The sequence below is a fragment of the Podarcis bocagei genome, assembly GCF_964188305.1.
Source record: "Podarcis bocagei genome assembly, chromosome: 16".
In the NCBI taxonomy this organism is placed as follows: domain Eukaryota; kingdom Metazoa; phylum Chordata; class Lepidosauria; order Squamata; family Lacertidae; genus Podarcis; species Podarcis bocagei.
In genome coordinates this window covers 25814106-25885027 of record NC_138142.1, presented here as the reverse complement: position 1 = coordinate 25885027, position 70922 = coordinate 25814106, and the positions used below count along the sequence as shown (strand labels likewise).

General features: G+C 44.7%; 3 protein-coding genes across 9 annotated transcripts in view; all 3 read right to left on the bottom strand.

Moving 5' to 3' along the window:
• Positions 1-2280, bottom strand: part of LOC308576330 (arylacetamide deacetylase-like 4) — a 9604-nt gene extending 7324 nt beyond the window's left edge. For 2 of the 3 annotated variants that reach the window (XM_081175583.1, XM_081175584.1), the window contains exon 1: positions 2063-2280. In XM_081175583.1, the coding sequence (XP_081031709.1) occupies positions 2063-2239 (177 nt within the window). In that variant the 5' untranslated portion in view covers positions 2240-2280. Of the gene's footprint in view, positions 11-2062 lie in introns of those variants that run through there. The other variant, XM_081175585.1, reaches the window with a different exon arrangement.
• A 21272-nt stretch (positions 2281-23552) lies between these two features.
• On the bottom strand, positions 23553-42552 carry LOC308576320 (arylacetamide deacetylase-like 4). Of its 4 annotated transcripts, none has more exons than XM_081175559.1 (4): positions 42328-42552; positions 38134-38277; positions 36537-36600; positions 23553-24976 (listed from the first exon to the last, which is right to left on the bottom strand). In XM_081175559.1, the coding sequence occupies exons 1-4, from the start codon at positions 42431-42433 to the stop codon at positions 24202-24204; spliced, it is 1089 nt and encodes a 362-aa protein (XP_081031685.1). In that variant the 5' UTR covers positions 42434-42552; the 3' UTR covers positions 23553-24201. The 4 variants fall into 4 exon arrangements, with proteins under 4 accessions (XP_081031685.1, XP_081031684.1, XP_081031687.1 ...); XM_081175558.1 differs by having other exon boundaries at positions 38134-38350; positions 42328-42503; XM_081175561.1 differs by lacking the exon at positions 42328-42552 and adding an exon at positions 39630-39667.
• Positions 42553-49045: 6493 nt separating this feature from the next.
• LOC308576334 (arylacetamide deacetylase-like 4) lies at positions 49046-68784 on the bottom strand. 2 transcript variants are annotated; one of them, XM_081175590.1, is made up of 4 exons: positions 68430-68784; positions 58747-58963; positions 52505-52541; positions 49046-50479 (listed from the first exon to the last, which is right to left on the bottom strand). In XM_081175590.1, exons 1-4 carry the CDS (start codon positions 68604-68606, stop codon positions 49705-49707), a joined length of 1206 nt encoding a protein of 401 aa, XP_081031716.1. In that variant the 5' UTR covers positions 68607-68784; the 3' UTR covers positions 49046-49704. The 2 variants fall into 2 exon arrangements, with proteins under 2 accessions (XP_081031716.1, XP_081031715.1); XM_081175589.1 differs by lacking the exon at positions 52505-52541 and adding an exon at positions 52194-52257 and having other exon boundaries at positions 68430-68780.
• Between the last annotated feature and the right edge of the window lie 2138 nt (positions 68785-70922).

Below are 70922 nucleotides of genomic sequence, written 5' to 3'. Positions count from 1 at the left end.
CAATAAGGAGTCTAAGAACGACTGGGGGGTGGAGTTTGCATGCCTTGTGCTGATTAAATTGGCCGCGTTGCCTGGGGACTCGCCTTTGCTCAGCGCTTCCCAGCGGAGAGGTGACGGTGTGTAATATTGAGGCTTGGAAGTGAGCAATAGCCCTGATGGAGCTGGTCTGGGGAAAGGAGAAAGATCTGCTTATGGAAAGTAACTGCAGCACTTACCAAGCAACGGTCAGCAGGACACAATGAGAAGAAAGGAAAGGTTATGTTGGGATCCACCTCTGAATTACCTGATGCGATTTGCCAGGAAGGCCACTGGGTGGCAGCACATTACCAAGAGACTGAAGCAAAATGACTGAAACATGAAAAGAGGGTGCCGCGGTTGTTTGCAAGAGCAAAAGCCCACCTACAGATTAGCTGAGCTCTTTACTTTGGGACCTGTGATCCCTTATTCCGACTGCTGATCCCTTATTTTCAAATCTGAAAGTTGACACCTATGCCAGGCATGCATCCTGGGCTGTGAAAGATACTGGGCAGGTTCTTTTGATGTAGCTTTTCTGATATGTTAATCTTAGGATGTTAATCTTAGGGCCGGGGAAACAGATCTCACATGAAGGTGATAATGATCCCTGTCCTCCTGGCCTCCTTCTTATCATGTACAGTGGTGCCTCGCAAGACGAAATTAATTCGTTCCGCAAGTTTTGCCGTCTAGCGAATTTTTCGTCTTGCGAAGCACGGTTTTAACAGTTTAACAAAGTCGCGAGACGTTTTCGTCTTGCGAAGCAAACCCATAGGGAAATTCGTCTTGCGAGGCAAATCGAAAACGGAAAAACCTTTCGTCTAGCGAGTTTTTTGTCTTGCGAGGCATTCGTCTTGCGGGGCACCACTGTATATTGCTTGTTTGTGACTTCCGGGGTTGCTGGATGCATTCCTTTGTAGTTCTGTTTTGTTTATCCCAGAAATATGCATGCTTACGGTAATTAGTTTTTGTAGGTTAACTTTGTCCCCACGTGGGGTTTGTTGAAATGCTCAGAGGAAATCTGATTGGTTCTTAGGAACACTCTGTAAAAAGCTTTTTTGTGAATAAAACTACCTGGGCCAGGGGGGGCTGTGAAAAAAACACGGACAAGCACAGAGAGACACGATTATACGCACCCTTCCCAGAGTCTTGCTGGTTCAAGCCTCTGTGTGTATTCTTATTAATCAGAGTTCAACCCTTCATTTAGTTTGTGAATGCCTCAACCCTCCAAAAGTTTCCCCACTGGGACATCTCTGTATTATGGCCAAGATCTTGAGCCCATCTAATCATAGATTAGGCCAATTCATGGAGGAGGCTATAGGTATGTTTGCACTATTGTGGGTTGTATGCCGCTGAATACTACTTGCTAGGACTCACAACCGCAACCAGTCTTGCTGGTTCAAGCCTCTGTGTGTATTTATACGCAACCAGTCTTGCTGGTTCAAGCCTCTGTGTGTATTTTCATAACCAGAGTTGAATCCTTCCTTTACTTTGGGAACGCCTCAAAGCAGAGCCTGCTGGATTAGGCCAATGGCCCATCTAGGCCAGCATCTCGCAGTTGTCAACCAGCTGCCCCAATGGGAAACCCACAAACCCGGACCCAAGCACAGGAGCCCTCTCCCCTCCGGTGTTTTCCAGCAACTGGTGTTCAGAAGCATTGCTGCCTCCATCTCTAGAGCCAGAGCTGGTTAATAAGCATCCATAGCTATTGCCTCCAGGAATTTCTCTATTTCTCGTTGGAAGCTAGTCAACTTGGCAGCCATCACTGCCTCTTGTGAGAGTGACTTCAATGGATTGAACATATTATGTGTGAAGAAGTCCTTTCTTCTATCTGTCCTGAATCTTCCAACATTCAGCTTCATTGGGTTGTCTACAAGTTCTAGTGTCGTGAGAGACGGAGGAAAACCTTTCTCTCTCTATTTCCTCCATAATCTTAAGCATTTCTATCACGTCGCCTCTTACTTGCCTTTTCTCTAAACTATTTCAAATGGTGCAGCCCTTTTTATAGAGGTGTCGCTTCATCCCTGTAATATATGTAAAATAAACTTACCAGTACAAATCCATATCCCGCTAAGAGATTTAAAAGTATCAATGGTGCAGGACGGCTCATTCCTCGAGGCACGTGGGTCCTGGCAAGAGTATAAGAAACTCCCCACACTAACAGCAAGAAATGAATGAAAATAGTCGTATATAATATCAGCATCCACAGAGTTCCACCAAATGCCATTTCCTTTCAACTCAGAGGCACAGAGCCAAGGACTTCGCCTTAGCCAATGCTGTTGGCTTTTATACAAGAACACTCCGTGTCACCTGCAAGAGAACATCTTCGGCCAACCCACTCAATCTCTCAGCTGAGAAGAAAACAAATGGTTCAGGATGTGGTAATAAGGTGCAGGCTAACCATAGACTGGCTTAACAGCTTATCTTTAGAATGACTCGTGATTAGAATGCCCGAAAACAGGTTGGCTGACAGTTGAAATGGACGCAGGCTTCAGCAAATATAGAGCTTGCTTATGCCTAAGGGTTGTCAGTATGTGGTTTATTGCTTGAGTCAATGTGTAAAAGCATAGGAACACTGACCAAAGGAGGAGGAAAGAAATTAGGAGGAATGGTCATCAAATTCAGAGTAATGGGAGATGTCAACAAAGGGGGGGGTTTAGTATTTTAATTGGGCGGACGTGATAGGCTGTAAACCCTGCACATACCCAGCCAATGGGGAAACAGGAGGAAACCTGCCTCGGGTATAAGGGATATAAGCTTCGGTCTTACTATTTTTGGATGTGTCTGCTTTTGGACACCTGGTCTTGCAAGGACGTTATTTTGTAATCGATAAACTCTCTACTGCTTCAGCTATTTTGTTCAGATTTTGAGGATCTCACACCCACTTCTAACATTCCTCACACAGGGTGTGGGTGCATGTTCGTTGGTGTGAATTTGCCTAAACTCCCCTGTCAAGTGCCAATCAATGTCCCTGCAGTCGTTATTAGCACTAACTCAGGTTTCCAGCCCATTTCCAAATTCAACTCCTTGAATAACACGTTGCAGTAATCCAAATGAAAGATAGTCAGTATTGATTTGTCCTCAAGATAATGCTGCAGGCCAGCACCTAATGCCATGACACCATAGGGTGGAGGTGATGAGGGCAAGGTAGGAAAGCCAACATTGCTGTGGGGGAAAGGGCACAGAAGAAGAGCTCCCTTGTGACAGGCCTTGTTTGAATCAGAAAGGATTGTCTTACTAGCACTCTTCAATTTCAGTGTTTGGGGGGAGGAGAACTTTGGGCCCCTCGGTGTTCTTTGGGTCTCAACCATGGGTCGCTAGATGTTTTTTAACTACAACTCCCATCATCCTTGAGCACTCGCCATGCTGGGTAGCCATGATCTCCTTCTCGTACGTCTCCTGGATGGTGCCAACTCTTTCTCTTATGGGCTTTCTGTGAAGAGGAAATCCCCCTTCTGTCTTTACTATGAGGGAAGGAGTCCCTTGCCTCTTTGTAAATGCTTGATTTACCCATGAGAAGAAGGAAAAACTCAGTTGACACAGAAAGGAGCATTACTCATCCACGTGTAGCATGTGAGTGAATGAGAAGTCCCTGTCTCAAAACACCGGGCCCTGTCAGAGAAGAAGCCATTGGGGTCTGACCTGTCCCCTCCTGGGCGGCCATCTTGTTCTGGGGTGGCAGAAGCAACCGGCAAAGCTATCACAGCTATGACACACCTCAGAAGGCAGGGATACCTAAGCATGGTTGAGGAGCCCCACTCGTGACACTTGGGGAAGGCAATATGGATTGTCCGCTGGGTCTGGGGACTTCTAAAAGAGAAACCTCACAATCCTGCCCCTCACCCATAAGTAGTGGTGGTGGGGAAGATCACTTAAAGACTACTTGGCGGCCATGACACCCAAGTGCCTTCCCTTGCCTTAAAACCACTCATTAAAAAGAATAAATGGAAAAGAAAAATATATCTCCATACACAGAGCAAAGGCAAGGAGCACGTCTTTTTCCCACATGGGTTTGTTATTTGGTGAGTAGAAAACACAGTACAGTTGGTGAGGAGTGATAATGCAGAGTATCACCTATGGGGGCCAAGGCCGACCAGTTAATCCACTGCTCGCCCACCCCCCTCATGCAGGCACGGCAGCTCCCCCCAAAAGCGGGGGGTGGGGGAAACCACCCAAAAAAGACAGCCTTGAAGATTGCCTGCTAATGTCCATGCTTTGTGGTAGGAGTGCAAATATCCAGAGATGTAGTGATCAGGTGGGATTGCTATGAGGAATTATAACAAATATAGAGTAAGCCATCTGTGTCAGCAATGAAAGCATTGCGTTGACTGGGTTTAAACTATTTTGATATGATTTTTGATCAATCCACACCTCTGCATCCCTGTGAAATAAATATTTAATTGCCTCCCCAAGGGGCCCCCGCCTCAGAAGGAGGAGCAGGACCTTGGAAGGAGTGCAAATGAAGGCTCTGTACCGGTCGGGAAAAGACAGAGACCACACCAGGATTTGGAAAAAGCAAAGCCTGATCATTATTGAAAGAACAGAAAAACAACAACACAAAAAACTGTTGCAACAGGGTCCCCGCTCACGCAATGATACGGAGTCAGAGACCCCAACAAAAGGACTGCCTTGATTCTTATACCTTTTGATTTTCATTCAGATCAATAGCAAGGAGGTGGGGGGAAGCGACATGAGTGGTGCGAAGAGTGGATTAACATAAGGTGAGCAGGATGCTGAAAGACTTTCTGGAGGTGTCAATTTGCTGAAGGGCTCAGGTGATATGTGTCGATCTTCGTGTTATTTAATTTTGGATCTGCTTAAAATGGCTTTTCCTTTATTTACAGGAAAACCTTCGCAACTGCTGATAAATCAGCATGCAGATGTGGGGCTAGATGTTTGAGAAGATGTTCAGGAAATGACTTAAATGTTAATGTGAAATCCTATTCTGCGTTGCTATCAATTCGGGTGTTTGCATACTTTTTGGAAAATAAGACTGCTTTATTTTGAGCTCATATCTGTGTGTATTCATGGTATGGTTTGCAGACCCAGTAGGTGGCAGTGTGGGAGAGAGAGTTTTGGCAGCCTTTTGGATACAATATCGAGTCAAGTACATACATTTGAAATACATAGATTGTTACATTCTTTAAAAACTATATTTTGGATACATTCAGAAAAGTACAGCATACTACGGCATTTCATTAAAGATACATTCACGAATACATTTTAAAAGGATAGCTTCATGGAGAAAGAGGTACACTTCAAAGAGGTACACTTTGTAGAGAAAAGATTCATTTCAGTAAGGGCATCTCAGGAAGAATACATTTAGACTCATTTCAGTGAGACAGGAATGGCAACAGGCACGTTACATTAAGATGATGCATTAAAATGGAAAAGGCACACATTATATTACATTCAATGATACGTGAAAAGACACAGTAAGATGACATATTCCCAACAATGCGTTCTTTAAGGCACAGTTTATTGTTGTTGTGGGACTTTTGGGTAGGATGATATCATTAGGATCACTTTTCCTTTATTCCCCTCTCTGACCCTGATTCTCTTATGACAATTTCCCCTCTCTGAGGCTTAATTTTTTGGGGAAAAAATTATTGCCTCACATCCATTGCTACATACTCTCCTTCTCCAAGGTGATACTGGGGAAGGGTGTGATCGGGTTGCAAGGGTGCAAGAATGGGAGTGTGGGGTAAGGTTGAACGGAAGGTGGACATAAGGATAGGAATACATTGTCCACAGCAGCACAGGATGCCAAGGAAGACAATCAGGGAAATGAATATAATCAGTATGCCTCTCGCTAATTCGCGGAGCCAAGAGGTTTGAGGTAGCCATGACCAAGGATCCCAGTCGGAAAGACCTTCATGGGGGATCTTCTTCAGAGTATCAATTAGGGAATCTATGGTATCAAGGTGTCCAGTGATATTGAGGATCTGGTCTGACACAAAGGAACAGCATTCTGTCCCAATTAATTTACAAGCACCTCCTTGGGATGACAATAAATAGTCCAGACATAAACGGTTTTCTTTTTTTTTTTTAAATAATCTTTATTGATTTTCTTTTATACACACAAAAAATAAAAAAAATGAAAAACGGATAAGAAAAAAAACAACAACACAATATTCAACAAGAAATCACAGCCCTTAAGTGCTATGAAAAAAGCAAGAAAAAAGAAAGATAAAGAATCAGGCAAGAGGGAATAAAAGAAAGACAAAAAACTACAACATAAAAACATAAGGTTGTCGACTTCCTTCCCTACTGATTTCGGGTTTTTACATTCAGTAGTTATCTTTTTACCGCTGGTTTTTGTTTATGATTTTCACATCGGGAGTTTTACACCAAACCTGCTGTATTTGGTAAGTTTTTAAAATTACCTTCAAAGTAAACCATAAATTTACTCCATTCTTCTTTTAACTTTGTATCTTTATGATTTCTAATTTTTTGTGTCAATCTTGCTAATTCAATAAAGTCATACAGTTTTAATTGCCAGTCCCTCACCGTTGGAAGATTTGTACTTTTCCAATTTTGAGCGATAAGCATTCTGGCCGCTGCTGTTGCGTATTGGAATAGAATTTTATCTTTTTCTTGAATTTCTTTCCCTACCATCCCTAATAGGAAGGCCTCTGGGCTTTTGGGAAATGTATATCTGAATATCTTTTTTAACTCATTATATATCTGATCCCAGAATTTTTTAATCTCCTCACATGTCCACCACATATGTATAAAATTACCTTCTTTTGTCCTACATTTCCAACAAGCCTTATCTGCGGTCTTGTACATTCTATTCAATTTTTCTGGTGTAAGGTACCATCTGTAAATCATTTTTTCTAAATTTTCCCTGATTGCGGCACTTGCCGTAAATTTTAGTCCCTCACTCCATAATTTTGACCATTTTTCGTATTCTATATCATGACCCAGGTCTTTTGCCCATTTAACCATAACTTGTTTGATTTTTTCATCTTTAGTTTCCCATTCCAGTAGTATGTTATACATCTTGGATAATACCTTCGATTTACTTTCAACTACTTCAATCTGGAATTTGGACTTCTTTTCATTCATTCCTAATTTTTTATCTTCTGTCCATATTGCGTTAATTTGATGATACTGTATCCAACCCGTCAGCCTCTCCCTTAGTTCTTCATAAGGTCTTAGTTTCCAGTTGTCTTGGGATCTCACTAGTAGGTCTTCATATGTCAGTTTTTGTTCTTCCATGTTTATTTTTTTGATTGACAGCAAATCTGTAGGGGACAGCCACCAGGGTACTCTTTGCTCCAACAGTTTCTTATTTTTATCCCAGACTTCATACAGGGGTCCTCTTATAATATGGCTCGAAAACCTTTTGTGTACTTTTTCTTTGTTTAGCCAGAGGTAGGCGTGCCAACTGAATCTATTATCGGCTCCTTCCAGATCTAATAGGTCTGTATCTTCTAAGGTTATCCAGTCTTTGACCCAGCAGAGACAGGCTGCTTCGTAATATAATTTTAGGTCAGGTATTGCCAGTCCCCCTCTTTCCTTACTATCTGTTAACAGTTTGAATCTAATCCTTGGCCTTCTTCCCTGCCATATGAATCTTGAAAGTGTCTTCTGCCAATCCTTAAATATTTTAGACCCTCTGATGACAGGTATATTTTGAAATAAGAATAACATCTTGGGGAGTATGTTCATTTTTATTGCTTCCATCCTACCCAGCCACGAGAGATTCACCCTGTTCCATACGTCTAAATCCTTTTTCACTTTGTTCCATATTGATGTATAATTATCTTCAATTAGATTTATATTTCTAGGTGTAAGCCAAATTCCTAAATATTTTATTTTCCTCACCACTTTAATTCCAGATTGTCTTTCTAGTCTTTCCACTGCGTCATTTCTCAGGTTCTTTGTTAACATTTTTGTTTTGGTTTTGTTCAACTTGAAGCCCGATAGTTTACCGTACTCCTCCATGATCTCCAATACTTTACCCACACTTTCCTGCGGCTCTTCTAGGGATAACATCAGATCGTCAGCATAAGCTTTTAATTTAAACTCTTTAAATCCTATTTTGATCCCTTTTATCTCTGTTTTGGACCTGATTTTATTCGCCAGTATTTCCAAGGCCAGAATGAAAAGAAGCGGGGAAAGGGGGCATCCTTGCCTTGTTCCTTTCTCTATTCTGAATTTATTCGTAAAGTTGTTGTTTATTATCAATTTGGCATGTTGGTTTGAATATATTGCCTGTATTCCTTTTAGGAATTCCCCTTCAATCCCTGCCTTCTCCATTGATTTTAATAAGAACCGCCAGGAAACGTTGTCGAACGCTTTTTCTGCGTCTATGAAGATCAAGGACGCCGGGATGTTATTGTTAATCTCCAAATATTCAATTAGGTTAATGACGTGCCTCACATTATCTTTCATGTATCTATTTGGGAGGAAGCCCACTTGATCTTTGTGGATTATCCTTATTAAACATTTTTTCAGTCTATTCGCCATAATATCCGCATATATCTTATAATCGTTATTCAGTAACGATATTGGCCTGTAGTTTTTTATATTCGTTTTGTCCGTGTCTGGTTTTGGAATTAATGTTATAAAGGCTTCTCTCCACGTCTCAGGGATTTTCCCTCCTCTTAGAATATTGTTCATGGTGTCACAGAGTACTTGTGTTAATTGGCTTCCCAACACTTTGTAATATTTGGCCGATAACCCGTCCGGTCCTGGTGCTTTCCCCAATTTCAGTTTTTTTATCGCATTTTCAATCTCCTCCATATTTATAGGTCTATTTAATTGGGTTCTTTCTTCTTCTGTGATAGTTTTTCCTATGCAGTTCTCTAAATATTTTTCTATTTGGTCTGGATCTTCTTCTCCTTTTTTATATAATTCCTCATAAAATTTAAGGAAATTTTTTTGTATTTTTTTTGGGTCGGTTATTAATTCTTCTTCTACCATTATTTTATTTATCACATTCTGCTTCTGTCTTTTTCTCAGTTGCCAGGCTAGGAATTTTCCTGTTTTATTCGCTGATTCGAAGTATCTCTGCTTCATTAACTTGATTTTCCATTCTACTTCTTGGTTCGTTAGTATTGAATATTGTCTTTGTAATATTTTTATTGATTGTAAACTTTGCTCATCTTTCGGATGATCTATTAATTTCTTTTCATACTCCCTCAGCTGTTTAAGTATTTCATCTGTTTTTTGCTGCCTTGTTTTTTTCTTGTGGTTGTTTTGCTGGATAAAGAGGCCTCTTAAGACCGCCTTGCTGGCGTCCCAAACTGTTTCTATGTTTATCCCTTTGTTAAGATTCAGGTCCCAATACTCTTTTAATGTAGTCTTGGCTTTTTCGATCACCTCGTCATTATCTAACAGATAATCGTTCAGTCTCCATCTAAAACCTCCGTTTGATTTCCCTTTTAGTTCCAAAGTTATTGAATTATGATCGGAAAGGGTTTTCGGTTGGATTTCACATTTTGTCATTCTTAAAGTAATATCTCTTGAGGTCCAAATTTGGTCTATTCTTCCCCAGCTTTTATGTACTTCTGAGAAGAAGGTAAATTGTTTTTCTGTTGGGTGCTTATGCCTCCACGCATCCGTTAGTTCCATGTTCTCCTTCAGATCTTGAAATGATTCCGGTAGCTTTCCTTGTTTTCGTTTTCTTTTTTCTGTTTGCCTATCCAATTCTAATGTCGGCACTGCATTGAAGTCTCCTAGTAATATCACCTTATTGTTCCCTAGTTCCACTAGTACTTGTTCCAGTTTTTTATAGAATTCAGACCTGTTTGAATTTGGGGCGTAGATGTTTATCACGTCGATCTTTTCTCCTTGAAAGCTTATTTGTACTCCCAAGATTCTCCCTTCTTCATCTTTGTAGGACAATTTAGGATCCCATTTTTCATCGACATATGTTACCACTCCCCTTTTTTTCTCTCTCCCAGAGTTTATAAATTCTATTCCCAGGTTCTTATTTACTAATACATGCTTGTGCTTTTTGGCTACATGCGTTTCTTGTATACAGATTACATCCAATTTTTTCTTTTTCAACACATTTGCAATTTTATTCCTTTTTGTTTTTTCATTCAATCCATTTACATTCCATGTTAAAATTTTAAGATTCATTATTACTTTTATCTAGTTGAGAAGTCAGTAATTTGTCTGTTTCGATTTGGGGTTTTAGCTAAATTAAATTCGGGTGTTTAAATTCTCTGTTTCCTTCTGTTCCTCCCCTTCCTCCTCTTCCTTCGCCTCCTCCTCCTCCTCCTCCTCCCCCTCCTCCTCCTCTTCACCCCCTCCTCCCGCTCCCCCCCCTGCTCCCCCCCTCCCCTCCCTCTCCCCACCTCTCTCCCCATATCTCACCATCAACCCCCCAAGTTCTTTTTCATATCTGCGAAGGAATTTACTAACTTCCTGAGTCTCCGTTATCTTGAATCTTTTCCCTTTGTAAAAAAAGGAGATCCCTTCAGGGAACTCCCATCTGTGTTGTATGCCATTCTTGTTCAAGGTATTGACTATCTGTTTGTAGCCCTCTCTCTTGCGAAGGAGCCTGATTGGTATTTCCTTGAAGATAATGATTGGTTTCCCATCAATCATTAATTTCCTCTGATAACTTTCTCTCAGAATTATGTTTCTCATCTCTATCGATCTAAAAATCACTAAACAATCTCCTGGGGTCCTTTTCTGTTTGTTTTGTTTCGGTCTTATTTTTATTCTAAAGGCGTTTTCTATGGTTTGAGCAACTTCTTCTTCTTTCAATGTTAGCCACCTCGCCAGTTCCTTTATCATTTTTCCTTTTATATCTTCCTCCCTTGCTTCCCCTATTCCTCTAAATTTCAGGTTTAGCTGCTTTTGCTTCATTTCCATCATGGCTAAATTGTCTAAGACTTGGTCCTGACTTTTATTTAGTTCTTCAAAATTCTCCTTAATTTTTTCTACATCTCTTCGCTGGTCTTTCGTTTCTTTCTGTATTTTCCTATTTGAGTCCTCTAGGGACTTTGTTCGGACCACTAGATCTTTAATTTTGCTTGATAGTTCCCCTACCACTACCTCTATTTTTTTATCAAACGAGTCCTGCATCTCTCCTAATTTTTTTTCTATATGGGTTTCATTCTGTCTAAATTCCTCTTTTATTTTTAGCCATAAGGCATCTAGGTCCCTTATTTCCTCTTGCCTTGAAATTTTCCTCTCTATAGGTGTTCCCACCGACTTCTTCCCATCTCTTCCCGCCATCCTCCCGGTCTGATCCCTCTCTCCTTCCCACTCCTAAAAGATAATCAATCCTATATTTCTTTCTGCTGACCCCTAAGGGGCGTACAATCTAGAAGGAGATTCCGTTGGTTTGCTCCTTTGGCAGGTTAAAGCACTAAAGTTCCTTAGATATAAAACCAGAGGAGAGAGGGGGGGAACTATGCGAATGGGGGGAAAAGGGTAGGGGGGGCCGGAGAGGGGAGAAAGATAAGGGGTAGTGAGGGGATGCAAAAAGTCCAAAAGCAGTGAGGGAGATTTGAGATTCTTTCTTCTAAGCTGGTTTCAGCCACTTGTTTGGCCTAGTCCAAAGTTCTGGTTATTAGCAGCCGCCCGCAGTTCAAATTTAGTTCAGGTGGTGATTTTAATCAAGTCCAACTTGGTATCTCCATAAAGGCCACTGAAACTACAAATCAATAATGGGACACAGGTAAGGCGGGAAGGGGTGGGCACTCGTTAAAGGAAAGAAGGAGGTAGAGAGGTAGAGAGGGAGAGAAGACAAGCAAGGGGTTGCGCATCGCTCGAGGTCCTTCAAGTTCCCAAGTCTTTTTATGGGGATTTAAATATTCAGCAGGCAGAGAAAATGAGGGGGTGGATAGATTTCAGTCCTTGCTTCCAGTTGGGATGAGGAACAGTGCCGAGCTTCCCACCCCCTTCCAGAAGTAGGTATTCTTCAAATTAGGCAACGCCAAAGAGAGTCAAAGTTCTTGTGTTTCTTTTTAGTATTAAATCCTAGGCTTTAATTAAGTCCGTCGGAATCTGGCCAAAAATCGGGGTCGCGCTGGGATTCCAAACTGGGTTTTACGGTTTTACTTAGTTGCAGTCCAATGGCAATAGGTACTGGTGTACGTGCTCCGTCTCACACAGTGTTTCCCTCCCGTGGCCTCCCAGCTGCAAAGGCGGCGGGAACCAGGGGAGCCGAAAAAAAAAAAATAAAAGAAAATGCGGAGAGAGCACAAAGGACGAAAAAAAAAGAAAGAAAAATGGAGGGGGACGGAGGCTCAAAAATTACTTCGTATATCAACGCTATCAAAAGCCTGTGGGGGGGGGGTAAGATTCGTCTCCTCCGTTTCTCTAATTTAACTCTTCCTCCCCCTTCTTCCCCCTCCGTCTTCTCCTCCCGTCTTCGCCTCCTTTCACTCCTCTCCGTATTCGCCTTAGTCTCTCTCCCCCACTTATCTGTAGCGATCTATACAAAGTCTCGAAAGTCTCTTTTTCCGTGTTGATACTATCTATCTTGGATACTTTTGCCCCGTGAAGCTCCCAACGGGGACTTTCTCTTCTTCGTTTCTACAGCGGGTATGTGAGAGTTTCTTTGTTTCACTCTCCCGATTAGTGTCCCAGCGCCATCTTGGCTCCGAAAAGCAGATCGGGCTCCTTAGTTTAATTAAGTTATCTCCAACTCGCCATGGGCTCTATGCTCCAAATTTTCGGTTCCGACATTTGTTAGATAGCCCCAGGACGGTCGTTCTTAAAGTTACGGAGATTTGTCGCCAGTTCTAGCTGGGGCTCGAGGCATTACTGCACGGGGTTCGCAGGGCTTACCATTTTGCGCCTCTCGGTCCGTCGCTCCTGAGCTTTCCCAGAGTAGAAAAAACTCACAGGGGCTTCGGGTCCCTCTGACGCTGCCGGTTGCGCTTCCCTCAAGGGGGCCCCCCTTGAGGTTTCGGGGGTCGCAGTGCCCTTGCGTAGCCCCCTCTGAACCCTATGCAGTTCGGAAAAGGCTGTTCAGCAACTTCTCCGCGCACCCATGCTGCAGGCGATCCAAACCGGAAGTCCCAGACATAAACGGTTTTCAATGGACATTTTGCGTACTTCCGTGAGCTCGGTAAGGACAGAACGTGTAGTAGCTTCTGACTCTTTCATGAATTGTAACAGTACATCGGCAAGCCTAAGAATGTCTAGGTGATTTGAGAAGGTTCCATAAGCGGGGAGGAGGGCTCGGAGCCACGTTTCCCCATTTGGTTTTGGCTGTGGGCGTGTCGTGGGAATGGGGGATCGCCTGTTTCTCAAGTGGCCGTCAGGTAGAGCTAGGGTAACTCTGAACCCTGGGTGAATGTGGCCGAGGTAACAGGACCCCTGCATATGAATAGAGACCCACATATAAGCTCTTTGCGCACAGATCCAAAATAGTCCTCCCAGCGGCTTTTCTATACGCCCGGTGTGGAAGGCAGTAATGAGGTCTGGCATAGGTTTTTCTCGAGTGAAGGGTGTCAGTACTGCAGTCAAAGCATCACTGAGAGATTTGAATGAGCGGGTGTGGGAGTGGTTGCGAACCAGTGTGGTGAGTCCCTTGGGGTTGGTTTTGATGGTAACATTACAGGCGCTGGAGCCTACCTGGTCTCCAGTTCCCGAGAACTCCTTGCACACTGGTCCAAAGGTTTGGCCACTCAGATAAATATATTGGGAGCTGGGTTTCAGGAAAGTTAGGTTGCGTTGAAGCAGGTAACTAGATCTGTATTGATCTAGTGTGAGGGGTGTGCTTATGAAGGGTATCCCTTCATCAATGTGTGATGGGGCGTGTGCACAGATCCAGCACTGTGAAAGATTTGTGGTTTGTACTACATTCTGTAGAAGTTGTACATAAGAGTTTGCTTGCCATGACGATAGTCTGCGGGCTGGGGGGGGAGGTGTTATTTCTGAGAGTTTAACATGTCTCGGGGCAGTTCCTATGGGGTGGACAGGGTCCTGGGACTTGAGGAGCATTGGGTCAGTTGCTATTCCCCCACATCGCTGCGGTCCCTCAGGATCCCATTCCAAGGTTTTCCCACCACCCACAGGATGCAACCACCCTTCAAGATACGCTTTTCCTACCCAGTCAGAAGTTGTGTGCAGGTCCCATATACAGCAGAATCTTCGGACGCAAATACCTTGGTAGGTGGAAGTAGCCATTTGATTGGTGCAATAAAATCCGTAAGTCCAATGTTCGTAGTACATGGAATCTGTGTAGCTTTCCCAAAGTCCATTGCCGATTTCAGAGGGTTGATAGTGCCTGATGACTTTTCCCCATTCAGTTTGGATGTAAGTTCCATTGTGACAGACCAAGCAGATCCATGGATCTTCAAGGGTGTATATGGCTCGTCCAGGATGGCATAGGAGGCAGTTCTTTGAAACAGCCTTTGCATGTTGGTGAGCGCCTGGGGCGTACCAGTGTCTAAGGAGACTATCGGCCAGCCTATTTGCTCCCCAATGCGTGCATTGATGTAGGATACGCAAATGTTTGGGGACCCATGCTTTGGGCATTATGAGGCGCCCATCGGGAAGTGTCCAGGTGTAGCCTTATTGGAGTTCATCGATTGGGTCTGCGTTGCTCCGGGACAGGAGGAAGGAAGTCAAAATGACACTGAGTTGGTTCAAAGAAAGAGTTTATTCTGCTCTCCGGATAGCAGAAGGCACTTGTGTGGTGAGTCCACAGCAAGTCCAAAGAAATGACAAGTTTCATGCAGTATATATATCCTCCAGGCATCCTCTCCCCCTTCCCCAGCCACGTCAACTTGTATACGCAGGTTGACATCACATATGTTCCTGCTCTGGTACTCTCAACCATAAAAGGATCTTCCTTCCTATACTTCTGACCATAAAAGGATCTTCCTCTTTCTACTCTTATCTGGGAAGACGTCATAATCTCCGGGAACACGCTTTTGGCGTTTTCCCCGGACATTGGTCTTGCGTGTATTTTGTGGTCAGCACATAAGATAAAGTTCTGACGTGTTTTCTTTGTTCCCCTGGAGAGCCAAGGCCATCGCTTGCCTGTCCTGATAAAGGACAGAGCTGTTTATGAAGTTGTGTCCTTATTATGGTTTTGCTCAACAGTTCAAGTTTTACGCATTTAAAAGTGCTCTCTTTTGAAAGAACAAAAGGGGGGGGGGTTGAGTCAGTTTTTAAACTTACTACACAGAAACCCATTCCTTCATTCCCTCCTCTTCTTTTGGACAGCCTTACGGCTCGTCCCAAGGCACTGGCTGGTATTCTCGTGTCAGTGCTATAATCTGGGGCCGAATCATTCGTGACATCATTTTACGCATCATATTTTGCAAGCATTTCATTAAGCAGGGTATACAGAAGCAGAAAAGAAGCAAGATTAGTCCATTAACATCATTACAAGTCCTCTAAGCCACCCAAGGTTCAGAAGCCACTGAGTCAACCAAGACATGTCCCATCTGTTCCAGGTTGGGACAGGAACATGGGCTACTTTCTCTCTTTCTGTTGCCAGGTGTCGAATAGCTACACCATGGTCGGAGATGTTAAAGCAACAGGCTCCTTCTGTCAAATTTAACGCAGCACAAAATCCGGCGGAACCTAAAATCGGGGCCGTAACTGAGGACTTATTCCAAGGCACAGGGAGGAGGGGTACTCCTCCCAAAGCATTTGTAGGTCACAGAGTGCGAGAGGTTCCGTGTGCAGACCGTGCAATTGGTTCGGTTTTGCAGAATAGGCTTCCATTTCTACGTGTTGCGGGCCCCCCATTCTCTCATTAGCCACTGGGTTACCTTAAGTGGTGTGGGCACGGTGATGGCCAGAAATCAGAAGACTACCATCCCGGCTAAAACCATGCCCCCCCCACAGCCCTACCTGCATCATTTGGGCACAGGGATATATCTATTTCCTAATACCTTCTTCTTCTAACACCTGGGGTACCTCCCGCAAAGCTATATACAAAGCTATATATTCAAAGGGAAAGAAAAGAAAATGTCCTCTTTTAGTCCACGCTGGATTTTTCTGTTGCCGTGCGCAGAGATGCCAGCTTCCAGGGGTGACACCAGCAGGGCGGTTGTCTGGTGGGCGCCGAGCCGATGCGGTGAGGAGAAGCGTGAGGCGGCGTCTGTATTTTTTTATATATATATAGATTTTTATTGGTTTTACAAAATTTTTAAAACAGTACAAACATATAAAAAGACATACAAACATGTATAGTTTCATGACCTTTTGTTCATGAACCTTGTTTCTCAGACTCCCCCATACCTCCCCTTTCTGCATCCCAATGTCCAAAGTTTTTCAGCAACTTCTAAATAGTTCTGTCAAACATATGTCCTCTTAATCATTCCTTCATTCTAATCTTATATCGCTGTAACCCTTTCTTTCTCAAAACCTCGACATTCTAACATTCATCAAGTCCTTAAGGTAGTCCTTAAGGTAGATTTTAAATTTCTTCCATTCTTCTTCCGCCGTCTCCTTCCCCTGGTCACGGATTCTGCCAGTCATCTCAGCCAGTGTCATATAGTCCATCACTTTCATCTGCCATTCTTCCAGAGTGGGTAAATCTTGTGTCTTCCAATACTTTGCGATAAGTATTCTTGCTGCTGTCGTAGCATACATAAAGAAAATTCTGTCTTTCTTTGACACCAATTGGCCGACCATGCCCAAGAGAAAGGCCTCTGGTTTCTTAGGGAAAGTACATTTAAGTACCTTTTTCATTTCATTATATATCATTTCCCAGAAAGCCTTAATCTTCGGGCACGTCCACCAAAGGTGATAGAAAGTACCTTCAGTTTCTTTACACTTCCAACACTTATTATCAGGCAAATGATAACTTTTTGCTAGCTTGACTGGGGTCATGTACCACCTGTAGATCATTTTCATGATATTTTCCTTTAAGGCATTACATGCCGTAAATTTTATACCAGTGTTCCACAACCATTCCCAGTCAGCAAACATGATGTTATGACCAATGTCCTGTGCCCACTTAATCATAGCCGATTTAACTGTTTCATCTTGTGTATTCCATTTCAGCAGCAAATTATACATTCTTGACAAATTCTTGGTATTGGGTTCTAACAATTCAGTTTCTAATTTTGATTTCTCCACCTGGAAGCCAATTTTCCTATCTTGTTTGTAAACCTCCATTATTTGATAATAATGGAGCCAATCTTGTACTTTAGGTTTCAATTTCTCATGACTCTGTAATTTCAATTTATCTCCATCTTGTTCCAAAATTTCCCAATACTTTGGCCATCCGGCCTCCATATTGAGTTTCTTCAATGCCTTAGCCTCCAAGGGTGACAGCCATCTAGGGGTTTTATTTTCCAACAAGTCTTTATATCTTATCCAAACATTAAACAACACTTTTCTAACAATGTGATTTTTAAAGGCCCTATGCACTTTGATTTTATCATACCATAAATATGCAAGCCAACCAAATGTATTATTGAAACCTTCTAAATCCAAGATATCTGTTTTCTCGAGGAGCATCCACTCTTTCAGCCAGCAAAACGCTGCTGCTTCATAGTACAGTTTTAAATCCGGCAGGGCAAATCCCCCTCTTTCTTTTGCATCTGTAAGTACTTTAAATTTTATTCTGGGCTTTTTGCCCTGCCAGACAAATTTTGCAATGTCTTTCTGCCACCTCTTGAAACAGTCCATCTTGTCGAGAATCTGCAAAGTTTGAAACAAAAATAACATTCTAGGCAATACATTCATCTTAATAACTGCAATTCGGCCTAACATTGACAGTTTCAAATTTGACCATATTTCTAGATCTTTTTTAATTTCTGACCAACATTTTTCATAGTTGTCCTTATACAAGTTCAAATTTTTAGATGTCAGATGAACCCCTAGGTATTTCACCTTCTTAACCACTGTCAAACCTGTCTCTTCTTGAAATTTCTCCTTCTCCATGACTGTTAAATTTTTTTCTAAGACTTTAGTTTTTTGTTTGTTCAGTTTGAATCCGGCTACCTGGCCAAATTGTTGAATTATCTCCAACACCCTTTTCGTGCTAGTGTCTGGCTCTTGTAAGGTCAATACTAAGTCATCTGCAAAAGCCTTTAACTTGTAATGTTTAACTCCGACCTGTACACCTTTAACCTGCTGGTCATTTCTAATCATATTCAGCAACACCTCCAGAACAGAAATGAAAAGCAATGGGGAAATTGGGCACCCCTGTCGTGTTCCTTTTTCTATCTTAAGTTCCTCAGTTATCACATTATTTACAATCAGCTTAGCTTTTTGTTCAGAATATATCGCACCCATACCATTCTCAAATCCTTGGCCTACCCCCATCCCATGAAGATTCTTTTTCATAAAACTCCAAGAAATATTGCCAAAGGCTTTCTCCGCATCCACAAATATCAGCACTGCTTTGGTGTTTATGTTCACCTCTAGCCGTTCCAAAATGTCTATTATATTCCTTACATTGTCTGATAAATGCCTCTTTGGGAGAAAGCCTGCTTGGTCCTTATGAATCTTCTCCATCAACACTCTTTTAAATCTTTTTGCCAAAATGTCTGCAAAAATTCTGTAATCCACATTAAGTAACGATATTGGGCGGTAATTCTTAAGTTGAGTCTTTTCAGTCTCTCTCTTTGGTATGAGTGTAATATAAGCTTCTTTCCACGACTCTGGTGCCTTTTTTCCCTCTAAAATCTCGTTACAGACTTCCTTTAACGGTTGAACCAACCACTCCTTCAAAGCTTTGTAATATCTGGAAGTCAGTCCGTCTGGTCCTGGAGATTTGCCCAGTTGCATGTCCTGAATGGCACCCTCTATCTCTTGTTCTGTTATTCTCTGGTTTAAATCCACCTTGCTTTGATGAGAGATTTTTTGTAATCCATATTTATTAAGGAATTCATCTATGTCCTCTTCATTTTGTGGCCCTTGAGAATATAGTTTTTTTAAAATAGCTCAAAAAACAGTTTCTAATCTCGTTGGGTTTAGATATATTCTTTCCACCCACTTCTAGGCTTGTAACTGTATTTAGTTTCTGCCTCTTCTTCAATTGCCAAGCCAGAAGTTTACCACATTTATCTGCCGATTCAAATGTCTTTTGTTTCATTTGCTTTATCTTCCACTCAATCTCTTGATTCATCAATTCCATATATTGTGTCTGATATAGCTTAATCTCTCTCAAAATCTCCTGGGACTTTGGTTTTGATCTTAATTTTTTCTCTCCTTCTTTTATCTTTTCCAAAATCTTTTCCTTCTTCTCATTCTGCTTTCTCTTTTTTATTGAATTTTGTTGAATCAAAAATCCTCGCATCACAGCTTTACTTGCGTCCCAGATCACTCTTTTTTCCACATCGGCCTTTAGATTTATTTCAAAATAGTCCTTTAAAGTTTTTTGGGCTTCATGTGGATCTCCTTGTCTCTAAACAGGGTGTCATTCATCCTCCATCTAAATTGACCAGTTGTTGTAAGTTTCATTTCCATCTTCACGGCGTTATGGTCGGAGCAAGTTTTGGGGCAGATTTCTACCTTCTTAATCTTTGGAGCCATCCCACTAGTGATCCAGATTTGATCAATTCTGGTCCAGGTCATCATTGCTTGAGAAAAGAATGTTCCTTCTCTCTCAAGAGGGTTCCTCGTTCTCCATATATCTATTAGGTCCATATTTTCAGTCATTTCAAAGAAGGTCTTCGGAAGTCTCCCTTCCTTTGAGATTGTCAGTCTTTGTGCCTTATCCGTGTTTGTAGAAACCACACCATTCATATCCCCCATAATTATTACATTGTAGTCCAAATAATCCATCAAAGTTTCATGAAGCTTCTTAAAGAATTCCGCCTTGCCTTCATTTGGTGCATAAACTCCAACTATTAAAAATTTTTCTCCTTGTACTTGTATTTCAACTGCCAGGTATCTTCCTTGTTCATCTTTAAACATCATTTTTGGAACCTATTTCTCTTTTACATAAATCACAACTCCTCTTTTCTTGACTTTGTCCGATGAAATAAATTCTTGTCCTAGTCTTTTATTTATAAGTAGTTTCCTGTGTACCCTGGTTACATGGGTTTCTTGTAGGCATATCAAATCCAATTGTTCTCTTTTCAAAATATGAAACACTTGAGATCTCTTCAAAGGCATGTTCAGCCCATTACAATTCCAACTAAGGAATTGCAGGGCCATCTTGTTACTTTTCCGTTATTCCTCCAACCGCTCCAAGTTGTTGCTCTTCCTCTGATGGTGGTGGGTTGAGTCCAAACGGTAGGTTCAGAATATCTAGTGCTCTCCTTTGTTCTGCAATTGGGTCCACCGTTCCCTTCTGTAGGTCCTCTTGGTTTCTTTCCAAAAACTTCTCTTTATCTTGTATTGTCTTTATTTTCACCTTCTTTCGTCTGTAGGGCACCGAGGGATGGTGAGTCGAAGGGGTTGGTGTAGATCAATCGTAGCAAGTCCAATCTGATACTGCCTGGGGTTTGCTTCATCCTTCAAATTAGGCCTGCTGGAATATATGCAGTCAGGTGTTGGAGGCCCATCCTCTCCCATAGGTGATGGCGTAACTGGGTTAAGAACCTCAGTAACTCGAAGCTGCAACTGCGGGTGCATGAGCAGTGCTTGGCAAAGGGAGATAGAAAAACAAGTTCCTTTCATGTCCAACAATGCTGGCCCAGCATGAGGAGTGACGCACGTGGTTTCCTGTCCAAAGGTAAACTTGTCAGCTTTTGTAATCAGAGTGGCAGCAGTCACTGCTGTTCGCATGCAGGGAGGCAAACCTTGTTTCGTAGTGGTTAATTTTTCAGACAAATAGGCTATGGGTTGGTCATCACCAGGGTCTAACAATTACCTTGATAAAATTACCTTGATAAAAAACATATTTTGCCATGTGCAAATGGCTTTGGATACCTACTAGGTCCACAAATCACCATATAGCATATATTCAATACACACAAGAAAACGACAATTTGAGCCCAACAAAGAACTGCTGGACATCCAAAGGGCCCCATTACCCCATTAATGCCTTCTGTTTCTTCAGCCAATTCCCATCTCTGTACTCTGCTGCCCTCAGGACCAAAGGCGCTACGCCCACTTTATCGCTATATGATCTTATATACTGAAACACCCTTTTGTACTGTCCTTTTGTCTACTTCACCTCCTTTTCTTAAGTCCTCTCTAAATTATTCAATCCCAACATCATTTCCCCCTCTCATCCTCTCTCTCTCGCGCTCTCTCTCTCTCTCTCTCTCTCTCTTTTGTGTGTGTGACACTGACACAAAGATGAAGTACGTTAACAAGGTAACACAGGTGATGATCTGGCATCTGAAATCATTCACACAAACAGAAAGCTTGAAAACACACAAAAAACATGTACCAGATGCTGGCTCTCTTCTCTAGGGTTAAATGTGATTGTAGCACATACACACAAATTGCAAGCAGAAATTAAATCACAAAAGAATGAGATCCTCTCGGAGGGTAGCATATTACCATGATTATCCTACCTTTGCCTCTTAAGATATGCTTCTGTTTTAAATTCTTTCTGCAGAATATTCACTGAGAAAGGGTGTTCTGTTGGGCTGCATTTGAAAGTTGATTGACCTTTTGAATAAACTGTAGGACAGTCCTTCCCAGTTTTCCCCTATTATTATCTGTTATTTATCTGCAAATGATTTAATCTTTATATACATATTCACATACTTACCGTATTTTTCGGACTATTGGACGCACCGGTCCATAGGACGCACCTAGATTGGGGGGGGGGGGGGAATAAAGGCAAAAAAAATTTATCCCCCCCCCCAGGCGCGGGGCTGGGGCGGGGAAGCCCGAGCTTCCCCCTCCCCCAGAACGGGACCCAGAGCCATGCTTTGGCATCGCTCTGGGAACTTGCGGGGCTGGGGGAGGAGGAAGCCTTCCGCCAACCTCCAAACCATGTCGGGAGACAGCGGGATGGCGCGCTGCGCCTCTCCCGCTGTCCCCCGAGCTTGTGGGGCTGGTGGTGGGGCTCTCCTGAAGCCGGGAGGTCGTGGGGATGGTGGGGGGGGAGAAGCAGGCTTGCTTCTCCCTCCCCCAGCCTCCCGATCAGGTCGGGGAAAAGCGGGATAGCGGAGCGCCGCCATCCCGCTTTCCCCCGACCTGATCTGGAGGTTGTGGGGATGGTGGGGGGGGAGAAGCAGGCTTGCTTCTCCCTCCCCCAGCCTCCCGATCAGGTCGGGGAAAAGCGGGATAGCGGAGCGCCGCCATCCCGCTTTCCCCCGACCTGATCTGGAGGTTGTGGGGATGTGGGGGGGGAGAAGCAGGCTTGCTTCTCCCTCCCCCAGCCTCCCGATCAGGTCGGGGAAAAGCGGGATAGCGGAGCGCCGCCATCCCGCTTTTCCACGACCTGATCTGGAGGTTGTGGGGCTGGTGGGGGGGAGAAGCAGGCTTGCTTCTCCCTCCCCCAGCCTCCCGATCAGGTCGGGGAAAAGCGGGATAGCGGAGCGCCGCCATCCCGCTTTCCCCCGACCTGATCTGGAGGTTGTGGGGCTGGTGGGGGGGAGAAGCAGGCTTGCTTCTCCCTCCCCCAGCCTCCCGATCAGGTCGGGGAAAAGCGGGATAGCGGAGCGCCGCCATCCCGCTTTCCCCCGACCTGATCTGGAGGTTGTGGGGCTGGTGGGGGGGAGAAGCAGGCTTGCTTCTCCCTCCCCCAGCCTCCCGATCAGGTCGGGGAAAAGCGGGATAGCGGAGCGCCGCCATCCCGCTTTTCCACGACCTGATCTGGAGGTTGTGGGGCTGGTGGGGGGGAGAAGCAGGCTTGCTTCTCCCCCCGCCAGCCTCCCGATCAGGTCGGGGAAAAGCGGGATAGCGGAGCGCCGCCATCCCGCTTTTCCACGACCTGATCTGGAGGTTGTGGGGATGGTGGGGGGGAGAAGCAGGCTTGCTTCTCCCCCCGCCAGCCTCCAGATCAGGTCGGGGAATAGCGGGGTGGCGGCTCTGCGCCTCCCCGCTGTCCCCAGCTTTTGGGTGCAGGCTGCTGCCCGCAAGCCTTGCGAGCCCGCGGGACATCCCGCCGGGCTTGCAAGACTTGGGATAGCTTCCTGAAGCCTGGAGAGCGAGAGGGGTCGGTGCGCACGGACCCCTCTCGCTCTCCAGGCTTCAGCAAAAGCCTGCATTCGCACCATAGGACGCACACACATTTCCCCTTCATTTTTGGAGGGGAAAAAGTGCGTCCTATAGTGCGAAAAATACGGTAATTGACTTGGGACAGTGGTTCAGTTATAATTATAGTACAACAATAAGTTAAGTGCTACCTGCTGTATGGCTAAATTTTCTTATAAGAAAACATCTGATGACAGTCAGAAAGGGTATTCCTATTAAACAGGAGGAATAAGAAACTCATGCTGACTAAATATAAACTCATTTCTGCATCTGTATATTACACACAGAAGGAGACCGAGGGATAGCAGGTTGCTAGCTCTGAGGAGAGTCCAATCCTGGGGGTTTCCTTTCGCTGAGGTTTCCTTTTGCTGTGCCTCAAATGCTGAGGTTTTCTTTTTAGCTTTGCCTCACACACTGAGGTCCCCCCCCCCCCAGCCTCACACGGTTCCCCTTTAGGTTTGCCTCACCTGGAGCACCACTTGAGGCGTTCTCAAAGAAAAGGAGGGATTGAATTCTGATTAATAAGAATACACAGAGGCTTGAACCAGCAAGACTCTGGGAAGGGTGCATATAATAATCTCTGCATGCCTCTACCCCTCGGCCCAGGTCGTTTTATTCACAAAAGAACTTTTACAGAGTGTTCGTAAGATTTCCTCTGAGCATTTCAACAAACCCCATATGGGGACAAAGTTAAACTACCAAAACTAATTAAGCACACATATTTCTGGGGTAAACAAAACAGAACTACAAAGGAGTACATTTGGCAACCCCTGCGCTCATAAACAAGCAATATACATGATAAGGAGGATGGCCAGGAATACAGCGATCATTATAACCTTCAGGTGAGATCTGTTTCCTGGCCATAAGATTAACATCCTAAGATTAACATCAGAAAAGCTACATCAAGGAAACTGCCCACTGTCTTTGATGACCCAGGATGCCTGCCTGGCGAAGCAACTGGGCTGTGTAAGTGACTTGTCAAGCAAGAGAGATGGGCAGTAGAGGAAATGGCCGGAGATACCGAGGGTTGTGGGATTTGGTCAGAAATTATTGTCAATGAATTAAACCCAGTCAACACAATGCATTCATCATGGACACAATGGCTTGATGTGTATTTTATAATTCCTCATAGTAGTCCCACCTGACCCCACACTCTGGATATTTGCACTCCTACAAGGTCATTCATTTCTATAAACCTTTTAAGAACTGTATTACACTCTGCAAACATTTCTGTGTGTTCAGGAATGCAAGTGGCCCCCAACCAGCCAAGGCCATTATTCCGTGGTATCCATCTTGAACATGATACCATGTCACTGGCACACCATTGTCCTCTAACCGCTTCTTGTACAACAGCCCATCGTCCCGGAATCCATCATATTCACAGGTTAGAATGAAAGTCTCCAGGAGCTGGCGGATTATGTCATCCTCTGCTAGAAGGGGGGCAAACATTGTCTCAGTACCTCTTTTAACTTGTTCATAAAGTTCTTCTGAAAATGGAGCAGGTGCTACAGGAACATAGCCCCTAGCTTTAAATTCTTCTGGAATGTTATCAGCACTTATCCATTTTTGGTATTTCTCTCTCAAATCAGGAGGGACATGGGCGCCTTTCAGAACTCCATCTACATTCATTATCTTCCCAGTGAGATATGTCAAACCAACTTTAACAGTTCTTTTCCGGAACATAGGAGGAACTGAATGGTTTTGCTGATAGGATGGCAAATTGAAGTCCATTCCTTGGAGGAATGGGTAAATGAGGACCTGAGCTCGCACTCTTGGGAGGTCCTCTCTGGTCACCAGTTCTTGGCAAATGGCCGCAGTAAAAGTGCCTCCAATACTCTCCCCAGCAATGGCAATGCGGCTGGGGTCCACTCCGTATTCCTTTGCATTCTTCAGAAAGTATATTACAGCAGTTAAACAGTCCAGTACAGGGACTGGATACGGATGCTCAGGAGCTAAGCGATACCTAAAGAGAAGGCAAGATGTCATCAGCATTCATCATACACTTTGCAGCATTTTCCTGCAATGGCATATTGCAAGGGTGGCACTCCTAGGACCACATTCCTTTCTATGCAACCTTCCTGGGGGCCACATGTCAGCTGTGGGTGGGACCAGAGAGCAAAATGGAAAGCAAATGCAAACTTTCCCACTGGACAAGTAGGCTGGTTCCTACACACAGCCACACACCTTTCTCTACTCTCCAACCAAGCAAGCAAGACACATTCACACCAGTCAGATGCCACTCAAGGATGGTGCAAAAGAGGCGCAATGGTGCAGGGGTAGGGTCTGGGGTCAGAGGGGAAATGAAGTGGCCCAGAGCGCAGCATTCAGCCCCTGTGCCTGATGCTCTGCACCCAAATATAATGCTAGTTCGGCATCCCATTCTCAGTGGCCGCTGGTCAAATCTGATTCCGACCATAGAGGCAGACTATAGCCAGCATAGCTAGGAGCCACTGGTAGCCTTATACTCTGCCCAATTATTTAATCCCTTTTCAAAGCCATCCATCTTGGAAGCTATCTCTGCTTTCTGTGGGAATTAGTTCCATAGTTTAACTTTGCGCTGTATGGATAAATACTTTCTTTTATCTGAATCTTCTAGCATTCAGCTTCATTGAATGTCCACATGTTCTAGAGTTCAGAGAGAGCGACAAACACATTTCCCTAGGCCACTTTCCACACGACATGCCTAATATAACCAACTTCTATATTTTGAATATTTTGAACTTCTATATTTTGAATGTTTCCTTGATTTCCTTTTCCATCTCAGGAAAACAACCCCAGTTCTGAATCACCTCCAGTATGTCCCACCATGCCTTCCTGAGATCAATGCTTCCCACTCTTTCTGCCCACTTTAAACCATATGGCCTTAAAGCCAAGAACTCCAGTTCACCCACCTTGGCCAGGAGGCTTCAGATCATGCACCAAAGGTGCATTAAGGCAGTGAGGGCAGCCATTGGGAGAGATGATGTCCATTACTGTCAGGAAGGCTTGCCTTGTAAAGGGCTCTGAAGCCCTGGCAAATGACACATCTCCCATTGCCCAATGTACCACTGCTCTCATTGGATGGTAAGTGTGGCTGACGGGACAGTTGGGAACAGGTTGAGCTTATTTGCCAGAGAGAAGTTCACTTTAACTCCAGCTGCACTTTCCCTCTCAACCACAGGGCCATTTTGCCTTAGGAGAAGAATCCTAATGGCTTTTTATGGGTTGATGTGGTGGTTTTCTGTAAAAGTAGTTTAATGGCCTGATCCAGCAGAGCTCTTCTTATCATTAAAGCCAGAGGGATTGGGTCCAAAGGCATAAAAATCAAAATACAAAGGTGAACACCCATTCTAAAGGTTGGCAAATTCACCATGTTGGCAAAATCAGTTTTTTTCTGGGCTCATGTGGAAGGGTTAGAAACTAAGGGGAAATACTCTTTTTTCCGCTACAACAAGCATGAAGATACTTACTCAGCACACATAACCACTGAGTCAGTTTGGTGGGCAATGGAACGGCAGATCATTTCAGAGGTTCCGGGGGGGGGGGACACACCACACACTGCCTGCTGTGAGCAATTATTTGTTACGCTCCATTACACATTTCCTTGGTTGTTCACATTGAAATCACTGTGAGTTGAATCCACTTTGAGTTAGTCCTAATGAAAGTAAAACTGTTGAAATTAACAGATATGACCAATACTTTCCCCCCCAGGGGGTACACAAGGGTATGCAGTACCGGCACCTCTTTGTTGTTGTTGTTGTTGTTTAAAAGTGTGGCACTTACCTTAACAACTTCATGGTGAGTACTGGCACCTCTTTTTCTAGAAAAAATGGACTGGATATGACTAATATTGCTGTGTCATAAATGTCTGTTTTTAATGTCCATGGAGGCACAGGTCAATTCTGCGTCCAGGGCAACTGTTTACCAGCTCCACCTGGTACGCAGGCTGAGACCCTACCTGCCCGCAGACTGTCTCGCCAGAGTGGTGCATGCTCTAGTTATCTCCTGCTTGGACTACCGCAATGCGCTCTACGTGGGGCTACCTTTCAAGGTGACCCGGAAACTACAACTAATCCAGAATGCGGCCGCTAGACTGGTGACTGGGAGCAGCCGCCGAGACCACATAACACCGGTCTTGAAAGACCTACTTTGGCTCCCAGTACGTTTCCGAGCACAATTCAAAGTGTTGGTGTTGACCTTTAAAGCCCTAAACGGCCTCCATCCAGTATACCTGAAGGAGCATCGCCAGCCCTATAGTTCTGCCCCAACACTGAGGTCCAGTGCCGAGGGCCTTCTTGCAGTTCCCTCACTGCAAGAAGCGAAGTTACAGGGAACCAGGCAGAGGGCCTTCTCTGTAGTAGTGCCCACCCTTTGGAATGCCCTCCCACCAGATGTCAAAGGAAAAGACACCTACCAGATTTTTAGAAGACATCTGAAGGCAGCCCTGTTTAGCAAAGCTTTTAATATCTGAAGGACTATTGTATTTTAATATTTTATTGGAAGCCCCCCAGAGTAGCTAAGGAAACCCAGCCAGATGGGCAGGGTATAAATATATTATTATTATTATTATTATTATTATTATTATTATTATTATTATTATTATTATTTCATAAAATATATATGCTACTTGATTGTAGAAGATAACAACAACAACCATGTATAGGCTGCACAAATCACCCCCACCTCACCCCCGTCCACGGCAAACATTTCAGGATCTTTACATTAAATTACAATGACAAATTGTCTTCTAACAATACAGTGGAACCTCTACTAGCGACCACAGTCCGTTCCGGAGGCCCGTCTGTGGCGTTTGCCCCCTAGGATGTGTCAAGGAAAGGGTTAAAATGGGTGTGAGGTGATTGGTCAGTGAGAATGCGAGGGGGGAGTAAAAGATAGAGTGGAAGGTTTTGAAAAGTCAGTTGAGGTCTGGGGGTTGACGGTTGAGGTTTGGGAGTTGGGAGTTGAGGTTTGTTAGTTGGGAGTTGAGGCTTGGGTGTGGGAGAAGGAAGAGGGTGGATTAGCAGTGGGTTGGTTGAGTTGTATTGTGAGAGAGTGAGAGGAATTGTTAGGGAGTTAGATAGATAGTTGGGAATAATTCAGTTTGAAGTTGTAGGAACTAAGATTAGGAAACTGACCAGAGGAAAATAAACTGCAACCATATGCTTGTTCCTGCTCTTAAAAATAAACTTGATTATTTGTTTATGTTAACAACTGTCTGGACTCCGTGTGTCCCCGTGAGAAGCGGGGTGGTGGCAGCGAAGAAAGCAACCGCAGTGGTGGCACAGGGTCAATAGACCGTGAAATGTCCGGGGGCCCTGTGTGATCGCCACAAAATTGGTGGTGCAGCGGTGGGATAACAACCGTACCTGCCGCCACAAAATTGGCGACAGCAGCGGGATTCGATAAGTCTAGGTGCCTGTGAGGGGAAACAATACACCTGGAGAGGGGAAGGGGAAAACCGGTGAAGAGATTACCTGGCCTGAGGGTGTGATTGAGTATAACCCCCAGATTGCCGTTTGGCTGAGATAACAATAAGAGCAAGAGATCTCAAAAGACTGTTTTGGCGGAGTCTTAGCCTCAGGGTCAGAGGAAGTAAGCTTGAAAGGTTAGAGGAAAAAACCTAAAGCTATACTTTGGGGACCGGGGTCTTGGAAAGCCAAGCCGGAAGGAACAGTCCTGAGAGTAAAAGTCTCTTATTTAATTAGTGCAAAATACTGACTCAACCATAATGCCACCCAAGAAGACTAAGCACCCAGTGAGAGAAAACCCACGTGAAAGCTCTGGAGAAGAGAATGGGAATCCCCAGGGGGAAGAAACCAGAATAGAAGAGATGACTAAAACCCCACTTGAAGTAGAAGTTCCACAGTTTTCAGAGGATTTTGAAAAGTGGAAATTAGTACAAGAATATAACTTGAGATTAGAGCTTGATAAAAATAGGCTTGAGCAAGAATTGGAAAAAGAAAAATTGAGGGCAGAGCAGGAAAGGGAACAGCAGCGGTTTCAGTTAGAGATGAGACGGTTGGAACTAATGGTATTAGAAAATAGAAAATAACACCGATGGGCAGAATCAAATGAAGATAGATTTAAAACACTTTCCTGAATTTAGAGATAGGGATAGCCCAGAAGCATTTCTAGTAGCCTTCGAGAGAGCCTGTCACGATTTTCAAGTAAGAGAGGAAGATAAAATGATGATCTTGAGAGCTAGAATAAGCGGTCCTCTGGCCGAATTATAGGCTCAAATGACTGAGGAACAATCCCGAAATTTTGAGGTGTACAAGCAGTTAACATATACACGCTTTGGGATTACCTCAGAGCAGTTGAGGAAAAATTTTAGAAGTGTGACAAAGGTGAGGGAGGGAACCTTTGCGCAGATGGGTGCAAAGATAAAAACTTACCTCACAATATGGTTAGAGCAAGAGAATGCAGACACAGTACCTAAGATTAGAGAAGTGATGGTGTTGGAGCAATTTTACGACACAATAAATGGCCAATTGAAGTACCTGATAAAAGAAAGAAACCCCAAGACAATAGAGGAAGCAGCTGATAAAATAAATGAAATCAGAGACCATGGATTTGATGGGCCAAAATTTGGTGGGAGATATTGGGAAACAAACAAGAATAACTTTTTAGCAAACCAAAGGAAATTTTACCTCAGAAACCGATAAGAGAGGCAGCCCCTCATTGGGAAGCCCACATGAGAAGGCACACACCCATACAGAGTTTACTGAGGGAAAAGTAAATAAAACAAGTTATGCAGGACCCAAAGACATTTCATGCTGGAGATGTGGGAAATTAGGTCATAAACATTTTTATTGTAAAACAGGAAAAGAAACATCTAGTTATAGTACCACACAGAAACAGACATATTGTATCCAGTCTGTGGAGCAGAGCCCAACTAGCCAGGTTGTCAAGGAAACAGACATGCCAACTAGGCCTGGGCCTGCTGAGGTAGCAGAGGCCAAAGTCCTGCACTGTTATGTGATTCAACAAGATAATCTCTTGTTAAAGAATGCTGGAGAGTATATCTGGATAGACGGAAAAAGATATCTCGGGTTAAAGGACACGGGATCTCAAGTCACCATAGTCCACCCGGATATAATCAGGGATGATGCCATAATTCCAGGAAAAGTAATGAAATTAAAAGGAATTTCGAAACAAGCAGAAATCCTAAAGGTGGCGGAAATAGATGTCAGATTCAAAAACTGGGCAGGGAAGTGGGAGGTAGCCCTGTCGGAAGAAATCCCCGCCCCTGTGCTCATTGGTTGGGACATTTTAGAACATGTGCAGAGTACTTTCATAGTTACCAGAGCAAAAGGGAGTCCACAGTCACCTAATCCTGAGGGGGTGGATACAGTAGCAGAGGTAGACAATGCTGAAGGACAGCAAGGGAATGATCAGTGTGAGGAAAGAAAAGACACCTTTTTACTTCCTTTGACTAAAAGTCAAACCTCAAGTTTTGCCAAAAAGCAAAAAGAAGATACAGTGGTGCCCCGCAAGACGAATGCCTAGCAATGCCTATTGGCTTTGCCCAAGGAAAGTTCCCCGTTTCCCCTCCCCGCCTCCTCTCAGCCTTCCCCAGGACCAATAACAAGCTGCTCTAAGGGACAGTAGCATCGTGTTTTCAGATTTGGGCCAGCCTCCCACCGTCTGTAAGGGACGCGGGTGGCGCTGTGGGTTAAACCACAGAACCTAGGACTTGCCAATCAGAAGGTGGGTGGTTCGAATCCCCACCACGGAGTGAGCTCCCGTTGTTCGGTCCCTGCTCCTGCCAACCTAGCAGTTTGAAAGCACGCCAAAGTGCAAGTAGATAAATAGGTACAGCTCCAGCGGGAAGGTAAACAGCATTTTTGTGCGCTGCTCTGGTTTGCCAGAAGCGGCTTATTCATGCTGGCCACATGACCCGGAAGCTGTACTCTGGCTCCCTTGGCCAATAAAGTGAGATGAGCGCCACAACCCCAGAGTCGGTCATGACTGGACCTAATGGTCAGGGGTCCCTTTACCTTTACCTTTTACCCACCCCCTGCCCTGCTTTTCCCAACCTGTAGAAAGAGCAGACTCCAGTTTCTCGCCTCTTGATCCCTCTGCAAAGCTTTTTCCCCACCCTCTCCTCTCCCCCACTGAAGTTTTCTAAATCCGGCCCACACACGGTCTGGGAAGCAGCATGTTTTTACATGAGTAGAAGGTGTCCTTTTATTTAAATTGCATCTCTGGGTTATTTGTGGGGCATAGGAATTCGTTCATTCCCCCCCCCCTTTCAAAATATAGTCCGGCCCACCACATGGTCTGAGGGACAGTGGACTGGCCCCCTGCGGAAAAGGTTTGCTGACCCCTGCTAAGTACCTCTGTGATGGACAGCAAAGCCAGACCAGAGTTTGGTGATGCAGTCCCTCAGAATTCCACCAGAGGGCTGGAGCCTCTCTGAATGAGTACTAAGCAGAGTGGAGGGAGACAGGTTAAAACTGCAGAGTTTTGAAAAATTAAAAAATAGAGTGCGAGACTGGCTTCATTATTATCAGATAATGGAGGCATATAATTTGGTTAAAAAATTGGCTTCCAGGTGGAAAAATCAAAATTGGAAACAGAACTGTTAGACTCCAAAACTAAGAATTTGTCAAGAATGTATAATTTGCTGTTCAAATGGAATACTCAGGATGAAACGGTAAAATCTGTTATGATTAAATGGGCACAAAATGTCAGACATAACATTATGATGGCTGACTGGGAACAGTTATAAACCACAGGTATGAAGTTCACGGCATGTAATGCCTTAAGAGAGAATATAATGAAAATGATATACAGGTGGTACATGACACCAGTCAAGCTTGCGAAAATTTATCACTTGCCCGATAATAAATGCTGCAAATGTAAAGAGACGGAAGGTACATTCTTTCACCTTTGGTGGACATGCCCAAGGATTAAGGCTTTCTGGGAGATGATCTATAATGAAATGAAAAAGGTATTTAAATATACCTTTCTGAAGAAACCAGAGGCCTTTCTCCTGGGCATGGTCGGCCAATTGGTGCCAAAGAAGGACAGAACTTTCTTTATGTACGCCACAACAGCAGCAAGAATACTTATTGCAAAGTATTGGAAGACACAAGATCTACCCACTCTGGAAGAATGGCAGATGAAGGTGATAGACTATATGGAACTGGCGGAAATGACGGGCAGAATCCGAGACCAGGGAGAAGAGTCGGTGGAGGAAGATTGGAAGAAATTTAAAGACTATTTACAGAAACATTGTAAAATTAATGAATGTTAGAATGATGTTGGAATGAATCTAGGTGATTTTCGCAAAAATGTATCAAAGATTTAAGGAAAATAGACTGTTAATTTGTGAAAAGAGGGAAAGTAAACTTATATCAAGATCAAGATAAATTTTCAGGATAAAATTTTTGAAGAGAGGGAAAGGATTTGCTGAAATGGATAATTGACTTAGAATACAAAAAAGGGAGGTGTGAGGAGGTCAGGGAAACAAGCAAATGAAAGATAAGTTATGGGAAGGTTCGATTTGTTTTTTCTTCTTTTTCCTTTTTTGCTTTGTTTTTAATTGTTTTTATTTTTCTGTTTTTTATTGTGATGTATTGGTTTTGTTATTGTTTAATTTGGTGTTTTTCTTTTGTCTTTTTGTAAACTTAAAACTTTAATAAATACTATTTTTTTAAAAAAAGAGTACTAAGCAGAGTGGGAGGAGAAAAATAAAAGGAGCAGTTTCTGAGGGAGTTTTTAGACTGGGCTTGGTTTGAGTGTCTTGGGAGAGTTTTGCGCCAGGAGCTGGCTGAAGGGCTGACTTTGAGCCAGGAGAAGTAGAAGCTGTGTGGATACAGCCTATATGGGTCTCATTCTAGTCAGGAGGGGAGAGATCTTCTAGAAAGAGAAGACTCCCAAACCAGTAAGAAGGGGTGTGGCAATCCTCAGGGTCTGTTATACTATTTACTTCAATAAGAGTATGTAAACGCAGTCAGTAACATTGGAAGATAAGGACGGATCAAGGACGGCATGCAAGAAGTCACTTACACAGAATTGTATTAATTTGTTATAATTTTTATAATTGGGTTGAAATCTGGAAAATCAATTAAAAAAAAGTGATGAAGAAGTTCCAACAAAAGAGAAGTGGACTTTAAAACTATTGGACTATATGGGGAAGGCGAAAATAAGAAACCAAAAAGAGGAAATGCTTGTGGAGGAGTGGAGATCCTTTTCAGAATATCTGAGAAAATATTATAGTCAAATGAAAACACAGGCAGGACTGGAAATATAAGCACAGGAAGGAGAATGATAAAGGAATCTAATGTTGGATATTTGTTATAGAAATGAGTATTACATTTAGTAGACAAAGGATTTGAACAGAAACATCATGGAAGGAAGGATGAGGAGTCAAAATGTTGAGGGAATATTGTATTGAAACTGAATTGAATTTGTTAAACTGTATGAAAATTAATTTTAAATATATGTAACATAAAGAGAACAAGATGCTGCGTGAAGTGAGCCAATGGCTTGATCCAGTAGGGCTTTGCTTATGTATTCATAGAACCCATTGTGATTTTAATAAATTAAACAGAGTGGAATTTTTGATCAGATTTTTTCTTTTTACTTCAGGATTGGCACAATGAGGAACGATATTTCCCTCCACAGAAGGGGAAGACTGCCATAGGAAGACAAAGAATGTCATTCATTTCTATAAACCTTTTAAGAACTGTATTACATTCTGCAAACATTTCTGTGTGCTCGGAAATTCAATTGCCTTCAAACCAGCTATGGCCATTATTGCATGAAATCCATCTTGAACATGATACCATGTCACTGGCACACCATTGTCCTCTAACCGCTTCTTGTACAACAGCCCATCATCCCGGAGAACATCATATTCACAGGTTAGAATGAAAGCCTCTGGGAGCTGATGGATTATGTCATCCTCCACTAAAAGGGGGGCAAACATTGTCTCACTGCCTCTTTTAACTTGTTCATAAAGTTCTTCTGAAAATGGAGCAGGTTCTACAGGAACATAGGCCCTAGCTTTAAATTCTTCTGGAATGTTATCAGCATTGATCCATTTTTGGTATTTCTCCCTCAAATCAGGAGGGACATGGGCGCCTTTCAGAACTCCATCTACATTCATTGTCTTCCCAGTGAGATATGTCAAACCAAGACTGACAGCTCTTTTCCGGAACAAGGGAGGAACTGAATGGTTTTGCTGATAGGATGGCAAATTGAAGTCAATTCCTTGGAGGAATGGGTAAATGAGGACCTGAGCTCGCACTCTTGGGAGGTCCTCTCTGGTCACCAGTTCTTGACAAATGGCTGCAGCATATGTGCCTCCACTACTCTCCCCAACAATGGCAATGCAGCTGGGGTCCACTCTGTATTCCTTTGCATTTTTCATAAAATGTATTACCGCAGTTAAACAGTCCTGTACAGGGACTGGATACGGATGCTTAGTAGCTTTACGAAATCTAAAGAAAAAACAAGATATCATCAACATTTGACATCATACTTAGGGCTGAGGTACCTTCAGCACCCCCAAGGAGGCTGGTCCCCCTAAGCTGATTGGCATTTCCATTCAAATGGTTATGTGCTCCACGTCATGTGATCATTTATGCAATATGGGACTTACCGGGGGGGGCAATATTTACTCAAGTTGGCACCCCTGCCTTCACGCAAGCAAGACAAATTCCAATCAGGCAGATGCCACTCAAGGAGGGTGAAAAAGAGGGGCAATGGTGCAGAGGTGGGGGTCTGCGGTGATTTCAGAGGGAAGAAGAGGAGTTTGGATTTGACATCCTGCTTTATCACTAACCCCTACCCTGCTTTTCCCAACCTGTAGAAGGACCAGACTCCAGTTTCTCATGGGACGCGGGTGGCGCTGTGGGTAAAACCTCAGTGCCCAGGACTTGCTGATCGTAAGGTCAGCGGTTCGAATCGCCGCGGCGGGGTGAGCACCCGTCGTTCGGTCCCAGCTCCTGCCCACCTAGCAGTTCGAAAGCACCCTCAAGTGCAAGTAGATAAATAGGTACCGCTTTATAGCGGGAAGGTACCGTATTTTTCACTCTATAACACGCACCAGACCATAAGACGCACCTAGTTTTTGGAGGAGGAAAACAAGAAAAAAAATATTCTGAATCTCAGAAGCCAGAACAACAAGAGGGACCACTGCGCAGTGAAAGCAGCAATCCCTCTTGCTGTTCTGGCTTCTGGGATAGCTGTGCAGCCTGCATTCGCTCCATAAGACGCACACACATTTCCCCTTACTTTTTAGGAGGGAAAAAGACAGTCTTATAGAGCAAAAAATACGGTAAACGGCGTTTCCGTGTGCGGCACTGGTGCTGGCTCACCAGTGCAGCTTCAACATGCTGGCCACGTGACCCGGAAGCGTCTTTGGACGGCGCTGGCTCCCGGCCTCTTAAGTGAGATGAGTTTACAACCCTAGAGTCAGTCACGACTGGCCTGTACGGGCAGGGGTACCTTTACCTTTAAGGAGTCTCAAAGGGGCTAACATTCTCCTTTCCCTTCCTCCTCCACAACAAACACTCTGTGAGGTGAGTGGGGCTGAGAGACTTCAAAGAAGTGTGACTAGCCCAAGGTCACCCAGCAGCTGCAAGTGGATGAGCAGGGAATCAAACCCGGTTCACCAGATTACGAGTCCACCGCTCTTAACCACTACACCACACTGGCTCTTCAGGGAGAACTGAAGAGGTCTGGAGTGGAGCATTGAGCCCCAGTGCCTGAGGTTTTCCATAATAATATAATGCTAGTTCACATCCTGTTCTCAGTGGCCAGTGGTCAATCATTGGAGAAACTCACAATCAGAACATGAGTCCTGTGGTACTCTTCCCTCCCACAGCTTCCAGCAACTGGCATTCAGAAGGACACTGTCTCCACCTGCAAAGGCAGGCTATAGCCATCATGGCTAGTAGCCACTGGTAGTCTTATACCGTGTGCATTTGTTTAATCCTCTTTTAAAGCCACCCAAGCTGGAGGCCATCATTGCCTCCGGAGGGAACGAGTTCCACAGCTTAACTACACACTGTGTAAAACATTTATCGAGTTTTATATAAAAGTAGTTTAATGTTCTTTATATGATGCCTTGGAAGGAGTTTTGTCCTGAAAGGCAGGATAGAGATAATTGCAACAGATAGAACTGGCATAGATTGAGAAGCCATATCAGCCTCTCATGGTGGATAAGGTTATCCATGAATACTAGTCACAAGGCGGATGGGCCATCTCCACTATCACAGGCAGTAATGCTTCTGAATACCAGATGATGTACATTGCAACTGGGAGTAGTGCTCCTGTGTCTGGGTCCAGCTTGTGGGCTTTTCATTGGGATATTTGGTTGGCCACCGTGAGAACAGGATTTTGGGCCCCCTTTGGCCTGATCCAGCCTCTTATGCTTAAAGCCAGAGGGATTGTGTCCAAAGGCATAAAAATCAAAAGACAAAGGTGAACACCCATTCTAAAGGTTGGCAAATTCACGATGTTGGCAAAATCAGCCATTTTCTGGGCTCATGTGGAAGGGTTAGAAACGGAAGCGTGAAGATACTTACTCAACACACATAACCACTGAGTCGGTTCCGTGGGCAAGCGAATGGCAGATCCTTTCAGAAGTTCCTGGGAAAAGGCACATAACCTTTAACGAGTTTCCTTTGGCAACAACTAAGTTGAACTGAACCCTTTATAAATGGGGCATCACTAGTTGAAAACCATTATGTACATTTTGTTCCCTCCTGATCAGCAGTTTCAATGGGTAAAACTCAGAATAGAACCAAAAAATCCATACTTTTAAAGCAAGGTGTGCTAGGAAGAACGAAGACTGGGATCCATTTTGGACTGGCTAGTGAAAGGCTGGCTGGGAAAGATGCCTTGACTCCAGTGCTGCACAGCTGTGGGAACAAGCCCTCCTTGAGATGACCATGGACTCCCTCCATGCAGAATGAACGTGTAAATAAGTCAGAACAGGACCAAACAAACCTCAGACCACATTTTTGGGCTTCTTTCAAATTAATTCTGAGCATCTCTGGAAGACCTTTCATAGAAATCCATTGAAGTACGAAGCACAAATACCTTCTTTGGCATTTTTCATTGACCTTGACATTAGGAATTAATACAGAACCAGACATCTCTGGAACAGGAAGGCTCAGCCCTGTTTTCTTACCACACAATCCCATCCTGCCCTGTTAAACTGCCTACAGTTCAGAAACTTCGGCTGGTGCAGAATTCAGCAGCCAGGTTGCCCACCGTGGTTTGGGTATATAATGCCAATCCTGGTGTGACTGCATTGGCTGCCAATTTGTTTCTGGGCCAAGCCCAGAACTGTTGTGGCTCCTCGTTTGTGGAATGCTCTCCCCCAGGACACTCACCTGGCGCCTTCGTTTCATATTGTCAGGTGCCTTTGGCTAATTAACCAATAGATGGCCTTTTAAACTGTGTGTAGACACAGGTTATTGACATTGTTTGTTGTTATTCTTTGTATTGTTATAGATTTGGGGGGAGACCACCCTAAACCTTAGAAATTAATAAATGGTAGGATTTTGATTATTATTTGGAGCAGGCATAGGCAAACTCCGGCCCTCCAGATGTTTGGGACTACAATTCCCATCCTCCCCGATCACTGGTCCTGTTAGCTAGGGATATGGGAATTGTAGTCCCAAACATCTGGAGGGCCGGAGTTTGCCTATACCTGATTTGGAGTATTGAAGGGAAGATTGGAGGCCAGCGGAAAAAACACTTTCCAAGTCAGTGCCTCAATTGGATAGAGGCCTTAACTTGACAAAAGGGGTTGTTGGCACATATGCGAGGAATTCTTGGGCCTGAGCAGAAAGAGGTTGTCAGACTCATGGCAAGGGGGGGGGGGGGTGTTGAGTTTTCAGGAAAAGAGTGTCTTTAGAGCAGTGTTTCCCAAGCTTGGGTCTCCAACTGTTCTTAAACTACAATTCTCATCATGCCATCCTACTGGTTTGGCAGAGAGGTGGTACCCAACTTTTGTAGCAGTATTCATAAAGATAAAAATAAATCCCCGGAGGCAGCACAAACCACCCCCACCCCTCCATAGCAAACATTTCATGACCTTTACATTAAAGTATCACCCCAAATTCTCCACAAACAACAAAGTGAAACATTTCAAAAACATTTCACAGAACTTACGGATGCTTCCAAATAGTGCAACCCCTCCATGAAGAAAGATGATTCCTTTCCTGTTCCCAGCAGGTGATGTCTTGGGCCAGTACAGCCTCACAGGCACCCCATCAAAAACCAGGTCCCTTGTGATCATTTTTGGGTCCTTCACTTCTGGAATTAATAGGTTTAGGATCCTGAGTATGGAATATCTATGGCAGATGCCCAGTTTTTCCAGAATTCCTCCCTGTTTAAACCAAAACATTTAGCATTTTAAATCAGCATTAGATATATGTATTGCATATATGTATTGCCTATGGAACAGAAACCGTGTATGGGAGATGACTGCGGGGTTTATCCTTTCCTTCCTCTTGGGATGGAAACTTATTCTCTTTGAGCAGCCCAGAAGTGAAGCCCCTGCCCACTCCCCTTTCCTAGTACGCTTCCTGTTATTTCAAACCTTAAGATGCAACACAAATTGGGGGTATTCAGTGCTAGTACTACTCAGGATAAATCCAGTGGAGTGCATAAGAACCTAAGCAGTGTAGGAGTACAAATATCCAGAGTGTGGGGATGAGATGGGATTACTATGAGGAATTATAAAATATGCATCAAGCCATTGTGTCAGCTGTGAAAGCATGGTGTTGATTGGGTTTAATTCATTGACAGTAATTTCCGATCAAATCCCACAACCCTCTGCATCTCTAGCCATTTCCTCTACTGTCCATTTCTCTCTGCTTGCGTACACAGCCCAGCTGCCCGTTGCTTTGCCAGGCATCACAGCTGTCAACCGTCCCTTATTTGGCGGGAAACTCCCTTATCCCAGCGCCGTTTCCCGCTGCTGTCCTGGATTGATGATGCCCTGTAAATTTCCCAGGTTTCCAAAAAAGTAGCTCCTCTCCCTCCCTCCCTGCCAGCCAGCCAGGGAGGAGGGAGGCTCCAGCTGTGTTGCTTGGCTGCGTTGCTCACCCAATAAGGAGTCTAAGAACGACTGGGGGATGGAGCTTGCATGCCTTGCACTGATCAAATCGGCCATGTTGCCTGGGGACTCGCCATTGCTCAGCGCTTCCCAGCAGAGAGGTGACAGTGTGGTAATACTGAGGCTTGGAAGTGAGCAATAGCCCTGACGGAGCTGGTCTGGGGAAAGGAGAAAGGTCTGCTTATGGAAAGTAACTGCAGCACTTACCAAGCAACAGTCAGGGGGGCGGAATGAGAAGCAAGGAAAGTTGTGGGGCCACCAGGGGGCACATTGGAAGATGGCCAACAATAACATCTCTCCGACCCACACGAGGCAATTAAGAGGCTGATATGGGAGTATGCAGCCTCCCTTGCCCCCCCAAGGGAATGGGGGGACTGCCTTGCCAGCTGTGCCCATAATTCACCCCCGGATTTGAAAGAAGGGGGTGACTGGGCACTTTGACACAAAGCCCTCAGGTGGGGCCGCTCTCCCGGACGCTGTCTCTGATCGCGCACTGGTTTGCATTACTTCGAAATATATAATTTGATAAAGAACCAAATGCACATACTTCAAGTGAAGATCGGGTGTAAAGACTGCTGATTAATGGGATCTCTGTGTGAGGAGCGACGGACTGGACAATAAATCAAGACTCATCATCTCTGTGTGAGGAGCGACAGGCTGGACAATAAATCAAGACTCATCATTAAAAGACTGGTATGTCAGACTGAAATGGAAAGGGGGGGAGGAAAAACTTTTCTTTTTTTGTCTTATGTGAGTACCCAATAATCCTCCCTCCCAGAGAGTAAGAATCGTTGCAAATTACTAATCACAAGCTGGAGATTAAAAGCTGTGTGGAAATGAATTATTGATCAAAGAGAGGCTGGTGGGAATATCGGGAATGGAAGGAAAGCTTTGTGACGCAGTTTCAAATGGAGATTCGTCAAGTCGGCTTGCCCACAGGAGGATGGGGGGGGGACCGTGGTCATCAGAATGTGAATGTATGGTTATCGGAATGTGAATTTGACCCGGCAGAGCCCCCTGAGATACAAATTCGCAGGGCGGTGGAAATCACAGACAGACTGTATGAATGTTTTTTATGGAGGTGTGGAAATGGCGGCTGTCCTTTATGTGATATGGCTCCTGGAGAGTGTAAAATCCACACAGGATATGTTTGTTTTCAACCCGCTTGTGAAGATTATCAGAGTTCACAAAGAAAGGAATATATGATTACAATAAGAAGATGAGGAAAATAATAAGGAGACTATCTGGAGAGAACTGGAGAGAACTGTGAAATCAAAGCTGCAGCAAGAGCGATGTTTGGATCCCTTTCGGAGCGCGAAAGCATGGGTACCCCCAATAAAATTTTAAAAATTTGGCTGTATAATTTGGAACTAATGTGATTTGGAATCGGCCTTGTGCCGATTAAATCGGCTGCGTGCCGATTAAATCGGCCGCGTTGCCTGGGGACTCGCCATTGCTCAGCGCTTCCCAGCGGAGAGGTGACAGTGTGGTAATATTGAGGCTTGGAAGTGAGCAATAGCCCTGACGGAGCTGGTCTGGGGAAAGGAGAAAGGTCTGCTTATGGAAAGTAACTGCAGCACTTACCAAGCAACGGTCAGCGGGACACAATGAGAAGCAAGGAAAGGTTATGTTGGGATCCCCCCTTGAATTACCTGGTGCAATTTGCCAAGAAGGCCACTGGGTGGCAGCACATTACCAAGAGACCAAAGCAAAATTACTGAAACATGAAAAGAGGGTGCCGCGATTGTTTGCAAGGGCAAAAGCCCACCTACAAATTAGCTGAGCTCTTTACTTTGGGACCTGTCATCCCTTATTTTGGCTACTGATCCCTTTTTTTCAAATCTGAAAGTTGACAGCTATGCCAGGCATGCATCCTGGGCTGTGAAAGATAGTGGGCAGCTTTTTTTGTTGTAGCTTTTCTGATATGTTAATCTTAGGATGTTAATCTTAGGGCCAGGAAACAGATCTCACATGAAGGTGATAATGATCCCTGTCCTCCTGGCCTCCTTCTTATCATGTATATTGCTTGTTTGTGACTTCCGGGGTTGCTGGATGCACTCCTTTGTAGTTCTGGTTTGTTTACCCCAGAAATATGCATGCTTAATTAGTTTTTGTAGGTTAACTTTGTCCCCAAGTGGGGTTTGTTGAAATGCTCAGAGGAAATCTGATTGGTTCTTAGGAACACTCTGTAAAAAGCTTTTTTGTGAATAAAACTACCTGGGCCGGGGGGGGGGGGGCTGTGAAAAAAACACGGACAAGCACAGAGAGACACGATTATACGCACCCTTCCCAGAGTCTTGCTGGTTCAAGCCTCTGTGTGTATTCTTATTAATCAGAGTTCAACCCTTCATTTAGTTTGTGAATGCCTCAACCCTCCAAAAGTTTCCCCACTGGGACATCTCTGTATTATGGCCAAGATCTTGAGCCCATCTAATCATAGATTAGGCCAATTCATGGAGGAGGCTATAGGTATGTTTGCACTATTGTGGGTTGTATGCCGCTGAATACTGCTTGCTAGGACTCACAACCGCAACCAGTCTTGCTGGTTCAAGCCTCTGTGTGTATTTATACGCAACCAGTCTTGCTGGTTCAAGCCTCTGTGTGTATTTATACGCAACCAGTCTTGCTGGTTCAAGCCTCTGTGTGTATTTTCATAACCAGAGTTCAATCCTTCCTTTCCTTTGGGAACGCCTCAAAGCAGAGCCTGCTGGATTAGGCCAATGGCCCATCTAGGCCAGCATCTCGCAGTTGTCAACCAGCTGCCCCAATGGGAAACCCACAAACCCGGACCCAAGCACAGGAGCCCTCTCCCCTCCGGTGTTTTCCAGCAACTGGTGTTCAGAAGCATTGCTGCCTCCATCTCTAGAGCCAGAGCTGGTTAATAAGCATCCATAGCTATTGCCTCCAGGAATTTCTCTATTTCTCGTTGGAAGCTAGTCAACTTGGCAGCCATCACTGCCTCTTGTGAGAGTGACTTCAATGGATTGAACATATTATGTGTGAAGAAGTCCTTTCTTCTATCTGTCCTGAATCTTCCAACATTCAGCTTCATTGGATTGTCTACAAGTTCTACTGTCGTGAGAGACGGAGGAAAACCTTTCTCTCTCTATTTCCTCCATAATCTTAGACATTTCTATCACGTCGCCTCTTACTTGCCTTTTCTCTAAACTAAAATATTTCAAATGGTGCAGCCCTTTTTATAGAGGTGTCGCTTCATCCCTGTAATCTATGTAAAATAAACTTACCAGTACAAATCCATATCCCATTAAGAAATTTAAAATTATCAATGATGTAGGACGGCCCATTACTCGAGGCAGGTGGGTCCTGGCAAGAGTATAAGAAACTCCCCATACCAACAGCAAGAGATGAATGAAGATGGTCATATATAATATCAGCATCCACAGAGTTCCACCAAATGCCATTTCCCTTCAACTCAGAGGCACAGAGACAAGGACTTCGCCTTAGCCAATGCTGGTGGCTTTTATACAAGAACACTCCATGTCACCTGCAATAGAACATTCTCGGACAACCCATTCAATCTCTCAGCTGAGAAGAAAACAAATGGTTCAGGATGTGGTAATAAGGTGCAAGCTAACCATAGACTTGCTTAGCAGCTTCTCTTTAGAATGACTCGTGATTAGAATGCCCGAAAACAGGTTGGCTGACAGTTGAAATGGACGCAGGCTTCAGCAAATATAGAGCTTGCTTATGCCTAAGGGTTGTCAGTATGTGGTTTATTGCTTGAGTCAATGTGTAAAAGCATAGGAACACTGACCAAAGGAGGAGGAAAGAAATTAGGAGGAATGGTCATCAAATTCAGAGTAATGGGAGATGTCAACAAAGGGGGGGGGGGTTAGTATTTTAATTGGGCGGACGTGATAGGCTGTAAACCCTGCACATACCCAGCTAATGGGGAAACAGGAGGGAACCTGCCTTGGGTATAAGGGATATAAGCTTCGGTCTTACTATTTTTGGGTTTGTCTGCTTTTGTTTTTTTAAAATTAATATTTATTACTTTTCCAACAATTTAAACACTACAAAAACAATACAATACAATACAATACAATACAATACAATACAATACAATACAATACAGTACAGTACAGTACAGTACAAAAATACTACATAACATAAACACATTAAACACATTAAACTAACAAAACAAAACAAAAACAGTTTAAAGTAAATCAAACAATTTCAATATCTTATCTTTCATTCACTTATTTCCACGACCTCCTCACACCTCCCTTTTTGTATTCCACTTCTGTTAATGTGTCTGCTTTTGGACACCTGATCTTGCAAGTACGTTATTTTGTAATCGATAAACTCTCTGTTGCTTCATCAATTTTGTTCAGATTTTGAGTCTCACACCCACTTCTAACTTTCCTCACACAGGGTGTGGGTGCATGTTCGTTGGTGTGAATTTGCCTAAACTCCCCTGTCAAGTGCCAATCAATGTCCCTATAGTCATTATTAGCACTAACAGGTTTCCAGACTTTCCAGATTCAACTCCTTGCATAACACGTTGCAGTAATCCAAATGGAAAGTAATCAGTGTTGATTTGTCCTCAAGATAATGCTGCAGGCCAGCACCTAATGCCATGACACCATAGGGTGGAGGTGATGGGGTCAAGGAAAGAAAGCCAACATTGCTGTGGTGTTGCATTTGCAAAGTAAAGGAAGGATTGAACTCTGATTAATAAGAATACACACAGAGGCTTGAACCAGCAAGACTCTGGGAAGGGTGTGTATAATCATGTTGTAGCACCCTGCTTGTGGTTAACGCTTAGCTGGAATGAAATATTCAACGCAGCAATAGAGAAATTAAAATAATAATTTATTTGTCAGACAAATAAATGAGAGGCACAGTGGTATATGGTTACCAAGCTCTGGCCTGGCCTCCTGCCATTATGGCCAGCACTTATATTCCCTTAATCCAGCCCCCTTTGCTCCTCCTTTGGCTGCCTCTGTCCAATCAGCCTGGTTGGATTTCCTATTGGCTGATTGCTATAACCAATCCTAAAAGATACACCCATATCCTCCTGTCCTTATATGGAACACAAAGAGCTATATATTGTTACATCTATAAATGACAAATAAGTAGTAATATATCTTACATGTGTCTCAACAAGGAATCTTAATTACCAGCTCACCTCTTGCCCTCCTTGCCCTATTGCCTTCTAAAACAAATGGTTAATCTTAAATTTTTATTTTAAACATATGTCAAGGATCTTGAGTTTCACATCAACATTGAAAGATCTCCTTCATTTGAAGGTTTCTAAACAAATGCCTGACAGCTATATATCAGGACTGCTTGGATGGCGTCTTCCTGTCTGGCAGGGGGGCTAGGCTGGTGGCTGACTTAATTTCAGGATAAATACAACTCTTACAACTATATGAAATAAGAATCTAGCATTTCTTAAATCCTTTGCATAATTACATTTAAGCAAATATATTTAATACATAACATAGGTAGCCTTTTAAAAGGAATAAGGCCTTTGTAAAGTAGAAAAGGAACTCAGTAAAAAAGGAACTCAGTAAAAAACCGCTTCAAAAGAAGCCTCTTCAGTTTACACCCCCCCTTCAGCCAGCTGCTTTTCCCATTAGCTCTTCCCAACATTTATTGCCCTCTAACTCTCTCAGTTTAAGAAAGAAACAGCTTTTAAAAGACTTCCCAAAAATGCTCTCCCAAAAATGCTCTCTTTCTGCCAGCTAGATGCTTCTCCATTTGGTCTTGGCCTTTTAACCTTAGAAAGAAGATCTGGCTCATTTTACTGGGAGGCACATTGGTATTATTTTACTATTTACTCATTCCTAATTATGTTTATCTCTGCCTTTTTTATCTTCTGTAACATGTAGGGTCAGTGTCCTCACTCTCAGTCTGTAATTCCAGCTTTTACGACTTTGAGAATTGTTTTCTGCTATAAATCAAGGGGCCCCTTTGTCTAGGAGGAAAACATTGCCAAGGTTCTCTAAGCAGCTGTCTTCTGCCTGGCATGAAACTTTTGAAAATCTTTAAGCTCTCTCTTTAATATACAAGCCCTGATCAAACATTAATAAAATGCAGGCTTATGCCTGATGCCTCAATGTCTCTCTGTGCTTGTCCGTGTTTTTTTCACAGCCTTCCGGCCCAGGTAGTTTTATTCACAAAAAAGCTTTTTACAGAGTGTTCCTAAGAACCAATCAGATTTCTTCTGAGCATTTCCACAAACCTATGTGGGGACAAAGTTAGATCAAAAGAAATTCTTTTAACTACAACTCTGAGCATGCATACCTAATCTGGGAGTAAATAAAAGAGGACTAGAGAAACTCTGGAGATCACAAACAGGAGTAAGCAAGAGAGGATGGAAGGATGGCAAGGAGATAGGCATCATTATCACCTTCCTGTGAAACTATTTCCAGGCCCTAAGATTAACATCCCAAGATTAATATATAAGAAACTACTTCAAAGGAACTTATGGCCCAGGATGCCTGCCTGCTGTGTACGTGACATGTGAGGAAGAGAGGAATTGAACAGGGATGCAGGGGTGTAGATTGATCAAGAATCATATCAAAATAGTTTAAACCCAGTCAACGCAATGCTTTCATTGCTGACGCAGATGGCTTACTCTATATATGTTATAATTCCTCATAGCAATCCCACCTGATCACTACATCTCTGGATATTTGCACTCCTACATCTCACCATTTTTTATTTATTTATTTATTTTATTGTGTACAGAGAAGCTTAAGAGAGGACAGGCATTGTGTCCTCATAATCTTCCTGCATGTGTTTCTTTATCAGACATTCCTGAAGGAGGGCGTGGAAAAAATGTAGTGCAGAGAGAGAACAAGGAAGGGATACATTGGCTTTAGCAGAAATGTTATAAGGAGTTAGGTATAAATAAGTATTTCAGTATTAATGGAAAATAAGGTACAAAATATGTTAAGATATTCATAATGATAAAAATAGAGAAAGATGGAAAGGAATTGCTGAAACAAGTAATAGAAGTGGATTACAAAAAGGGAGGTGAGAGGAGGTCGATGAAATAAGGGAATGAAAGATAGAGTAATGAAATGGCATGGTATATGTTTTTAAATTGCTGTTCTTTTGCTTTGTTTAGTTTAGTGTGTTAAGGTTGTGTTTTGTATTGTTTATTGTATTGTTTTTTCTTTTCTCTCTCTTTTTTTTCTTCTCTGCTCTATTTTGTCTTTTTCTTTCGCTTATTTTCTTCTTTTTTCTTTTCTTGTAAGTTTTAAAAGCAATAAAGATTATTTAAATATATATATATATATAGATATATCCTTGAATTCTGTATGGGAGCAAAATGTGAGCAGCACAGAAAGGCATAGTTCTATGCATTAAGAGATATTTCAGTGTCGAGATCAAAGAGTAGATTAAAATCTAGCATAGGAGAAAGATAGGAATTAGCCAAATGTGATAAAAAGATATCCCACTTCACACAAAAATCACAAAATGCAGTGGAAGTGTAGGCTGGTCTCTGTCAGTTTTCTGATTAGCTGCAAAAAAAAAAAAAAATGCTAGTTATTTTCAGAATCCTTATACGTTAAAACACTCTAGAGGTGTTGAATAGGAACCTGTTTTTGGACAGAAACCAATTTTCAGGGTACCTGTTGAATTAAACTAGGCGTGAATCTTTAGGAGGGTTAAAATAAACTAACCCAAGTTAATCAGTAAATGCAAACAGATAGGAAAGAAAAGAACTCATATGGGACTCGTGATCCTGTTTAGAAAAAAGCAAATAACAAGCAGCAATATCAAATCCAGTGTTAGGCAATTCAGAGTGTAGCCACTCTAAAATCACTATTCTGTCAGCAGTGTCTGGGGAAAAAGTAGTCCTGTAGGTGAAAGCATTGTATTAAAAGAATCATGTGTATGAAGTGACCCCCAAACTCTGCAACTGCTGTAAAGTAAATTCATTAGGAATTTTAAGTCAGGGAGGAAAGGAGAAAAAACAGTCTGCAAAAAGCGATTAAGAATGAGTCTCACTGTCTGAGGTGGAATCAGACCTGTGTGCTATGTCTTAATTGTATACACCACCATAGGGAACTGGAACTGAAAAGTAGCAAGTTCTGCTGTCATTAGATTCAAACCAGCACTGCCCCTAGCGGCATGGCGCAGATTTGTCACAGGAGACTGTGTGTTCAAAGCAACTGTGTTAGAAGCAATAGCTGGCTCTGCTAATTTAGCTTCAGTAAAAGACTGACAAGCAGCTGGCACAACAGTCTTTGTTTTCCCATTTAAACTCAGGCTGGAAGGCCATCCATTGTGGCATTGCCTGTCTTTAGCAGGATGCACTGAAGGAGACAAAGCTGCTGCTAGGAGGGCAGATTTGTGAGTCTCGGTGTCAATATTCTGGCAAGGCTTACTCATTTGAGCAACATCTGTTTCTGGCTTCTGGTACATCGCTTTAAGAGCAGTCTTGCAATCAGCATTTTCATTTTCATAAGCCAATTGTTTCATTGAAACTTCAGAGGCGTCAAGGTTTGGAATTAAAGTACTGGCTGCTCCTAGCCCATCAAGAATACCATGCAAGCCATTTTCTGTCACACTTCGCTTCAATTTTTAAAAAACTGCAAAGGGCAATGATTCATGGGCTCTCTGTTCCTGTGCATTCTGAACAACAGGAGAGACTGCTAATAATGGTAAGGTGTGAGCTGTTTTTTCTTCACTGCTTCCTTCTGCTATATTTGGAATAGTCAATTTTTGCACTGTGGTCTGAGCCCCTTGCAGGCATTGGTCCACCAAAGAAGGTGGCATGGAATTTACATTCGACCCAGGCAAATCTTTGGCAAAGGAAGGTGCCAATGGAATTACCTTTGGCATGACCTCAGAGGAGAGAGGCTTGAAATCTAGAGGCTGAGATGGAGGTAACAATATTATGGCATTTTTAAAAGCAGCTAGGGGTTGCAACAATGTGGGAGCATTCACAGAGACAGCTGGTGGCTGGAGCAAAGGGTTAGAGAGCCTTCCAACTGCGTCTCTACACAAATGCCAGGTGTGCAAGTCTTGTACAGATGCCTCAGGATGTCTATGGAGTGCATCTCCCAGCTCATTCAATTTCTTAATGTCATAAGTACCCCCCTCTGGAAACCAGGGGCACAGTCTAGCAATCTCTAATAACAATTTTTCTACTGGGGTGCTAAATGCTTATCATGCCCTTTCTGAGCTAGCAAAAAATAATAAATTATTGTTGGGTGTAGTGAAGGGTTAACCTTCTGTGTCTCGAGCCTGAGAGGAGGCGCGTACAAGGGAAGTACGCCAGGACATGACGAAAGCAGCTTGGAATGCTGTGAGCTGAGTGAAAATCGAAATCAGGTTGTTGCGTCGCTGCACTGAGAGAGAAGGACGCAGAGAAAATGCAGCTCCACTCTGATGGCTGTTATGGATTGTAAATATGCTATTTTGTTCCCAATAAAGAGATATTAGGATAGAAGAAACATTTGGACTTATTTACTGCCCTTTCGACACACAGATGCTGTATAATTCTGCTAATTGCTTTACGACCGCCCCAAAGCCACACTGCGTAAACAGAAGCTGTAGAGGCCCTGGGCGCCAAACAATAAAGCAATAAATCTATCGGAAGAATTATTCCTATGCTTTTCCTGCACATGTGAAAGCTTGCTTCTCATGATCTCACCTGAAGGGTAATAGACGCGTGTCTTTGGGACTCGTTCCGAGCAAATGAGATACTAAGTCCGGGATGATCCACCGCGACCGAGGGATAGCAGGTTGCTAGCTCCGAGGAGAGTCCAATCCTGGGGGTTTCCTTTCGCTGAGGTTTCCTTTTGCTGTGCCTCAAATGCTGAGGTTTCCTTTTTAGCTTTGCCTCACACGCTGAGGTCCCCCCCCCCCCAAGCCTCACACGGTTCCCTTTTAGGTTTGCCTCACCTGGAGCACCACTTGAGGTGTTCTCGAAGTAAAGGAAGGATTGAACTCTGATTAATAAGAATACACAGAGGCTTGAACCAGCAAGACTCTGGGAAGGGTGCGTATAATAATCTCTGGGTGCCTCCACCCCTCGGCCCAGGTCATTTTATTCACAAAAGAACTTTTACAGAGTGTTCGTAAGAACCAATCAGATTTCCTCTGAGCATTTCAACAAACCCCATATGGGGACAAAGTTAAACTACCAAAACTAATTAAGCACACATATTTCTGGGGTAAAAAAAACAGAACTACAAAGGAGTACATTTGGCAACCCCTGAGGTCATAAACAAGCAATATACATGATAAGGAGGATGGCCAGGAAGACAGCGATCATTATAACCTTCAGGTGAGATCTGTTTCCTGGCCATAAGATTAACATCCTAAGATTAACATCAGAAAAGCTACATCAAGGAAACTGCCCACTGTCTTTGATGACCCAGGATGCCTGCCTGGCGAAGCAACTGGGCTGTGTAAGTGACTTGTCAAGCAAGAGAGATGGGCAGTAGAGGAAATGGCCAGAGATGCAGAGGGTTGTGGGATTTGGTCAGAAATTATTGTCAATGAATTAAACCCAGTCAACACAATGCATTCATCGTGGACACAATGACTTGATGCATATTTTATAATTCCTCATAGTAGTCCTACCTGACCCCACACTCTGGATATTTGCACTCCTACAAGGTCATTCATTTCTATAAACCTTTTAAGAACTGTATTACACTCTGCAAACATTTCTGTGTGTTCAGGAATGCAAGTGGCCCCCAACCAGCCAAGGCCATTATTCCGTGGTATCCATCTTGAACATGATACCATGTCACTGGCACACCGTGGTCCTCTAGCCGCTTCTTGTACAACAGCCCATCGTCCCGGAATCCATCATATTCACAGGTTAGAATGAAAGTCCCCGGGAGCTGGCGGATTATGTCATCCTCTGCTAGAAGGGGGGCAAACATTGTCTCAGTACCTCTTTTAACTTGTTCATAAAGTTCTTCTGAAAATGGAGCAGGTTCTACAGGAACATAGCCCCTAGCTTTAAATTCTTCTGGAATATTATCAGCACTTATCCATTTTTGGTATTTCTCTCTCAAATCAGGAGGGACATGGGCGCCTTTCAGAACTCCATCTACATTCATTGTCTTCCCAGTGAGATATGTCAAACCAACTTTGACAGTTCTTTTCCGGAACATAGGAGGAACTGAATGGTTTTGCTGATAGGATGGCAGATTGAAGTCAATTCCTTGGAGGAATGGGTAAATGAGGACCTGAGCTCGCACTCTTGGGAGGTCCTCTCTGGTCACCAGTTCTTGGCAAATGGCTGCAGTAAAAGTGCCTCCACTACTCTCCCCAGCAATGGCAATGCGGCTGGCGTCCACTCCATATTCCTTTGCATTTTTCATAAAGTATATTACAGCAGTTAAACAGTCCAGTACAGGGACTGGATATGGATGCTCAGGAGCTAAGCGATACCTAAAGATAAGGCAAGATGTCATCAGCATTCATCATGTTAAGTCGTGGGCGAACATATCAGATGACACAGCGATTCTTCCAAAGCAGCTCTTTATTTGTAAGCTGGAACAGAACTGAACTGAGGAGCCCGGTCAGCCTGCTTATATAGAGCTCCACTAGAATGCAACAGTAACCATTTTCCGTAACTAGCCAATCACTGAACGTCACTTTCAATCCTTCATTTGCATAACTATCTACAGTATCCCCCTGCTGGCCCAGGGTGAGAACCTCAGTACATAACACATCATACACTTTGCAGCATTTTCCTGCAATGGCATATTGCAAGGGTGGCACCCCTAGGGCCACATTCCTTTCTATGCAACCTTCCTGGGGGCCACATGTCAGCTGTGGGTGGGACCAGAGAGCAAAATGGAAAGCAAATGCGAACTTTCCCACTGGACAAGTAGGTTGGTTCCTACACACAGCCACACACCTTTCTCTACTCTCCAACCAAGCAAGCAAGACACATTCACACCAGTCAGATGCCACTCAAGGATGGTGCAAAAGAGGGGCAATGGTGCAGGGGTGGGGTCTGGGGTCAGAGGGGAAATGAAGTGGCCCAGAGTGCAACATTCAGCCCCTGTGGCTGATGCTCTGCACCCAAATATAATGCTAGTTCAGCATCCCATTCTCAGTGGCTGCTGGTCAAATCTGATTCCGACCATAGAGGCAGACTATAGCCAGCATAGCTAGGAGCCACTGGTAGTCTTATACTCTGCCCAATTATTTAATCCCTTTTCAAAGCCATCCACATTGGAAGCTATCTCTGCTTTCTGTGGGAACTGGTTCTGTAGTTTAACTTTGCACTGTATGGATAAGTACTTTTTTTTATCTGAATCTTCTAGCATTCAGCTTCATTGAATGTCCACATGTTCTAGAGTTCAGAGAGAGCGACAAACACATTTCCCCCAGGCCACATTCTACATGACATGCCTAATATAACCAACTTCTATATTTTGAATGTTTCCTTGATTTCCTTTTCCATCTCAGGAAAACAACCCCAGTTCTGAATCACCTCCAGTATGTCCCACCATGCCTTCCTGAGATCAATGCTTCCCACTCTTTCTGCCCACTTTAAACCATATGGCCTTAAAGCCAAGAACTCCAGTTCACCCACCTTGGCCAGGAGGCTTCAGATCATGCACCAAAGGTGCATTAAGGCAGTGAGGGCAGCCATTGGGAGAGATGATGTCCATTACTGTCAGGAAGGCTTGCCTTGTAAAGGGCTCTGAAGCCCTGGCAAATGACACATCTCCCATTGCCCAATGTACCACTGCTCTCATTGGATGGTAAGTGTGGCTGACGGGACAGTTGGGAACAGGTTGAGCTTATTTGCCAGAGAGAAGTTCACTTTAACTCCAGCTGCACTTTCCCTCTCAACCACAGGGCCATTTTGCCTTAGGAGAAGAATCCTAATGGCTTTTTATGGGTTGATGTGGTGGTTTTCTGTAAAAGTAGTTTAATGGCCTGATCCAGCAGAGCTCTTCTTATCATTAAAGCCAGAGGGATTGGGTCCAAAGGCATAAAAATCAAAATACAAAGGTGAACACCCATTCTAAAGGTTGGCAAATTCACCATGTTGGCAAAATCAGCTTTTTTCTGGGCTCATGTGGAAGAGTTAGAAACTGAGGGGAAATACTCTTTTTTCTGCTACAACAAGCATGAAGATACTTACTCAGCACACATAACCACTGAGTCAGTTTGGTGGGCAATGGAACGGCAGATCATTTCAGAGGTTCCTAGGGAGGGGAAACACATCACACACAGCCTGCTGTGAGCAATTATTTGTTACGCTCCATTACACATTTCCTTGGTCGTTCACATTGAAATCACTGTGAGTTGAATCCACTGTGAGTTAGTCCTACTGAAAGTAAAACTGTTGAAATTAACAGATATGACCAATACTTTTCCCCCCAGGGGGTACACAAGGGTATGCAGTACCGGCACCTCTTTGTTGTTGTTGTTGTTTAAAAGTGTGGCACATACCTTAACAACTTCATGGTGAGTACTGGCACCTCTTTTTCTAGAAAAAAAGGACTGGATATGACTAATATTGCTGTGTCATAAATGTCTGTTTTTAATGTCCATGGAGGCACAGGTCAATTCTGCGTCCAGGGCAACTGTTTACCAGCTCCACCTGGTACGCAGGCTGAGACCCTACCTGCCCGCAGACTGTCTCGCCAGAGTGGTGCATGCTCTAGTTATCTCCTGCTTGGACTACCGCAATGCGCTCTACGTGGGGCTACCTTTCAAGGTGACCCGGAAACTACAACTAATCCAGAATGCGGCCGCTAGACTGGTGACTGGGAGCAGCCGCCGAGACCACATAACACCGGTCTTGAAAGACCTACTTTGGCTCCCAGTACGTTTCCGAGCACAATTCAAAGTGTTGGTGTTGACCTTTAAAGCCCTAAACGGCCTCCATCCAGTATACCTGAAGGAGCATCGCCAGCCCTATAGTTCTGCCCCAACACTGAGGTCCAGTGCCGAGGGCCTTCTTGCAGTTCCCTCACTGCAAGAAGCGAAGTTACAGGGAACCAGGCAGAGGGCCTTCTCTGTAGTAGTGCCCACCCTTTGGAATGCCCTCACACCAGATGTCAAAGGAAAAAAACACCTACCAGATTTTTAGAAGACATCTGAAGGCAGCCCTGTTTAGGGAAGCTTTTAATATCTGAAGGACTATTGTATTTTAATATCTTATTGGAAGCCGCCCAGAGTAGCTAAGGAAACCCAGCCAGATGGGCGTGGTATAAATTATTTATTTATTTATTTATTTATTTATTTATTTATTTATTTATTTATTTATTATTATTATCATCATTATTATTATTTCATAAAATATATATGCTACTTGATTGTAGAAAACAACAACCACAACAACAACAACCATGTATAGGCTGCACAAATCACCCCCACCCCACCCCCGTCCATGGCAAACATTTCAGGATCTTTACATTAAATTACAATCTCTTCTAACAATACAGTGGAACCTCTACTAGCGACCACAATCCGTTCTGGAGGCCCGTCTGTGGCGTTTGCCCCCTAGGATGTGCCAAGGAAAGGGTTAAAATGGGTGTGAGGTGATTGGCCAGTGAGAATACGAGGGGGGAGTAAAAGATAGAGTGGGAGGTTTTGAAAAGTCAGTTGAGGTCTGGGGGTTGACGGTTGAGGTTTGTCAGTTGGGAGTTGAGGTTTGTCAGTTGGGAGTTGAGGCTTGGGTGTTGGAGAAGGAAGAGGGCGGATTAGGAGTGGGTTGTTTGAGTTGTATTGTGAGAGAGTGCGAGGAATTGTTAGGGAGTTAGATAGATAGTTGGGAATAATTCAGTTTGAAGTTGTAGGCACAGGGTCAATAGACCGTGAAACGTCTGGGGACCCTGTGTGATCGCCACAAATTTGGTGGTGCAGCGTTGGGATAACAGCCGAACCTGCCGCCACAAAATTGGCGACAGCAGTGGGATTCGATAAGTCTAGGTGCCTGTGAGGGGAAACAATACACCTGGAGAGGGGAAGGGGAAAACCGGTGAAGAGATTACCTGGCCTGAGGGTGTGATTGAGGATAAACCCCAGATTGCCGTTTGGCTGAGATAACAATAAGAGCAAGAGATCTCAAAAGACTGTTTTGGCGGAGTCTTAGCCTCAGGATCAGAGGAAGTAAGCTTGAAAGGTTAGAGGAAAAAACCTAAAGCTATACTTTGGGGACCGGGGTCTTGGAAAGCCAAGCCGGGAGGAACAGTGCTGAGAGTAAAAGTCTCTTATTTAATTAGTGCAAAATACTGACTCAACCATAATGCCACTCAAGAAGACTAAGCACCCAGTGTGAGAAAACCCACATGAAAGCTCTGGAGAAGAGAATGGGAATCCCCAGGGGGAAGAAACCAGAATAGAAGAGATGACTAAAACCCCACCTGAAGCAGAAGTTCCACAGTTTTCAGAGGATTTTGAAAAGTGGAAATTAGTACAAGAATATAACTTGAAATTAGAGCTTGATAAAAATAGGCTTGAGGAAGAATTGGAAAAAAAAATTGAGAGCTGAGCAAGAAACTGAAAAATTGAGTTGAGCAAGAAATTGAACAATTGAGGCTTGAGAAAGAATTGGAAAAAGAAAAATTGAGGGCAGAGCAGGAAAGGGAACAGCAGCGGTTTCAGTTAGAGATGAGACGGTTGGAACTAATGGTATTAGAAAATAGAAAATAACACCGATGGGCAGAATCAAATGAAGATAGATTTAAAACGCTTTCCTGAATTTAGAGATAGGGATAGCCCAGAAGCATTTCTAGTAGCCTTCGAGAGAGCCTGTCACGATTTTCAAGTAAGAGAGGAAGATAAAATGATGATCTTGAGAGCTAGAATAAGCGGTCCTCTGGCCGAATTATAGGCTCAAATGACTAAGGAACAATCCCAAAATTTTGAGGTGTACAAGCAGTTAGCATATACACGCTTTGGGATTACCTTAGAGCAGTTGAGGAAAAAATTTAGAAGTGTGACAAAGGTGAGGGAGGAAACCTTTGCGCAGATGGGTGCAAAGATAAAAACTTACCTCACAATATGGTTAGAGCAAGAGAATGCAGACACAGTACCTAAGATTAGAGAAGGTATGGCGTTGGAGCAATTTTACGACACAATAAATGGCCAATTGAAGTACCTGATAAAAGAAAGAAACCCCAAGACAATAGAGGAAGCAGCGGGTTTAGCCGATAAAATAAATGAAATCTGAGACCATGGATTTGATGGGCCAAAATTTGGTGGGAGATATTGGGAAACAAACAAGAATAACTTTTTAGCAAACCAAAGGAAATTTTACCTCAGAAACCGATAAGAGAGGCAGCCCCTCATTGGGAAGCCCACATGAGAAGGCACACACCCATACAGAGTTTACTGAGGGAAAAGTAAATAAAACAAGTTATGCAGGACCCAAAGACATTTCATGCTGGAGATGTGGGAAATTAGGTCATAAACATTTTTGTTGTAAAACAGGAAAAGAAACATCTAGTTATAGTACCACACAGAAACAGACATATTGTATCCAGTCTGTGGAGCAGAGCCCAACTAGCCAGGTTGTCAAGGAAACAGACATGCCAACTAGGCCTCAGCCTGCTGAGGTAGCAGAGGCCAAAGTCCTGCACTGTTATGTGATTCAACAAGATAATCTCTTGTTAAAGAACGCTGGAGAGTATATCTGGATAGATGGAAAAAGATATCTCGGGTTAAAGGACACGGGATCTCAAGTCACCATAGTCCACCCGGATATAATCAGGGATGATGCCATAATTCCAGGAAAAGTAATGGAATTAAAAGGAACTCCGAAACAAGCAGAAATCCTAAAGGTGGCGGAAATAGATGTCAGATTCAAAAACTGGGCAGGGAAGTGGCAGGTAGCCCTGTCGGAAGAAATCCCCGCCCCTGTGCTCATTGGTTGGGACATTTTAGAACATGTGCAGAGTACTTTCATAGTTACCAGAGCAAAAGGGAGTCCACAGTCACCTAATCCTGAGGGGGTGGATACAGTAGCAGAGGTAGACAATGCTGAAGGACAGCAAGGGAATAATCAGTGTGAGGAAAGAAAAGACACCTTTTTATTTCCTTTGACTAAAAGTCAAACCTAAAGTTTTGCCAAAAAGCAAAAAGAAGATACAGTGGTGCCCCGCAAGATGAATGCCTCGCAAGACGGAAAACCCGCTAGACGAAAGGGTTTTCCGTTTTGGAGGTGCTTCGCAAAACGAATTTCCTATGGGCTTGCTTCGCAAGATGACAATGTCTTGCGAGTTCCTGATGGTTTTTTTTCCTTTCCCCCCTTTTTCTAAGCCGCTAAGCCGCTTATCAGCTGATCCGATCAGCAGATAAGCCGCTAAAAGCCGCTAATAGCGCTAATCCGTCAATGGGCTTGCTTCGCAAGACGAAAAAACCGCTAGACGAAGAGAATCACAGAACGGATTCTTTTCGTCTTGCGAGGCACCACTGTACTGAGTTACAAAAGTACTTTGAGGCAGCCGAGTCAGAGAGGTCGTTAACTCCTGAGTGCCCAGAATGGTTTTGTTTGAGCAAGGGCCTTTTATATCAAGAAGTCCTTGACCCACCATGCAGGGGGGGGGGTGTGAAGAAGTGAAAAGACAGTTAGTAATCCCTCATACCTATAGAGAAAAGATTTTGCAACAAGCCCATAATAGCATGTTGGTGCACACATGGGAGTTGTACATCATATTGACACTGGAGATGCTAAGCCAATTGCTGTCAACCCATATAGAATAACTGGAGAGTATGTGGGGAAAGTTAGCAATGAGATAAGGGCAATGCTGAAGGCAGGGATTATAACCACTTCGGAAAGTCCCTGGGCAGCACCCATAGTGTTATTAGACAAACCTGATGGAGCTATTAGATTTTGCCTAGATTATAGGAAGCTGAACCATGTCACTAAAGTGGATGCCTATCCAATGCCGCGTTTAGATGACCTGAACGAAGCTATAGGCCAGTGTCATTACATCACCTGCCTAGACTTAACAAAGGGGTACTATCAAGTAGAAATGGACCCTAAGGACCAGGAGAAAACTACGTTCAGAAGTCCTATAGGGTTGTTTGAATTTAAAGTAATGCCCTTTGGCTTAAAGAATGCGCCAGCAACTTTTCAGCGATTGGTGGACAAAATGCTGAATAGATTAAGAAACTGGACAGCAGCATGTCAGCAGGCGTTTGATGCCTTAAAAAGCACCTTGACATCAAATCCAGTCCTTGTTGCTCCTGATTATGATCGTGAGTTCACCGTCTTCACTGATGCATCTAATGCCGGGATCGGGGCCGTGCTGTGCCAACAGAGAGAGAAGGACGACCTGCATCCCATCACCTTCATAAGCAAGAAACTACGACCAAGGAAAAGACATTATTCGACCATCGAGAAGGAATGCCTTGCCATTGTATGGGCATTACAGAAGCTGAAGCCGTACATCTGGGGCCGAACTTTTACTTTATGTACTGACCTTTCATCCTTGTTGTGGTTGAGGACAATGAAGACCAACAGTAAGTTGTTGAGGTGGGCCCTATCACTGCAAGACTTTAATTTTACGATTAAAAATGTGAAAGGGACCCTGAATACCGTCACAGATGCTTTGTCCAGAAGACCTGCAGTTGAAAGTTAACTGAATACCTAACATGTAACAGGTTTTTGTATATATGTATATTTTACCAGAACACAGTATTTGATGTGCAAATGTTAGATGTGATGTGAAGGGGAAATGACAGGTTAGGAAATGCTTATTTGCCATAAAAATGTACTGCTGATTATTTTTTTTTTAGATAAATTTTATTTCCGATATACACTCTTTTAAAATCACAAACTTTCCAAAAAGAAAAAACACAAAAATAAACAAATATAAACAGTAAAACATCGAAACGTAAATACATTTCTCCAAAAGTACTAATTATCATAAAAAATGTACTGCTGATTGATCAGGAGAATAACTAGGTTAAGTTATTCCTCCTGAGTCAATCTTCTTATGGGGGGAGGAATGTGGCGTTTGCCCCCTAGGATGTGTGAAGGAAAGGGTTAAAATGGGTGTGAGGTGATTGGCCAGTGAGAATGCGAGGGGGAAGTAAAAGATAGAGTGGGAGGTTTTGAAAAGTCAGTTGAGCTCTGGGAGTTGACGGTTGAGGTTTGGGAGTTGGGAGTTGAGGTTTGTCAGTTGGGAGTTGAGGCTTGGGTGTGGGAGAAGAAAGAGGGTGGAATACGCGGGGGGGGGGTTGAGTTGTATTGTGAGAGAGTGAGAGGAATTGTTAGGGAGTTAGATAGTTGGGAATAATTCAGTTTGAAGTTGTAGGAACTAAGATTAGGAAACTGACCAGAGGAAAATAAACTGCAACCATATGCTTGTTCCTGCTCTTAAAAATAAACTTGATTATTTGTTTATGTTAACAACAGTTTGGACTCCGTGTGTCCCCGTGAGAAGCGGGGTGGTGGCAGCGAAGAAAGCAACCGCAGTGGTGGCACAGGGTCAATAGACCGTGAAATGTCCGGGGGCCCTGTGTGATCGCCACACCGTCCTTATGGCGAAACGGGTCACTGGGAGAGGCGCCATTGTGCACAGGCACGGACGACAATTGCCCGCTTCTGTGCAGGCGCAAACGGCAGCAAACCCGCTACTTACTTCCGGGTTTGCTGTGGTCGCAACTTAGAATGTCCGCGAGTGGTGGCGGTTGTAAATAGAGGTTCTACCATTTCCAACACATTTCACAGAACTTACGAATGCTTCCAGCCACCGCAGCACCTCCATGAAGAAAGATGATTCCTTTCCTGTTCCCAGCAGGTGATGTCTTGGGCCAGTACACCCTCACAGGCACCCCATCAAAAACCAGGTCCTTTATGATCAGTTTGGAGTCCTTCATTATCGGAATGAATAGGCACATGGCCCTGATTATGGAATATCTATGGCAGATGCCCATTTTTTCCAGAATTCCTGCCTGTTTAAAACAAAACATTTAGCATGCATAATTAGCATTAGATATTTTTTCCACTTGCAATTTTTTAATACTTAAAAAAGTATTTTGGGACCGTCTAATCCAGCCTTTAGAAATGATCATGACCAGTACTTTGACACAGGGTGAGATACCTGATACTTGTAAGACCATTCCCTGCTGAAAGGCCCATTTCCCCTTGGCCTAGGGGGCAGGGCCCAGACTCACCTTGAACAGCTAAAAGGGGATCCTGGGAGGCCAGAGGGGCATTGCTGGAACAACTCTTGGGATATGGCAACTGGCTAAAAAAATTTAAAATCTTTAATTTTAGTTCCCCTGTTTTGCTTTTGTTGGGTTGGGATTGGTTAAATGTTTTGTTGGGATTGGCAGCTATTTCAATTTGGTGGTTGTTATTATTATTATTATTATTATTATTATTATTATTATTATTATTATTATTATTATTATTTTATATTGATTTATAGGTTTATTTTAGTCTGTATAAGATATTCTGTTTGTTAATGTTTGATGTTTTATTATGCTTATATATGCTGTAAGCCACCCAGAGTGGCTGGGTAAACCCAACCAGATGGGCGGGATACAAATAATAAAATTAGTATTATTATTAGTATGCTAATATCACATTGATAGCAAAACAAGATCATGACCCAGCCCAAGTCAATAATTATAGACCTATTACTTTGCTTAATTGTAATTATAAATGGTTTTTGGCAATATTAGCAAGAAGACTCAAACAAGTGTTAGGAAACTTAATACATGAAGACCAGACAGCATTTCTGCCGATGAGGCAGTTAAAAGATAATGTTGCAATTGCATTAAATGCTACTGAATATTTTGAAAAAAGAAATGATTAGCAATTACCCATGGTTTTTCCAGATGCAGAGAAAGTGTTTGATAATTCACTGGTCAACAACAAATTTGTTGTCTGCTTTTTTTAGTTGATTTAGGACGAATCTGATGCGCTGAATCAAAAAATCACATTGGTTTTGCTCAATCAGGTCAAGTTTTTGAGCTATGGCCACATGTCTTTTTTATGTTTTTGTTCACATGTACGCTTGTGTGGAGCATTTTAGAAGAAGTTGGTGGGGGTAAAATGCTATGTTGAATAATTGTTTTGATTGGAAATCATTATTTTAATGACAAGAAGTATTCAGGTCCGATAGTTCTGGGTGATTATTTGGAAAAGGGTTCAGTTTGAAGTCATAAAACCTCGAAATCTTCCATAAATTGGTGTGGCTGGGATCAACAGAAAGAACTGGAGCAGCCTCAAGTATCCTGATCTTCAATCAGCACATCGTCCTGTAGCTCATTGTGATGAAATTCCAGTGCCTATCTTTGGAGATCTTCCTGACATTAGTGACGAAGATACCTCCAGTGTTGAAGGACATGAAGAAGAAGAAGTGGTTCTTGAAGATGATGCTCCCACATCCATTTTTGCAAAAGGAACTGAATGATCTAGTTCGCGACCTCAGCTTGTAAAGGACTCTGCCGAACTGTTGGCATCCAGATTGAAGGGAAAAAACCTCTCTGACAGTGCTTGCATCAGCTTCTTCCGCAACAGGCATCAAGAGTACCTCCGTTTTTTCTCGGAAGAGAAAGACGTGGTGTACTGTGGAGATATTGCGCAGCTTCTGCTCAAGCTTGGAGTGCCACAGTACGAACCCAAAGATTGGAGACTGTTCATTGACAGCAGCATGCTGACTGCTTTCAGAAACCTGGGCTGCAACATGAGCGTCAAGATGCACTACCTATTTTCACATATGGACCAGTTTCCTGAGAAACTGGGCTCAATGAGTGACGAGCAGGGGGAGAGATTCCATCAGCACATGAAAGAGATGGAGACCAGGTATCAGGGTCGTTGGGACAGTCATGATGGCTGAGTACTGTTGGACTCTGAAGAGAGACCTCCCTGCTGCTGAGCATTCCAGGAGTTCCAAGAAACGGAAGTTCAAGCCCTGAAGTTTGAAAAATGGTGAAGCAACATGCAATTTACGTGTACTTACCTTTATCAACGCCCACCATTCAGTTTACAGTAAACCTGACCTGATGGAGAGAAACGGATGCCATTTCCTGATTCAGCAGTGCAAAAATACCCTAAATCAGTTGTAGAAATCTAGACAACATTCAAAAAGTAAAAAATTGTTACACAGTGTAATGCTTCTTGGGGTTGGCAATTACTAGATAAAATGGGGTTCAGGGAGAAATTTGTGAGAGGAATAAAGACATTATATACAGAGCGATTTGCAAACAGTAAACAGAATTTTATAAGAAAAATGCATTATTGGCAAGGAAACAAGAGAAGGTTGTCTACTACTTTCACCATTATTGTTTATTTTGGTTTTAGAAGTGTTGTATGGGGATATTAGAGAAAATGATATACGAAGCCTCCAAGTGAGTCTTCAAACTTACAAACGGAGGGCATTTGCAGATGATGTGCTATTGTTCATGGAAAACCTGATGAAAAATGTGGTTAAGGTACTGGAAGCAATAAAGCAGCTTGATGATTTTCTTTTATAAGAGAAAGAAAGTAGTGGGCAGCAGAGGTCAGGAGATAAAAACACTGTGGAAAGTGGACCAGATACCAAAATTTACTTGAACGGAAATCACTTTTATGATTATCTCCTATTGAAGCCAGTACACTAAGGAAATTAAACATTCAAGAGAATTGGGGTACTTATAGAGACATACTATGTTTTTCTGGTAGTGCATGTAAAATGAAAAAGTTAGAAGAAATTCAAGAATGGGTATCAGATTGGTTTCAATATTTTCAAATTAATGAGCATTTTTAAAAAGAATTATTCTAAATTATTTTATTGACTCTAAAGGGCTGCAGCCCCTTTTATAGAGGTGTCTTCATCCCCATTGTCAGAGCTGCTTCCAGATCCTAGCTCACAGAGGATCACGCTAGCCAGCGGTCACTTTGTAAAAGTCTTTATTGAGTTACAGTTTCCATTCTCAAGCTGCTGCGCGCAGCTCTACGTCTTATGGGTTAGACCGGCGAAGCTCCGTCTGAGTCTCCGCCCCCTGTGCACCAGCTTACTAACCTAGCCTTACTCCACCTTTTCCGCCTGACCGTTCTTCTCTGGGTCCCTCTGCCCCCCGTGGTCTCTTCCTTCCGGGACTCTTCTGACGCTGACCCCCCGGACCCTCCTGTCTCCTTGCGTCGGGCTTTAGGACCTGGCTCCCTTTCCGGGCTGCTTACTGCGTCACCTTCCTGTGCATTTGAACTTGGCGCGCGCGCCCAACCTTCCACTTTCCGCCTGACCGTTTCTTCGCTCCCCGATGGGGGTGTGGCCACTCCTGACTCGTGCCCTCCCTCCTGTTGCGAGCTGCCAGAGCTCGATACCTGGCGCCCTTCTTCTCCCCTGCTCTCTGTTGGTGACGCTGGTCCCGATTTCCAACTGCTCCCCTCTGAGCCCCCTCTGGTCCCTTCTTCCTGGGGTGTCCCCCTAAGCTCCCCCCTTGCTCTGGTCACTGGCGCTCCTTTCTGTGAATCTTCTGATTCACTGGAAAGACTCGGAGATCTCGGGTCGTCGTCATCACTCATCTTTTCTTCTGCCTCCTCCCCCTCGCTCTCGGTTTCCTCCCTTGCCCTCGCCTCTGCTCCTGAACCCCTGACATCCATCCCCCCCTCGAAGCCCCCCTTCCCCCCTCCCCTCCTTCCGGTGCGGGAGCTGGGTGCTGCAGTGTCATGGGGACGAATGTCGGATACAGTTCGCTTCCCGTGGCGGGCCTCCAACTGAAGACTTCCGGTTCTTCCTCCCTGCGCTCGTCGACAACGGTCACCTCTGCCTCCATCTCCGTGCCTCCGTGCTCGAACCCAAAATCCTCCCCGTACATGTCCACGTCCGTCTCCGCCACAGTCGTTCCCGGGTCCGTCGTTCGACCTGGAACCTCCAGCCACTTCCTGCGCCACTGTTCCTCTGGTCTATCGTCCCACCAATACGAGGGTTCTGAGGCAGATCCCGCGGTTGACCCCTCCGGGGAACGGGTGTCCATTGTCGGTTCCTCGTCCGAGTTGAACCCCCGGAACGTGCTGGCTGAAAGCGTCGGTGTGAAAAGCCAATCGTCGAAAAAGTCTGCTGGCATGGGCCTGTGTGGGAAGAGGGCATGAAACTCGTCTTTGAGCAGAGGTTCCTCCAAAGCGTAGCCCGGCACCCAGCTGTTGGCACTGGCCGGGGTGCCCTCTCTGGCGAGAAGGTATTCTACTCCCTCTTCCCCCCATCTCGAGTCCAAAATCTCTGTGACTTCGTTGATGGGCTCCTCCTGTGGCACTCCCCTTTGCTCGGTTCCCTCTTGGAGCGGACTCGGCGCCGTTCCTGGTTCCTGAAATCTGTGAGGTGTCTTGTAGGGAGTGAGCACCGATCTGTGGAACACCGGATGCATCCTGGAGCCCTCCGGAAGCGTCAGCCTGAAGGCTACCGGGTTGACCTGCTCCTCGACTTGGTAGGGCCCCAGTTGTTTATGCCCTAGTTTCTTCTTCGCTAACGACCTGGCCGGCACTGCGTGGGCTGCCAACCAGACCCAGTCGCCCGCTTGGATCTCTTCGCCAACCCTCCTGTGTTTGTCCGCTTGTACCTTGTATGCGTGCTTAGCCAGCTCCAGGTGCCGCCGAAGCTGATCGTGGACCTCCTGCAACTCCGACGCGAACGCGTCTGCCGTCTGCGGCTCCCCCCTCCCATTCTTTCCAGTCCCGGGAAGGTTCTGGGGTGCCTTCCGTTGTTGGCGAAGAACGGCGTCACCCCCGTGGACACGTGCTTCGTGTTGTTGTAGGCGAACTCGGCGAGAGGCAGGTAATCCACCCACGTCGCGGGCTGTTGATTCGCATAACATCTCAGGTACTGCTGCATGATGGCATTGACCCTCTCCGCTTGTCCGTTGGTCTGCGGGTGTCTCGCCGACGCCAGGTTGATCTTGACGTTCAGGAAGCGCATCAGCTTCTGCCAGAAGTTCGAGATGAACTGCCGCCCCCGGTCGGACAGTATAGACCGCGGCAGACCGTGAACCTTGAACACGTGATCTATGAACAGTTTGGCGGTTTGTTCCGCCGTGGCCACCTTCGCACACGGAATGAAATGTGCCATCTTGGAGAACAGGTCCACCACCACTAGCACAGCCGTCTTGCCCCTCGAGCTGGGCAGGTCCGTGACAAAGTCCAGGGCCACTCTCTCCCATGGTTCGAACGGAGTTTGCAGCGGTTCCAGCAGTCCGGCCGGCGGTCTGTGCACTGGTTTGGCCCTCTGGCAGGTGTCGCACCTCGCCACGTAGTCCGCGACTTCCCCTCTCATTCTGGGCCACCAGAAGTCTCTGGCGATTAATTCCACCGTCTTCTCCTTGCCAAAGTGCCCGGCAGTGGGCGCGTCGTGCAGCTGCTGCAGTACCTTGGCGCGAAGTTTGTCTCCCGGCACATAGATGGCCCCTTTACGGATGAGCAATCCATCGCGCACCTGGAACTCGTCGGTCGCCGCCGTGCCCCTGTGCACCTCTGCCATCTTTGCTTGCGCGAAGGAGTCGTCCTGCAACGCTCGCCTTACTGCATCCAGGTCAACTGTTGCCGAAGCGCACGCCCACACTGTCGGTGTGAAGATGTGCATGGCAGCCGCTGGCGTCGCCTCCTCCAGATACTGTGGTTTACGGGATAGGGCATCCGCCATGACGTTGGTGTCTCCCGGGACATACTCTATTCGGAAGTCGAAGTTCGCAAAGAACTCAGCCCAACGTATCTGCCTCTGGTTCAGGAACTGCGCCGTGCGCCAGTGCTCCAGATTCTTGTGGTCCGTGCAGACCTGCACCGTGTGCTTGGAGCCAATCAGGAAGTGCCTCCACGCCTTGAATGCTGCATGAATGGCAAGCAACTCCCTGTCCCAGATGGTGTAGTTCTGTTCAGACTTGCTGAGCTTCCTGGAGTAAAACGCTCCCGGCCTCCAAGCCCCCTGCGGGTCTTGCTGCAACAGGACTGCTCCCACGGCTCTGTCTGAAGCGTCCGTCTCCACCCTCATCGGCCTGCTGGGGTTGACATGCAGCAGCTGCTCTTCCGACGCGAAGAGACGCTTGAGTGCCTGAAAGGACTGCTCCGCCTGTTCCGTCCAGATGAACTTCTTTTTCTTGGAGCTGAGCGTGTCCGTGATGGCCGCTGTTTGCATAGCGAACCCCTTGATAAACTTGCGATAGAAGTTCGCAAAGCCGACAAACCGCTGGACCTCCTTCCGGTTGCGCGGGCTCTTCCAGTCCAACACTGCACGAACCTTGGCGCTGTCCATGGCGAGCCCCTTGTCTGACAACCTGTAGCCCAGGAAATCCACCTCCGTCACGTCGAACTGGCACTTTTCCAGCTTGGCGTAAAGCCTATGCTGCTGTAGCCTGCTCAGCACTTCCTTGACGTGTCTGTCGTGATCCTGCTGCGATTCAGAAAAGATCAGGATGTCATCCAAGAAGCAGACACACGTCTTGTAGAGGAGCCCCGCTAACACGTGATGCATGAAAGCTTGAAAACAGTGGGAGCCATTTTGCAGTCCAAAAGGCATAACTCTGTATTCGTAGGTGCCCAGGGGCGTGAACATTGCTGTCTCCCACTCATCACTTTCCCGCATGCGAATGAGGTTGTACGCCCCACGCAGGTCCAACTTGGTGAACACGCAGCCCTTGCGTACCGTCGCGAGGAGGTCGTCAATTCTGGGCATGGGGAAGTCCGATGGCTTGGTCACGCTGTTCAAGGTCCGAAAGTCCACTACAAGTCTTTTTTGGGGCGTGTCCTTCTTCTTAACAAAGAATACAGGACTGCCCCCCACTGCCTTGGACTCTCGGATGAAACCGCGCTCCAAATTATGATCTATGAACTCTTTGAGTTCCTGTAGTTCGTCCTCGGACATGGAATACAGCTTCCCTTTGGGCAGCGCCGCCCCTGGCAGTAGGTCAATCTTGCAGTCATATGGTCTGTGGGGGGGGTAGCTTGTCCGCCTCCTTCTTGCAGAAGACCTCTAAAAATCCCGCGTATTTGTGGGGGATTGCTTGTAGCGTCCCCAGCTGCAGCTGTGCTTCCTCCTCCTCTCCCTCCTGCCGGGGCAGAATGCAGTGTTCAGCGCAATATGATGAGCCGAAGACCAGCTGCCGCTGGTACCAAGCCAACGTCGGACTGTGTCTGTCCAGCCAACTCATGCCCAAGACAATAGGCGTGTCCGACAGTCTGGTGACATTAAAACTGATGACTTCCCTGTGATTTCCAAGTCGCATCACCATTGGTGGCGTTTGCTTCACCACCTGCCCCCCTAGCAGCTCCCTGCCATCCACTGTGATGACCTGTAGGGGCAGCGTGGCAGGCAGCAGCTGTACAGCGTGTTTATCGACAAAGTCCTGCCCTATAAAATCCGCATTGCTTCCTGAGTCAACGGTGATTGGCACGTCTAGAGTGAGGCCATTGGGTAGCTGAAGCGATGCAGTGAGCTGCACTACTGGTTTGGGCGGGAGGGGGTCTGTGGGCTGCAAAATCTCTGGGGACTGCTTCACTGACTCGTCTGGCTGGGCCCCAGTGCCTCTGTCTCCAGCCAGACTCCGTCGTTTCCCTGCTGTGAGTCTTCGTGCTGAGTAGCTGCAGTCACCTTTGCAGAGGCTGCATTGAGCTTGTGGATCCTCTGGGGACACTCTTTCGCCATGTGCTGCGGACTTTCGCAGATGTAACATTTCCGGTTCCCTCTAGGAGGCTTCGCTTTGACTGCTCCCGGTGCTATGGCTCTGGTTGCTGACTGAGCCCTGGCACCGCCAACCTCCATAGGTTCCGCTCCCCCTCCTGGCGGAGGCGTGGATTGCGCACGCGCAGCTTCCCTGGGAACGAAGGAGAACCCTCTCGCTGGTTCGCGCCCTCCACGCCCTTCGTCCCTGCTCCATGGACGTTCCTCCAGCCGCACCCCAACCGCCAGCGCCCTCTGAACGACCTCCTGCGTGCTCCTGGGTCTCTCCCCCCTTGCAATTTCGTCTTTAACCGCGCTGTTCAATCCTTCCCAAAATAGGTCTCTGACTGGAGCCGAATCTCTGTCCCATTCCAGGGCACTGACCAATGCAAAAAAGCGGGCATGGTACTGCCTTACACTGGCCCTCCCTTGCTTCAGTCCATGTACCTCCTTCCGGGCAAGATCCACGTCTATGCTTGATAAAAAGCAGCCATCCATCGCTTTAATAAAGGCATCCGCATTTTGGAGCGCCGGATCCTTATCTCTCCACAAATTGCGCAGCCATGCTTTAGCATCTCCATGCAAATGGGACATGATAAATCCCACCTTCTCTTGCTCATCTCTAAAATATTTGTCCAGCAGTTGCAGTGCACACTGTACATCTGCTCTAAAGTTGGGGTACAGTTGTAAATTCCCATCGAAGTGAGAGACTACACCACCTGTTCGTCTCCCCAACCCAATCCCCTCCGGTTTGGGTGTCAGTTGCCCTTGCTTCGTAAGCACTTCCAACCTGACCTGGAGATCCCTGTAGGCGGCAGCTGCGTCCTCCTCTCTCTTCCTGGATGCAAGTATCTCGGCATTCAGTCGTGTCACTGCTTCTCAAGAGATCCGCTATCTGCTGTTCGGCCGTCATATTGTCTGCCGTTCGTGAGCTCGGTAGTAGGCACCCGTCTTCTCTCCTGTCCGCGAGGCTGTAGATGCCCACAACTGGAGACGGAGCTTACTGTCAGAGCTGCTTCCAGATCCTAGCTCACAGAGGATCACGCTAGCCAGCGGTCACTTTGTAAAAGTCTTTATTGAGTTACAGTTTCCATTCTCAAGCTGCTGCGCGCAGCTCTACGTCTTATGGGTTAGACCGGCGAAGCTCCGTCTGAGTCTCCGCCCCCTGTGCACCAGCTTACTAACCTAGCCTTACTCCACCTTTTCCGCCTGACCGTTCTTCTCTGGGTCCCTCTGCCCCCGTGGTCTCTTCCTTCCGGGACTCTTCTGACGCTGACCCCCCGGACCCTCCTGTCTCCTTGTGTCGGGCTTTAGGACCTGGCTCCCTTTCCGGGCTGCTTACTGCGCCACCTTCCTGTGCATTTGAACTTGGCGCGCGCGCCCAACCTTCCACTTTCCGCCTGACCGTTTCTTCGCTCCCCGATGGAGGTGTGGCCACTCCTGACTCGTGCCCTCCCTCCTGTTGCGAGCTGCCAGAGCTCGATACCTGGCGCCCTTCTTCTCCCCTGCTCTCTGTTGGTGACGCTGGTCCCGATGTCCAACTGCTCCCCTCTGAGCCCCCTCTGGTCCCTTCTTCCTGGGGTGTCCCCCTAAGCTCCCCCCTTGCTCTGGTCACTGGCGCTCCTTTCTGTGAATCTTCTGATTCACTGGAAAGACTCGGAGATCTCGGGTCGTCGTCATCACTCATCTTTTCTTCTGCCTCCTCCCCCTCGCTCTCTGTTTCCTCCCTTGCCCTCGCCTCTGCTCCTGAACCCCTGACACCCATGATATATGTAAAATATACTTACTAGTGCCAATCCATATCCCACTAAGAAATCGTGAAGCAGCATTATTGGGCGATAGGACAGTCCTCGAGGCAGGTGGGTCCTGGTAAGACGATAAGAAACTCCCCACACTAACAGCAAGAAATGAATGAAAATAGTTGTATATAATATCAGCATCCACAGAGTTTCACCAAACGCCATTTCCCTTAAACTCAGAGGCACAGAGACAAGGACTTTGCCTTGGCCAACGCTGGTGGCTTTTATAGGAGAACAATCTATGCCATGTGGAAAAGAACACCCTAGGCCAACCCATATAATTCTCAGTTGAGAATAAAAGAAATAGTTTAGTAATTGAGTAAAACATTGCAGCTATCCTGGTTTCCTGAAAGACACTGTTGTTCCTCACACAGGGTGTGGATACACATTGGTGGGTGTGAATTTGCCTATCTTTTCCTCCCAAGGGAAGGCATGCATAGGAGTTTGCATGCCCTCCCACACAAAATCATTGTGCCTCTTCCCTCCCTGAGGAGTTTATCAGGGGTAATTAAAAGGGACTGCACATCAATGCAGGTGGGGCTGGCTTGCACTGCAATGGCATCCTCCCAACAGGAGGGTCACTGCAACTTTCCAGAACAGTGTGGTGAGGAAAGAGGTTTGGCGCTGTGCAGGCTGACGAATTTCGAAGGGGCAGAGGAACCAGGGACCAAATTGCAAACATCCGCTGGATTATGGAGAAAGCTTATGGAGAAATTAATAATAATTGAATTTATATACCACCCTATACCCAGAGGTGTCAGGGCGGTTCACATAAAAGGATCACAATATGATAGAATGGTGGACAACTTACAAAAATTTATTAAAACAAGTGGGAGGAAAGTATAAATTTATAAAAAATAAGGAATTATCAGGAAAACTAACAACATGGATACAATATCATCATTTGAATGGAGTATTTAAGAAAGATAGGCTACAAGGGTCTGGGAAACAAATATCACAACTGGAGAGAGACCTGTTGGAATGGAATGTAAAAGTGCTGTCTATAATGTATAAAAAATTATTGGAATGGGAGACAAAGGGTGAGGAAGTACAATCCCCAGTGATACATTGTGCAATAGAAATTGGTCATAATATAGACATGGAAGCATGGGGATGATTGTAGAATATGGATATAAAATTTATAGCATGTTATGGTTTAAGAGAAAACGATCTATCAATGGTATCTAACCACTGGCAAAAATGGCAAAAATGTATAAATCTAAATCAAATAAGTGTTGGAAATGTAAAAAGAAAGAAGGTTCTTTTTATCATGTGGTGGTCTTGTAGTAAGGTTAAAGCTTACTGGGAAATGCTATATCATGAATAGAAAAGGATGTTTAAAATAATGTTTGTAAAAAGCCCAGAAGCTTTTCTTTTGGGAATTATAGGGACAGAACTACCTAAACTATATAGAAACTTGTTCGCATATGCTACTACAGCAGCAATAATGCTAATTGCCCCAAAATGGAAAGAAGTAGAAGTCCCAGCAAAGGAAGAATGGATACAGAAAACTTAAGGAATATGCAGAAATGGCAAAACTTACCAGAAAAATAAAAAACCCAGATAACAAACATTGGCAGGATTATTGTTACAACCTGCAGTTTCCAAAGAGTATATATTTAAAGTAGAAGAATAAATTAAGTTAATTTGAATATGCAGAAGATATTCAAAATAAATATCCCTTCCTCCCTCCCTCCCTCTCTCTCTCTCTCTCTCTTTCTCAATGTGAAGTCCCAAAATTGTCACATCATAACTCCAGGCAGATGTTGCTACATAATATCTGCTTGAGTTTGAAGATTTAGCAACGAGAAACATCTGTGCAAAAAGCTAAGCCAAGTCCTTTGGAGTGCAATGGGTCCATTTCATTATACCCACATTCGACAGAATTCTAGTCAAACCCAGATACCCGGACACACAAAAGGCAAGACATTATGCTGCTCTCTCCATATCAGGCCAACAAGCAAGAAGATGCCGTTGGATCTCACCATCCTCTGATCACTTGAATTCAAACTTTGAGCTGCCAAGGAGAACCTTGAAATGTCATCCAGGCCAATAAGTCAGTGAGCAAACAGGTGCAAGCAGTATATTCAGATCAGGTGTTAAGAGGTGGGTGGTCAGGGCAGCCCTCTGCTGCACCCTATCTGCAGGGGGCTCCCAGAGAAGGACCCACCATCCTAAGCTCCAGCTAGGAAGGCCAAGGGTGTCTATAAAAAAGGTAAAGGGACCCCTGACCATTAGGGCTAGTTGTGGCCGACTCTGGGGTTGCAGCGCTCATCTCGCTTTATTGGTCGAGGGAGCCAGTGTACAGCTTCTGGGTCATGTGACCAGCATGACTAAGCCGCTTCTGGTGAACCAGAGCAGCTCACGGAAACGCAGTTTACCTTCCCGCCAGAGCGGTACCTATTTATCTACTTGTACTTTGACGTGCTTTCGAACTGCTAGGTTGGCAGGAGCAGGGACTGAGCAACGGGAGCTCACCCT

Coding starts and splice junctions, on each gene's coding strand:
- LOC308576334 (XM_081175589.1), bottom strand. CDS start 68,606: ATGGCGTTTGGTGAAACTCTGTGGATGCTGATATTATATACAACTATT. Junction 52,258..58,746: donor TGCGGTGGCTGGAAGCATTC/GTAAGTTCTGTG, acceptor TCCCCTCCCTAG/GAACCTCTGAAATGATCTGC. Junction 50,480..52,193: donor TCAGTGGTTATGTGTGCTGA/GTAAGTATCTTC, acceptor CCTTATCTTTAG/GTATCGCTTAGCTCCTGAGC.
- LOC308576320 (XM_081175558.1), bottom strand. CDS start 42,480: ATGCTGATATTATATATGACCATCTTCATTCATCTCTTGCTGTTGGTA. Junction 38,351..42,327: donor TGGGATATGGATTTGTACTG/GTAAGTTTATTT, acceptor TGGTTTAAACAG/GGAGGAATTCTGGAAAAACT. Junction 36,601..38,133: donor TGCACTATTTGGAAGCATCC/GTAAGTTCTGTG, acceptor GCCTTTTCCCAG/GAACTTCTGAAAGGATCTGC.